This window comes from Apium graveolens, chromosome 2, assembly GCF_009905375.1.
Source record: "Apium graveolens cultivar Ventura chromosome 2, ASM990537v1, whole genome shotgun sequence".
NCBI lineage: Eukaryota > Viridiplantae > Streptophyta > Magnoliopsida > Apiales > Apiaceae > Apium > Apium graveolens.
Window position 1 is genome coordinate 252,568,674 of NC_133648.1, and position 64,330 is coordinate 252,633,003.

At 35.8% G+C, this 64,330-nt stretch overlaps 2 protein-coding genes, 1 long non-coding RNA gene and 3 pseudogenes across 6 annotated transcripts; 2 read left to right on the forward strand and 4 right to left on the reverse strand.

Moving 5' to 3' along the window:
• Nucleotides 1-33,153: 33,153 nt before the first annotated feature.
• Nucleotides 33,154-33,828, reverse strand: LOC141699913 (uncharacterized). Its single transcript, XM_074503718.1, has one exon. The coding sequence runs from the start codon at nt 33,826-33,828 to the stop codon at nt 33,154-33,156; it is 675 nt and encodes a 224-aa protein (XP_074359819.1).
• Nucleotides 33,829-36,570: 2,742 nt separating this feature from the next.
• LOC141708358 (inositol-pentakisphosphate 2-kinase-like) lies at nt 36,571-41,585 on the forward strand. Of its 4 annotated transcripts, none has more exons than XM_074511958.1 (9): nt 36,573-36,745; nt 36,875-36,993; nt 37,800-37,994; nt 38,509-38,656; nt 39,335-39,375; nt 39,509-39,619; nt 39,848-40,453; nt 40,800-40,914; nt 41,289-41,585. In XM_074511958.1, the coding sequence occupies exons 2-9, from the start codon at nt 36,892-36,894 to the stop codon at nt 41,300-41,302; spliced, it is 1,332 nt and encodes a 443-aa protein (XP_074368059.1). In that variant the 5' UTR covers nt 36,573-36,745; nt 36,875-36,891; the 3' UTR covers nt 41,303-41,585. The 4 variants fall into 4 exon arrangements, with proteins under 4 accessions (XP_074368061.1, XP_074368059.1, XP_074368060.1 ...); XM_074511959.1 differs by having other exon boundaries at nt 36,883-36,993; XM_074511961.1 differs by lacking the exon at nt 36,573-36,745 and adding an exon at nt 37,560-37,689.
• Nucleotides 41,586-42,016: 431 nt separating this feature from the next.
• Nucleotides 42,017-43,018, reverse strand: LOC141708359 (uncharacterized). The gene is made up of 3 exons (XR_012569449.1): nt 42,974-43,018; nt 42,362-42,417; nt 42,017-42,227 (listed from the first exon to the last, which is right to left on the reverse strand). It is a non-coding gene; the product is annotated as an uncharacterized LOC141708359 (long non-coding RNA).
• Nucleotides 43,019-44,024: 1,006 nt separating this feature from the next.
• LOC141699924 (bifunctional nuclease 1-like) lies at nt 44,025-46,517 on the reverse strand (annotated as a pseudogene).
• Nucleotides 46,518-47,587: 1,070 nt separating this feature from the next.
• LOC141708360 (bifunctional nuclease 1-like) lies at nt 47,588-52,304 on the forward strand (annotated as a pseudogene).
• Nucleotides 52,305-52,710: 406 nt separating this feature from the next.
• Nucleotides 52,711-57,704, reverse strand: LOC141708361 (inositol-pentakisphosphate 2-kinase-like; annotated as a pseudogene).
• Nucleotides 57,705-64,330: the final 6,626 nt, after the last annotated feature.

A 64,330-nucleotide genomic window follows, 5' to 3' on the forward strand; every position in this document is an offset into this window, starting at 1 on the left:
AAAATCGAATCTGGAATCTCATTTTATACATCATCGTTACTAGAATTCTATGCTTGCACCGCAACCTTCCTCGTATAGTAATACGACTCTCTATTGATAAGAAGGAATAAGTATTCAATAGGTAGATAATCTACTTAATTAGTTTATCAATGATAACTTATACATCACCACAACCCGATTAGTGGTACTTAATCTCAACATCCATTCCAATACAACTCTCACGGTTGTAATCGACTCTTTACTCGCAGAATCATTGCTGCATTACTATGGTCCACCGCTGACCTACTGTCGTCATTCGTTTTCCATGAAATCTTAATAGCTAACCATACGGAGTCCATACATGTCGTATAGAATTCTTCTAAGGAGGTAACATAATCACCATTCATGATTCATGAAGAACATTCCAGATCCTGACGTACATACATGACATTAAGCAGATAAAATTGCAGAAGAATTTCAATCAAAGCAACGATAGCAGGTTAATACTATTCTTAATCATATGCCTTCAATAGAAGACTTAACTCAAAGGTTTGTTTAGTCCTTTTTGAAACATGGTCCTGGCTTATTCTCAATATAGGACCTTCTAGGATAGATAGCCCGCTCATGGCGATTACACGAATTAAACCTTTACCAAACTACTATTACGGTTGGGTATTGCACAGTCATCAGAAGGAATGTCAATCTTCCAAACCATAATACAACCTTCACAGCTTTAACCATCATCACTGCATTCTTTTGGCACAAGCGCCTATAATTATCTTCTTACACTTAAAGTGTCGGCCACCTCTTTGGCCCTTCCTGATAGTATTATTTCCTTACAATCAATGTCATTTTAACCACCTTCACTAAATTTTCTACCTCATTTCCAATCACTGCTTGAGTGAAGATGTTTTCCTTAAAATCAGATGAGTAAAAAAAAAATATCACCATTTTTCCATAAGTTATTGCCTCAGTCTTTAGAGGTTAATCATTATCACGACTGACTCTCAATCATACTTAGAACATCTTTTATCTTAGGCCCTAATTGCCCTGAACAATTTTGACCTTTACTAGTTCGATGCATACTTTCTCGTGGTTTAACACGTGCCCCACTTGGCATCATTATAATTACGTCATATTTCCTTTATCAACATTTTTACTCTTGAGAATTTTGAATATTACCTTTCTCCTTGTAAAACCTCTAAGGTTATCCTTGAATCGTTCCTCCTGTATTCCCTAGATACAGGGCATATCGAAATACCCTTTACTAATACTAGAACCATTGTCTATATGTTTCTGAAAAATTTCCCCACTGATACTTAAAGGTTGTTATTACCTTAATCCTTTCCAATTCATACTGTCAAAACTCATACTATCCCTATTAAGGGTGAAATGCCAACCTTTATGCATTCCCCTAGGATTCATTTTAAGTTACCGATGTTCTATCTTTAATGCCACCTTTAAAAAGGTACATGCATCCTTCCATGGATAAATCAAGTCATATATCCCTGATAAGGGTGTCTTATTCAATCATTCCCACCTCGATAGTATATGCCTAATTTCACAATAACATCTGTATTCAAAATAAGGTCAATCAATATGGCCTCCAAAAGATAACTACGGTTATCTACTTTTCTTGCTTGATTTGGTAACGATAACAAGGATGTTCTGGAAGATATTGGTCGTGTTCAACGTGAACTTCTTCTTAATAATTCCGTATTTACTTTTGTTGTTTATCTCAACAGTCATCTCAATGTTGGGATATCTCTCATATCTGGCGTCTCCCTTCCTGGGAATCAAGCCACCGGTCTTACACTTCACATTCTTGAAGGTCACTTCCTTCATCCAATTTTCCTAATTTCTTACTTCATTGTCTCCTCAGTCTATCCGCGTCTCAATATTTATCCTTCGAACTATCTCAAGGTTTCCTCAAATCCTCCCAACTTACAGGGGATAAAATATATGTATCTCTTATGCCTTCAACCATCAATTTAACTCATGGTGAATCACCCTCATCCTGACGATTACATACTTTTCTATTTCTATTGCTACGAGTCTTTAGGGTTTCCTCATACCCAACTTCCTTATCATTCCTCAAACTCTATTTCCTTTATATTCCTTTCCACTTCAGTTTCTTTTTATTTTCCTTTCTCTTATCATTATTTCATGAACTAACACAACATAAGCATTGATTTCAAACATCTCGTCATTCTGGATTCGTGTCCTCAGAACGAATCTTGACAACTTTTACAACTTAGATTCATAATTCATCATACTCGTCCGCCTTTGTTCTGGCTTCAAAGCTTTTACACTATCTCCATAACCTTGGGAAGTACTTTCCTGAAAACAATTGACTAAACTTTAATCAGTTTATTGTAACCTCTGGCTCTGTGCCTTCCTTGGACTTTCACCAGCGGGTGGCCTCTCTGTTAGGAGGGTAAGTGACAAAAACAGTCTTTTGTGATTTGTCAATCATTTACAATCTCAAATGATTCTTATATTTCCTTTAGCCAGGCTCTTGCCTCGACTGGGTCAGCTTGTTCCTTGGAACTCTGAGAGCTTAGCGACTTAAAGGTCCTGAAAGAATTTCTCACCGCATTATTTCCTCAGGGTCGTGGTTGGGGATAATAGTCTAAGTTCTGTCTAGAAAGGTCCATAAATTTTTGTATAGGAGTACCATCTCGGGTCTCCTTTCCTTACTCGACTTCTGTTTCCTTAGTCTGAACATTCCCTCCTCCTCCCCATAATCGGGGTCATCCTACATATTTTAAATCCTCATTTTCCACTTCATCATGTTATGGGTTCCTTCTATCTTGATGGCGACCTCCCTGACTATCACGTTCAGGGTTTGCTCTAAATCTTATTCCTCAAACTAGCTATCTAAAATCTCATCTTTAAGCTCTTGAACATTTGGAACCCAAATTCTGTAGGAATACCTCATTATTCCCTTATCATCTTTCTCGGTATTAATCTCTTATCTATTTGTTGGCTATCTGCCTTCATTCATCACTTTTTCTGGCACAATCTGTTCTTTTCCAATAATTCGGGTTGTATTGCAATCTCAAACAGCTTTTCGGTACCGGCTCCGGTTACCTTCACTTCTATTTCCATTTTCTCAAAACCTCTTATAAACTCTCTCAAAGACATTATCATCTTGAGTCTCTCCTTTTTACTAAAGGCATCAGCCACCACATTGGCTTTCCCTGAATGATAAAGAATCTCATAATCGTAATCCTTGATTAGCTCTAACCACCTCATTTGGCGCATGTTGAGCTCTTTCTGCGTGAAAATGTACTAGAGCACTTATGGCTTAGGTAAATCTCGCACTTCTCTCCATACAAGTAGTGCCTCCAATCTTTAGGGCAAAACTATTGCCACGATCCCAAGCTCATGGGTTGGGATATCGAATTTTATATTCCTTTAATTTTCTTGACGCGTACGCAAGTAGCTTGTTGTGCTGTATAAGAGCACCCTAATTCCTGATGCAAAGCGTTAATACAAATCACAAAATCTCCTTTTTCCATCCGACAATGCCAACATAGGGGCCGTCACCAACCTTTGCTTCAGTTGTTAAAAGCTTTTCTCGTATTTCTCTGTCTATTCAAACTTCTCAGTCTTACGAGTAAGCCACGTTAAAGGGGCTACTATCTTTATAAACTTGAACGAACCTCCGGTAGTGACCGGCCAATCCTACCTATGGTAGTTTCCCTAACCATGGTCATCAATTCCTCAATGGTCCTTTATTCATTCTTGTTAGGATCTTCCACGAGATCCTCCTCAGCAACAATGCCATCTAGGACAACATCCTCAACCACTACATCCTCAATATGAACATCATCCGGTCCTGTGTTAGGACGCTCTATTGGATCCACAATCTGATCTCCAATAACTAATAAAACATCATCGCGTTGTTGCCCCTCAACCTCAGGGTTCGGAGTCCCGCTACCATCTACGATAACGAACTACGCTTCTATCACGATATTTATAAGGGTTCCCATAAGGGTTTTAACTGTCAGTACTATGTTAGGTAGCCCGACTATGAACTTGGCAAGAGTTCTTATTATCTTAGTGAACTTCTTATTTTAACGTCATATCATCTCTGAGGTTTATAACGCTTGGCTCTGATACCATTTCTGTAACACCCCCAAATCCGGGGTCGGGGATCCGGATTGTCACGAGTTCCATTTCCCTTAATAACACTCAATCTTAATAAACAATCAACTACTCTGTACTGTGACCCCATAATAAACACACACACCACAAGTTATAGTCTCAGAGATGAATATCCAAAAATAACACGAGTCATTTTATTCCAAAATTATATGCCATTACACCTTAAAAAGGTTTCTGAATAAATTTACATTTCTTTGCCATTATTACAATTGATAAAGATACATAAGTCTGGTACATCAAAAGTTGAAAGCCTAGCCTATTGGTAGTTCCTACCTCAGCTACAACGACATCAACGCCTATAGGAAACTGCGGAACGTTTCCTATCCGCTCGCGAATTGGGAGCTTGGTCCTATTCATCTTGTCTATCTAATGTTGTGTGATGAAAGAAGAAAGCAAGGGTGAACAACAAGCCCACCGAAATAATATGTATAATAATTAACAATAAATGAGCATTCTCATAGTACTTATGAAAGTCTTGGTCAAGAAGAAATGAACCAAGCTGATATCTGAACGCGACCAAGTCGCAAAATATTCAGTATATATATACATATACTTTTCACAATCTTTGAAATCCTCTGACATGTATAATATACATAGAGTTCCAGTTTATAACTGTATAAAAAATATCGTTGCAAGGTGATCTCATATATTTAACCTTGTCTCAACATTTTTCTGAAAATCTTTGACATGCACAAGATAATCATTTACTAGATATAAGTTTAAAAGATGAAGTTACAAGATACTTCAATATACTTATATCTTTTCCGAATACTACTTGAACTACCACCGTTCAATGTATAAATAGTTCATCCCATAGATTAAGCTACGAGACAAAACTTGTATAGAATCAATCTTTAAAATATCATCAAAATAAAATGAAGTTACGAGATACTTCATTTGATGCAAACATCATTTTGAAAACTTGACCCTGCCAACACTCAACAATCGCCCAACCGTAGCCTTTCTATCGAAGTGCTCTGGGTAGTGTTGCAGAAATATCCAATTGGATGATGAACTCATTACGGGAGTTTACCGCGCCAGGAAGACCACTTACGATGATCAGTCGTAGTAGTGCAACCCCACCATTTTTTACATGTAGAGGAGAACCTGTCGGATTTACTTGTCAACCGAACACTGGACTCCTAAGGAATGTACCGTCTTGCGGAACTTCCAGGCCATTTGGGCCAATATAATAAGGCTGGGTCGGCGCCACTCGACCACTTACGCCACTCCTAGTTCAGATAAAATCCATGACTCTGAAACGTAAAGCTCGTCCCCCCTTTCCCCAAGTAGAAACTTGTTGATACGGCTCCACCAAGAAGTCGTATCTAGTTGGAAAGGAAAACTCACCGATATTTCCCAGGCGATGCCTGTTAATGGATTAACTTGTTCCAAGAATTTTACTTCCGAGTATTGGGTAAGTAATCAAAAACTCTTTTATCAAAATAGCAACCTCGTTGCGAATATAAAACACACCACATAGCCGGATCCCTCAGGTTTTGAGCGAATATTTAAATCCCCTTTGAAAGGAAGATCTTAAATATAAAATGAGTTTTGGGATCCGCTCTAACTTTTAAAATCATTTTGAAGACTCGCAAAACATTTTTAGGAATGTTTGGAGTGATGCTGATTTACTAAAATAAATCAGTCCCGATATATTAGGAAATATCTGAATATTATTATTTAAATAATATCCTCATAAAGAATAATCTTTATAAAAATAATTGAAGTAGAAGTTTTAAAACTTATACTCGCAATGAATATTAAATAACCAAAGATATACTTATACGAAAGTACTATCTTTATTTGAATAATCAAAAGTGAGTTTGATTATCGACACATTATTCCTTAATAAAATAAAGAATAGTAATTAGTAAATAATCGTAAGTCCTCGAATGAATATTCAAATAATAATATTCATTAATAAAATAAACGGAGTCATAAGCCCTCGAATGAATATTCAAAATAATATTCAATAATAAAAATAAACGGGGTCATAAGCCCTCGAATGAATATTCAAAATAATATTCAATAATAAAATAAACGGGGTCATAAGCCCTCGAATAAATATTCAAAATAATATTCAATAATAAAATAAACGGGGTCATAAGCCCTCGAATGAATATTCCAAATAATATTCATTAATAAAATAAGGTTATCGAATAAACCTTATTTGATTCATAGTTTTAAAAACTATTTATATATATATATAAATATATATATATTATACTCGGGAGCATCGACTCTCGGTTTTAGAAAAAAGTTCACCTTTGGGTCCCCTATACTAAGGGTATATGCAAATTACCGCTTATCTCTAGCATAGGTATTATCAAATGAATCAACAGATATATGTATCAAGAATACGAAACAGGCATGCATATATACCATATCACATGCTACAATATATCGCAAGAATTTGCTAATTAACCATCATGCATCTATCACAAGATAATGCATATACATATGTATACATCACAACAACAGTATAACGGATAGAAAACTTGCCTGAGTGCTCCCGGATAGACTTAAGCTTAGAGTGGGTCCGATAACCTATGAACAACAACATAAGTCGGAATTAAATCCCGGTCACTTAAGAAACTAGACTTTAACCATTTAGAGTCCTAACATTCGCTTTCGCGCTTAACGATTCACTTAAGTCCCTCGAGTACCCTCGGCTCCACAATTTTTAATAAATTAACCATTAAGGCTTTTAAGGCAATTCTTTCGCGAGTACCTTACCAACTGCCTAATCCACTTTACATAAATGTTTCATACCCCAATTAGTCATTTAAGGTCCTTAACCAAGGTTTCAAAGTAAGGCGAAGGGTAATGGTTCGGTCGCGAAACGCCGTTACTTAGAATGGTCGTTTCTCCTAAACCGTACATCGGATTCAAGCGTACCACATATCAAAACGAAGCTCGTAACATGAACTATCTAAACATGGCAATGGTCAAAACCTAACAGTGAGTTCAAGGGTTCTGATGTTAAGAACAAAAACAGTCTACGGTAAATCGGGCATTACGACGGCTATATTTATGCGATTTCCCAAAATTTTACCAAAACAATTCAACACCAAACCATCACCAATCAATCCTAATACAACCATATGACAATATCACTCATCAACCATTTTAAACCATTTAAACCAAGCCCAAATCATACCATGAATCTTCAAGAACAACTAGTGCTACTCTTAACTCCCAAAATAAACAAAAACACTTAACAACTAAGATCTCAACATGACAAAACAACTACTACACTTAATCTATCATTCCATCATCATAATCATTTTATACCAAACAACTTAATGCTAAGATAATTTAGATTTATACCTTCCTTGAAGCTTTTAATCATTGAAAGATCCTTGGAATGCCCATGGAAGCCTTGATCTATGCTTAAGCTACCTTGAACTTTTATAAAAATCAAGAAAACCAAAGTTATTTCTTGAAGGTTACTATTCACCATCTTCTTCCTTGATTTATTGGAAGAGATTGTGAAGGAATTAGAAGCTTAAACTTATAGGATATCCATATCTATGTACAAGGAACCTTAGATAATTACCTCACTAATTAACAAGGCTTGGATCTTGAATTTTGGAATTTTCTTCTTTGAAAAAGAAGAAAAGCCGAGAGCTCTTCTTGAAAATGGAAGTGTTTTGTGTTTTTTTGATTTGTTTGCTTGGTTGCTAGCTTTTGTTTTTGATTAATTACCTTTTTACCCATGAAAAATTGTGTGGTTATTAATCAACCACACCTCCTTCCCTTATGTCATGCTTAGGTCATCATGTGATGTCACCTTGTTACACTTGTCTTCCTCTTGTTGGTGTGATGACATCATCATCCACTAACCCCTTGATTAACTCCTAATTACTTGGCTAATGACCGCTGATCTGTTATGCGGTTCGCTTAACTTTCGTTTTCATTTATCGTTTGAGGGATCATACCCGGGATCTTATTACTTAGGTTTCCTTCACCTTTCTCAATACATTATATTCCTTTCATGATCCTCTCTTATAATCCTTGAATTTAAATCCTTTTTATTCTGTTACCTTATACTCAATTCTTTCTGTATCTGGTAGATTTTCGGGAAAAATCAAAGTGTTCGGATTTGGATTCTGACGATCTTTACATACACTTATATACCACATAGAGTACAAATAATATCCCAGAAGATCAATAAAAGAACCCCTACATAGTGTGGCATGAAAAGTTTTCTTATTCAGCATAATCAGCAAAACACTATTCATAAGGGTTTCCAAAAATTTCAAAAAAAATTGGGGTTATTACAATGAAGTCTGACGGGTCCGTAGATCCATCAAAAGACTCAATAGGAGGCACTTTTAGATCTCTGTTAATTTTTGTGTTCTCGATTTTAATTGAGAGAGGGCTTTTAGATGGAACTTCAATTCCTCCACTTTGCGTTCAGATATAATTCTTGATGAGGGATAAGTCATCTGCCAGCTTCGTAAGCTTCGAAGTTTGTCGACGCTTCGAACTCCCAATGTAACTTTCTTCTTCCTCCAATGTTTCGGCGTCATCTACCCTTTATTTTTTCCTTTTTGAGTAAAGAGACCATGTCGGTTCTTCGTACTCTGAGAACGTAGATTATTTTGATGAAAGCCATGTAGAGTCATGTTCCTCATCTCCGTATTCCAGGGACCTGCAACTTTCAGACACTTCGGAGAATTCTCAGTGTAGGCGTATTAACTCCTTTTTGCGCCTTATCTTCTTTGTGATCAGCTTTCGCTCCTTCTCAAGCATTCTGAGCTCAACATCTTCTTCTTTTGGAACTTCTATAGCAGTACCCTCATCATCCTTGCTTTTATCTCACTGTTTTTTATCGAGATGCGAGCGCATATCGCTTGATAAGACTTTTTGTCCAGTAGAAGCCTCAACGAGGGTTTTTTCACGGCCTTTTGGTCATTTTTTCCGATCGATAGGATCTGATTACGTTGGCCTTTCTATTGAAATGGCATCTCCCTGTTCGAACAACAGTGTTTAAGGCTGTAGTAGTGATTCTGCCTTCGTTCTATGCTTCTTTTGGAAGATTTTTACTTATTTGGTTCCTGGAGCTTGAACCTCGGGCACCTGCTCGAGATTCGGACGATCTTCTTCCATGGAGATTATCATTTGAGGTAAGTCCCCTCCTTCTAGCGCCACTGTTGCTCCTATAACTAATTCCTACTCTAAAGTCTCAAGAGCCAACCCCCTCTTTGGTGTGAGTCCTTCTCTATTTATAAGGTCTTTGATGGGCCTATCCTCCCTTATTAGGCCTGGGCCTCCTTGTTGGGCCTGAGCCCCTACAATAGCCCCCCTTAAAAAATGTTAAATCTTTAGATTTTGGGTTGGGCTTTTCTTTCATTCTTCTGATTTTTATTGGTCTTTTTTCCTGCTACCTTTTTGCATTCTTCTCTTTTGTTCTTCATTTAAAGATTTTTTGAATTTGCAATCATATCACCAGTTTGTTTTCTTGGGAATCAAAAGTCTTGTAAAACCTTTCAACTTCTTTTTCCTTCTCTTCTTTTAAATAACTGCTTTTCTTTTATTTTGACTTGTTTCCTGTTGCTTTTGAATACAACGAAACTTTTAGGATCGTCTTGCAGAGAGGGCTTAACTGTAGAGATTCTTGTGTATAGGTACTCCCCTGCTCACTTGTCATCATTTTTATCTTATTCTCCGTTGGTTTGTGTCATTATGAGTCATGGTTCTAGGTTTGTCGTTAGTGGTAGTGGTAGTTCTTTCGAAGGATCGGAAGATACTTTTGATGGGTTAACTCCCCTTAAACCAACTCCGCCTCTCTTGTCGAGTTCTTGAAATTTCTCACCTTTTGGGTTAAGTTTTAATGAAGATGAATTGGGGGGAGGTGAAGCGGTTGATAGTAGTATGAAGGCAGAGGGTACCGTCGAAACTGTTACTCTTTTTAATTCTGATGTGGGATTGATTGTGTCTGAGAATCGAGAGAAGTTTTTTAGGTCTCAGAAACCCTACAACGCTCGTAGTGTTTATCATAAGACTGCTTTGAATCTTAGTGTGTTGTCTGGATATTTCTCTTTTCCTGATGGATATCTTGTGTATCCTCCTAAGGCTGATGATTGAATGTGGGACCCGTCTCGATCCGGTTTACAGGTTATCCCGGATTTATGGTTTGCTTATGGCTTTCGATTACTAATGCATCCGTTTTTCTTGCATTTGTTGAGGACACTGAACTGTGAGGTAGGACAGATATCACCTAATCTGGTGTTACAGATAAACAGAGTTATTTCCCGATGTAGTGAACTTGGTGTAGAGCCAAGTCTTGATTTATTTTTCTCCCTTTATCGTTTAAAGTCCACAGGGGCGCAGATTTATTTCGATGCAAAGCCTGGATGTGTTAAACTTTTTAGCACGCCCACTTCGAACTCAGGATGGCATTTGAGGTGGGCTTGGTACGCAGGTCACGAACTTTCCATTGTGGCTCCATGGCATCGACTTCCTTCCGAGCTTTTAAAGTCGTTAAGTGATACGGGGTCTTTGACTGCTGTCAATTTGGTGAAGGGCATGCCTCTCAATATAAAGCCTCTAGTTTCTCAGATGTTCGATTTTTGTGTAATCATAGTCGTAAGAATTTTTTTGTTAAGCTTTGCGACTTCTTAAAGAATCGCCTTTTGTTGAATTCTCAGTCAAGGATGTCGTCTGAAAGTATCAAGAGGTTGCTTGCAAAGAAACGAGGTGTTGGTGAGGCTTCCGTGCCTATAGAAACTGTGGGAATTGAGTCAGTTTGTGTTTCTATAGGTGGCAATGTTATCGAAGTTGTTCCAATTTCTAGTGATGTAGGTAAAGAGATTAAGGATGGGGTGTGTGTCAAAGACAAGAAGAGACACCAAGAGCATGATGCATCTCATTCTCATCATCACAAGAAGCACAGAGATTTTGGGAAATGTGTTATTATTGATGACAGCGACAATGCGTCAGAGGATTTGAGTATGAACAAGTCAACTGATATTGGTGGAAGCTTTGAGGTACCTGGAGGTGTGAGGGTTGCTAAAGTAGAGTTGTCCCCGGGGAAAGCTGTTAAAGAGGGAGCTCTCGTGATTTCCGAGGTTCCAAGGTTTGGAGGCCTTGATGTATGTAAGGCATATGTTGAGAAGGTATTTTTAATTTTTCTATTTTGTTATATATATATATATATATATATATCTTCTTGTGTTTAATTTATTCCTAGGGCAGACTGTATACTTTCATAACTGGAGAAGTAGAGTCATTTGTTCCTGCCCCTCTTTATTATTATCCCCTCTTTTTATGTATATATGCTTTCACGTCTTCTCATTTTCTTTATCTTTTCTTGCTCTTGGCTGGCAGCTTTTGGTTGAACTTAATAAGATGAAAGATTCTCCTCCTGTTGTGAAGGCGTTTGAAGTGGAGAGGCTTCGAAATGAAGTTAGTGCCCTGAAGACTGCGAATGAATCGCTAGATGTGAAGTTGTCGGAACTTACCCGCTCTCAGGAGACTGCATCGTAGAAGATTTCAAGTCTGGTGACTGAAAATGCTAGCCTTGGAGGAGAGTGCAGTGCCTTGTCCCTTACCGTAAAGAATCAGGTTTTGAGCATTGCCGAGCTGGAAGGTAAGATAGCTACCCCGAAGGTTGATCATGGAGAAGAAATGCAAAAGGTTGTGACTGCTTATGATGAAGTGAAGAAAGAATATGGAGATGCAAGGGGTCCCTGACGACGCTCGAGGAAGAGTCGCTGCAACTTTTCGAGGAGGGATATACGGAGTGTTGAAAGCATATAGAGGTTCGCGGTGTTGATGTTGCTAGAGACCGCTGGGAGGATTACCTTACGGAAGAGCAGGGACGAATCCGTGCTGCAGTGGAGGCCTCGACGAATGTTCTAGATACTGCTATCTCCAAAGAGTAATTTTAAGTTTTTGAACTCTGTTTCTATTTTTTTTTACCTGGGTATGCCCGGACGAAGTTTGTAATCTTAAGACTTTATAGTTTTTTGCTTTCCGTACTTGGCTTTTTACTTTTGGTAATATGTATCCGATGTTGTTTTATAACTCTGTGGGGATGCCTAACGCTTTCTGGCAATTTTAAGCTAAAATTTATAATTTATAATTTCACTGTCTTGCTTTACCTTATCTCCTGCTTGATTGTATTTTGGATTTTAAGTTTTTGTAGATAGGCGCGAATTTTGAAATAATTTTCATTATGGGATGATTTCTTGTCTTGGCGCCGAGGTGTCTGGGTTTTCGGGCCCTTGATAACCCGGAATGTTTTGTCTACGAGGTCTTTTGGGTCTTCGATATGGAATTTTTACTTGTTCATTGAAAATGTTATTATTTTGTTATGCAATTATGGTGCAATGTTGTGTTTGCCGCGGTTTCGTATGGACCGTTGTTTTGTTTTTTTTGTAGCTTTCTTTTTCTTTTCGCCCCATCTTTTCCTTTTCTGCTTTATCGATGTGATCATGTTTTTTTATTTTCTTTCAAGTGGACTTTTGTAAATCGGTAAATTTCTTTCGGGGCTAGCCGAAGTTTTTTTTTCTTTTTTTTGTCTTTCTTCTTTCTCCTTTTTATTTGAGATTGAGTTTGTATCTTTCTGGACATGGATTTGAAGCCATTTTTAGAGTAGAGGAGACACGTATTTTTTAGGAAGGAGAATGTCATAACTTTGATTTTCAGAATACGAATCCTCGGATGCCCACATGAAGACGAGCTCTCGAGGTAGGAGTAGATAATTTAAAAATAACTTAATTTTGGAGTGGAGATTTCTTGTTGAGACTTTTATGGGTAGTACTTCTTGAGGTGAGCTACGTTCCAGGTGTTAGGAATTGGAGTGCCGTCGAGGTGGGCAAGAAGATAAGTTCCTCATCTGACTATCTTCACGGCTTTGTAAGGGCCTTCCCAAGGCGGGGAGAGTTTGGAGACCTTTGCTGGCATGGAGACCACATCTTCTCGTAGTACGAGGTTGTTTAGTTCGAAGGCCTTAGGTTTGACTTTCGAGTTGAAGTACTTGGCTATTTTCTCCTGGTACATAGCGACCTTGAGGAGGGCGAGGTCTCAAAGCTCTTCCATGAGGTCCGCATTAAGCCGAAGTCCGATTGCTGAGCATTCTGGATTGAAGTTTTGTAGTCTTGGTGAATTTATGCTTACTTCAATTGGGAGTACTGCTTCTGACCCATACGCCATTTTGAAAGGAGTTTGGCATGTGGATGCCCATGGAGTTGTCTAGTAACTCCATAAGACGTTTGGAAGCTCATCGACCCAAACTCTGTCAGCTTCAACTAATATTTTCTTCAAGCCTTAGAGAATGATTTTGTTTGTTATTTCCACCTGACCATTGCACTGTGGGTACGCAACCGAGGATTTGACATGTTGTATTGTGAGCTGATTGAAGGTTTCCTCGATGTCTTTTCCAACAAATTGTGTGTCGTTGTCAGTTACAACAACACGAGGTACACCGAACCTGAAGACGATATTTTCCATGAAGAATTTTATCACATCAATCTCTCTGATACAAGCTAGAGCTTTAGCTTCAACCCACTTCATGTGGTAGTCAATAGCCACGATAATAAAAAAAATTCAGTCCCGTGCTACGAGGAAGTGGACCCACGAGGTCAATTCCCCACATAAAGAAGGGGCATGGCGAGGTTATCGAGGAGATTGCAGTTGGAGGCCTAGATGATCGAGTTGTATAACTGGCATGGTCTGTACTTTTTGGTAAAATCTTCACTATCCTTTCTCATAGTTGGCCAATAGAAGCCATACCTCATGATCTTCAAGGAGAGGTTTTTTCCTGCTAAGTGTTCTCCACAAATGCCTGTATCAATTTCTGTCATAGCTAGCTCTGCTTCTTCTCTTGTGACGCACTTGAGTAGTGGTTCCGTTAGCGATCTCCGGTATAGCTGATCATTCTCGAGGCAATAATTCCTTGCTTTGTGAGCTATCTTTCATCACTTTCGCTCAATTCTGGCAACTCGCCTCGGATGTGAAATTGGGTTTACGAGCTTTGATAAAGTGTCTGCCCATTGGTTTTATGATCTATTGATGTAGCTTAGGGTCCGCGAGGAGAAAGATTGTAGGAGGTTTTTGGTGATTTTTGTGTAGGCGATCATTCTTTCATTTATTGTTTTTTATTCTCCTAGAATCTGCTTGACAACCAGCTGGGAATCACTGAAGATTTGAATGTCTTGAACTCCGAGGTGTTGGGCCAACTGTAGGCCGGCTACAAGGCCTTCATATTCTACTTCGTTATTTGTGACGCTGAAGTGGAACTTGACTGCCTGTTGGATTTTAAACTTTTCTAGGATAATGAGAATGACACCTGCTCCCCCTGACTTAGACAATGATGAGCCATCTGTAAACATGCACCATTGGTTTTTGACATGCCCCAAGTGGACTTCACCTCGTTCTGATTTTGAAAAGTTGCATTCTATGACAAAATCTGACAAGGCTTGTGACCTTATCGTCGTCCTCGGGGTAAACTCGATGTTAAACTGACTTAGTTCAACTGTCTATGCTGCGAGGCGACCTGTCATATCTGGTATATGTAATATCTTACGAAGGGGCTGGTTAGTGACAACACTAATCAGCCGTCCTTGAAAATAATGTCGACATTTTCCACTCGAGATGACAAGAGCAAAGATTAGTTTTTCTATGTTGGAATAATGAGTTTCGTCATCTTTGAGCATGTGACTGATATAATACACTGGTCGTTGTTCCGAGGCCCTTTCTTTTATTAATATTGAGGCAACTATGGAGTCCGAGGCTGATAGGTAGATCTTAAGAGGCTCGCAGGGTAGTGCCTTTGTCAGGATTGAAGGCGAGGCTAAAAAGTCTTTAATTCCCTGGAGGCTTTTTTCGCACTCTTGGTCCCATGTGAACCTATAGGACTTCGAGGCCTTTTTGATAACTTCGAACATTGGTAAGCAGCGCTTAGAGGACCGTGGAATGAAGCGACGCAATGCAGCAATTGACCCTATGAGGCCTTGGAGATCTTTTAGTGATCGGGCTGATTGTATTTCCTGGATTGCCTTTATCTGGGCTGGGTCGGCCTCGATGCCTCTTACTGTCAGAAGATACCCTATAAATTTGCCTCCCTGAGCCCGAAGGAGAATCTGGATGGGTTTAGGCGCATCTTGTGATCTCTGACCCTTGTGAAGGTCTCAACGAGGTCGTTGATATGATCTGCAGTCTTGAAGGACTTCACAATCATATCATCGACGTATATCTGCATATTGCGACTAATTTGAGGTGCAAAAATTATGTCCATTGTTCTTTGGAATGTAGCCCCTGCGTTGAGGAGACCAAAGGGCATAACCTTATAACCGAAGACACCTCTATGGGTGATGAAGGCCGTGTTGTCTTGGTCTTCTGGAGCCAACTTGATTTGGTTATATCCTACAAATGCATCCATAAAGAAAAGCATCTCATGTTCTGCTATCGAGTCGATTAGCTGATCAATATTTGGTAAGGGATAGAAATCTTTTGGGCATGCTCTATTGACATCTGAATAATCTATGCACATTCGTCATTTCCCATTGCTCTTCTTGACAAGTACTGCATTGGATATCCACTTAGGGAATTGAGCCTCCTTGATGAAGTTTGCTGTGAGAAGCCTGTCAATTTCGGCATCAATTGCCTCTTGCTTTTCTAATGAGAAAACTCTTTTCTTTTATTTTACTGGACGAGCCTCTGGAGATATGTTGAGCCTATGTAGAGCCGTTTCTTCGGGGATCCCAGGCATGTCTTTAGGATCTCAAGCGAAGATGTCTGCGAAGCTTTTGAGTGTCACTATTAAATTTGCTTTGATATCTTGGAGAAGTCCTGCTCCAATTTGAACTATTTTTTCCTTTGAGTTCTCATAGAGTTCAACTGTTTCGAGTTCCTCGTTGGGCTCGCAGTTCGTGGGCCTAGAGGTCTCGATGAGATCTCGTGGGTTCACTTCAATCACCTAATTGACTTCAGCATTTTGGGTGTTGCATTTTTTAAGAATGGAGTTGCTGATATAGCATTGTCTGGAAGCTTTTTGATCACCGCAGACTTCTCCAACCCCAAACTCTGTTGGGAACTTCATTTTTAGATGTTCTATAGAGGCGATTGCTCTGAGAGGACCGATCGTGGTTTAGCCAATGATGGCATTGAAGCTTGAGAGGGCGTTAACAACGTGGAATTTTACCATGCGCTACACTTGGCATGGAGGAGACCCAAAGAGGACTGGAAGGTCTATCATGTTGGGTTTCGAGCACATAGACGCAACGAAAATAGTAATTAAAAACATGAAAATTTATAATTTTGGAAACCCGCCACAGGATCCATGCGAAAAATAGATATGTAATTCGTAGATCAGATATTTTACCTTAAGAAGCTTTACAAATTGGTTGACTAATGGAGATCCAAAGCTTGTTCAATCACCACGCATCCCGCTCTCGCGATCTACGCTCTGTTGGTATCCACACGAATGCTTGAACGCAAGGATTGAATGTATACTAGCACAAACTCATTTTTTCTTGCTCTCTCCATCTTCTCCCTTGGTGGCTAGGGTTTTAGTAAAAGTCTTGCATACAAAATCAGCCACACAAGAGATATTATATAGAGAGTATAATAAGATTTATAACTCTTAACTAATTAGGAGTTATTATTAATTCGAAATTTCTATTGTATAATAATTAAGTCACACTTAATTATTTAACAAATGAATTTTATAATTAATATTAGTAAATTCGAATATCAATATTTATCTAATTAATTAAGTCAAACTTAATTAATATTATAAATAATTCAAATTACTTTAATATAATTAAATCCAATTTAAATTAAATCCTTCAAGCATTCTTTGTGTGTGACCCTATAGGTTATTATTATGTTGGCAACGAATTTTAAATCTAATTTAGAATCGTAAACAATGAGCGGCATCTAGTAATACATCATTGTTATTCAAGTAATAATAATTGAATCGGTGATCGATTAAACCTTTCATGAATAATTTATAATGTAATATAATCCCTTTAACCACATATTATAGATTAAACTAGAGGCATGTAATATGTCATCCTCATCAATGTTTAATCCAGGTTTCCTTGATCAATGAGTAGACTATCATATCAAATCAATATTTGAACATGGCCACACATTTCGTAGTCTAGCTCACACAAGAGGCCAATAATATCACTCCTAAAATAGGAGGGTTAAATCTCATCTAGATCATTCATATTTCTCATACGATTCATAATATACCCAATGTCCACTTTTATCATTACCCGGTCAAGGATAACTTTTAATGGAATCAATGTATATTAATTATCGTATAGAAATATAATGACTTCAGGTCTAAATACCATTACATCATTATCACTGTGAGAATTACTTATGACACAACAGACATGTAGAATCTCACATTGGGTCTGTCCAACACCATGTACATATACATATGCATGTGTCTTTGACTTTAATATCACTATACCTATGATCAATGAGATGTGATCATCAGTCAACAAACACACCAGTCTTAATGCATTATTATTATCCCTTAATAATAATACGCGACCAGGGACCTTTAGGAATATTGATACTATTCTCATAATCTCATTTCTAAGTCACGTACTTAGAGATATAGAATTGCATATCATATTCCAAGAACATTTATTAATCTAACATTTATATCGCAGTAAATTAAGAATTAATAAATTATAAAGGGAATAATTGATAGAACATAAATATTAATAATCCAAATGTCTTTAACTAAAATATCATAGTGTTGTCTCTAGGGCACAAACACTAACAATCTCCCACTTGCACTAGAGCTAATCACCCATGTATCTAATACTCATGGAACTAGTATGACCATCATGCTTCTACTGCGATAAAGCCTTAGTCAGTGGGTCTGTAACATTATCATTACTATGCACTTTATATTTATATCTCTTTGATCATTAATCTCATTAATAAGGTGATATCGCCTAAGGGCATGCCTAAACAGTCTCCTTGGTTGTTTCAAAAAGTATCAATATATTCGGCTTCCATTATAGAATCATCAATTTTCTTACTGTGAACCATTCCATCTAACATAACTTATATTTAGACAAAACACAAACCAGACATAGACACATAATCATCCTTGTCTATCTAAAAATTAGGTTAAGAAACTAGTATCAGTGTAGCCCTTTACAACCAGCTCCCTATCTTCTCTATATACCAAAAATAAATCTTTAGTCCTCTTTAAGTACTTAAGAATATTCTTGAAAATAATCCAGTAACCCTCACCTGGATTAGACTGGTATATGCTCGTCATGCTCAAAGCATACAAAATATCAGGATAAATACATATCATTGTACACATTATAGATCCAATTTCTAAAGCATATGGAGCTTTCTCAAACGGCCCTTATCATCTAATAATTTAGGGGGCAGTTATCTTTTGAGATCACTATCCCATGAGACATCAAAATATATCATTTCTTTATCTCCTATATCCTAAAATGATGCAATATTTTATCAATGTATGTACTCCGACTAGGTCGATTAATCTTTTCAATCTATATCTATAGATCTTGATCCCTAATATATAGGTAGCATCGCCTAAGTCTTTCACCGAGAAACTATTTCTCAACCAAGTCTTAACAGCCTATAGAGAAGGTATGTCATTCCTTATTTGTTATATGTCATCTACATATAATACTAGGAATGTCACATGGCTCTCACTAACCTTCTTGCAAATACATGGTTCATCTTCATTTTAAATAAAGCCAAACACTTTGACCATTTTATCAAAATGAATATTCATTCTCCTTGAGGCTTGCTTCAATCTAGAAATAGATAGAAGCAGTTACAAACTATCTTAGCAAACTTTGGATCGACAAAACCCTCAGGTTGTATCATATATACATCCTCTTCAAGGCTCCCATATAAGAAAGCAGTTTTGACATCCATTTGCCAAATTCCATAGTCAAAGTAAGCAACTATTGCTAACAAAATCCTGATGGACTTGACCATAGTAACCGGTGAAAAAGTCTCATCATAGTCTATACCATGAATTTGTTTAAAACTTTTTGCCACTAGTCACGTCTTATAGGTCTGTACTTTATCATCCATGTCAGTTTTCTTCTTGAAACCCCACTTGCACCCTATAGGTTTTACCCCTTCGAGTGGATCAACTGAATTTAATACTTTATTTTGATATATGTATTCCATCTCGGATTTCATGGCCCCTAGCCATCTCTTGGAGTCTGAACTGTTCATAGCATCTTGGTAGGTGAGATGATTATCATTATCCGTAAGCATCACATCACCATCTTGAGTCAAAAGAAATTTATAATTTCTCCCGGGATCATGGTGAATCCTATTAGATCTACGAATAACCTGTGTTTCTTGGGCATGATTACTTTCAACATTTTGATGTACATCCTGATCTTATTCCAATTCTGGTTCAATGTTATCATGTGGTTCCCGATCTTCATCGAGATGTATTATCTTCCCACTGATTTTCTTAGAAAGTACTTCTCCCTCAAAAAATACAGCGGTCCGAGCAACAAACACTTTATTCTCAGAAGGATTATAAAAACTATACCCTAGTCTCACTTGGGTATCCCATGAAATATAATCTATCTAATTTTGGTCTAAGCTTGTCAGAGGCTAAACATTTTACAAACGCTTCACGTCCCCAAATTTTCATAAATGACATGCTATGACGTTTATCAGTCCATATCTCATATGGAGTCTTTTGAACCGCTTTATTCGAAATTTGGTTAAGTGTATATGCAGCCGTTTCTAGAGCATAACCCCAGAAACTGAATGGAAGATCCGCTTGACTCATCATCGATCGTACTATGTCCAAAAAGGTACGATTTCTCCTCTCAGAATCTCTATTCCATTGAGATGTTCCAGAAGGAGTAAGTTATGATACACTATCACACTCCTTCAAGAAACTCTTGAAATTGAGGTTTAAGTATTCTCCTCCACGATCTGATCGTAAAACTTTTATACTTTTCCCTTATTTTATTTTCTACTTCAGCCTTATATTCTTTGAACATTTTAAAAGAATCGTATTTGTTTTTCATAAGAACCACATATCCATATCTACTGAAATCATCAGTAAATGTTATGAAGTAGTATAAGCCCCCCTTGCCATCATACGCATTCGACCACATACATCATTATGTATAAGTCATAATCATTCGGTGGCCCTTTCAGCTGATTAGGTAAAAGAAGCTTTAGTCATTTTGCCAATGAGACAAAGTTCACATCTTCCGTATGATTCAAAATTAAACTTATCCAAGTATTCATCTATATGTAACTCAGAAATGCGTTTCTCATTAATATGGCTTAACGACAATGCTAGAGGTAATGTTTGATTTGAGTAAACTTAGAACATATAAATTGTTAACTAATTGTGCAACATTATAAGTCTTATCATTGAAATAGAATAAACAATTATTGTTTATTTAATTAAAATGAAAACCTTTCTTATCCTGACAAGGAATTGACTTAATGTATCCGCTAAATACAGGCACGTAATAACAATTTATCAAGTTCTCAATCTCGCCTTATGGGCAACATTAGGTATCGAGTTCCTTCAACTAGAGCAACAACTTTTGCTACAATTTTAACCCTATACCTGAAGCTTAACCATTGTTAGTCTTCTTCTTTAGATCTTCCAAATAAGCTCGAAAATTTAACTTCCATTCATCCAGTTATTTCCACAGAAATGACAATCATCTCCTTTAGCAACACCACTATTAGGCTTCAAAAGCCCTTTGGGATTGGACTTTGGTTTGGCACCGAATAAGATCAAATATTCACCTTGCCTATCCACTTTCCTTTCCCATTTGCATTCCATGTGTACATCATCAATATGGATGTAATTCATGCCTTTATCGTGTTATTTTCAGCAGTTTTAAACATGCTTAACAACTCAGTCAGTGTTGAGTCTATCTCATTCCTTTTGTTCTTAACAAACTGAGAATAGAAGTTGTTCAAAGATCGTTTGAACAAATCAAGCTAAGTCTCTAGACCATTCTTAAAACCCAAAATATCAAGGTACATATGCGTATCACCTTTAGAACATGTGGTCCAACCGGATATGATTCTCCCATTAATGCAAAAGTATGGTGCCTTATTATTGTCAAATCTTTCTGACGAGCCTATCCTTCAAACATCTTTTGAAGGTGCTCAATCATATCATAAGCATCATTATGCTCTTATTGCTTCTAAATCTCAGCACTCATAATTACATGCATGAGACATGAAACATCAGTTGCATAATTAATTTGCTTCTGGTAAGCATTTTGTTATGCACATGCTTCATTCTCAGCTAGAAGAAATAAGGGAGAGGTTTGAGTGACATCCTTGAACCCAAGGACAATCCTCAAGTTCCCATGTCAATCGCAAAAAATTATTTCATGTCATCTTGTCCTTCTCAAGGACTATTACATAGAGAAGTTATTTGTGTTATTTGTCATTTGATATATACAATATTAAAGTGCATAAAATGACTTAGTCTACAGATGATCATTAAATTATGTTCAAGTGATTATTCACATATATATATATATATATTCACAATATATATCTCCCACTATTTTTATCAAATCAATAGCCCTAACTATTAATTCAGAAAAAATATCTTTTATATCCTTTCTAGTGAGCCAAGATCCATATTTCACCACGCGTTAGGTCAACTTTGGTTTTTCTCCTAAAACATGATTATTTAGGTAGACAACATTTGTCAATTATATCAACTATATAACTCTTGGATAGCTTTGTGGAATAACATTTGTTCATATTTATCTAATAAATCTCGCCAAACTCTATGCCTCTAAGTTCACAATCCTATTGTGATAACTTAGTTAAGTCAAACCCAATAGTCAAAAAGTAACAATATACTTCAACACATCTCCCACGATAGATAAGAGTAATTCGCTTTGGCGAACCCACTCCTGGTCGATCTAGGGGTTAACACATTGGACTCATTGGAAGGCATCTGATCAACTTAATATTAACTTTAGGGTTTTGTTAATTTTAAAACGATCATGATCCCATCATAAAGAGATTCCCAACTTTTCCTTGAATAAAATACTTCAAATCAATATTCATCAATGGTTTGATTTCCAGGTAGTGAGGGAGTCACAACGGTCTCGCTTAAAACCCACAATCTTATAAGTTCAATGAACTCGCTTTTGACAAAATCGCCCCATGTCAGAAATAAAGAAAATTTGTATTTTATTCTGTATTTCATAAACACGAGAATCTCATAATCGTTTGTTCATTTTAAAATCTTGAGTCGTTACAGATTTTATCTTATTTAGCAAGCATGGCATGGGTGTCGTATCTAATACATACATCCTTATATAATTAATCATGCATCTTTATAAACTACTCTACACATACATTCATCATATGAGCATATATATGTAAAGTGCACAAAATTAAATATGGTTGGTTATGGCTTCATCCTATGTGATCTTTATCAAGCTAATGACAAAGATCTAGGTCAATCTAAGGTGGAAAATAAATACAAGCTAACTATTACATGTCTTCTTTCTTGAATTGCTTCCTTGTATTGCTTCCTTGGATGGCTTTCTTGGGAATATCCTTCCTTGATCTTTAAATCTTCATGTACATTACATTAATGAAAAATAAAAACTAATCTAATGTACTTACAATAAGAACTCGAGTTACATTCGAGATTTAATAATTACAAGATCAAACGACATGCAAGCCGTATTTAAAAAAATCAAAACCATTAACCTAAGGACATAATCCATAACCATCCACCATGCTCAATTAACACATAAGTACATGTTAAAACACATAATCTGATCTAAATATATCATACCCATCATGATCTAATCATAAAAACCAAGTACGACAAAAATCTGAAAATTCAAAATTAAATCTGATAATATTAAATCGCAGATTGCATGGCCTAAACGACGTCAAACGCCTTACAGATCAGTCGATGATAGCTTTTGCTATCAGTTACATTCAGACGCTCGATTTCATATTAAATAGCATATTCGTTCGCCAAAATCGGACACCGGACACATATTTCAGCAAATCCGCTGCATCCGATTCAGAATCGTATCAAATACGATTCTTATAATAAGAACAAACATAAAACATGTATATATCAGTATATATACAGATTATATAATCATCATATGATTATACAACTCTCATGAATATCATATATTCAAAACATATATATACATACGTATATATAAACATAACAACATGTAAAACATACAAAATCGCATACATAACAGTCATGGAATATTGTATACATGTTATCATCATAAAACCAGTAAACACATAAATGAATTAAACACTTTTCACAAGTAGCTCTGATGTCATTGTTGGGTTTCGAGCACATAAATGCAACGGAAACAGTAATTAAAAACGTGAAAAATCAGAATTTTCGAAACCCGCCGCAGGATCTATGCGAAAAATAGATATTTAATTCGTAGATCAGATTGTTTACCTTAAGAAACTTTACAAATTGGTTGACTAATGGAGATCCAAAGCTTGTTCAATCATCACGCATCCCGCTCTCGCGATCTACGCTCTATTGGTATCCACACGAATACTTGAACGCAAGGATTGAATGTGTACTAGCACAAACTCGTTTCTTCTTGCTCTTTCCATCTTCTCCCTTGGTGGCTAGGCTTTTAGTAAAAGTCTTGCATACAAAATCAGCCACACAAGAGATATTATATAGAGAGTATAATAAGAATTATAACTCTTAACTAATTAGGAGTTATTATTAATTCGAAATTCCTATTTGTATAATAGTTAAGTCACACTTAATTATTTAACAAATGAATTTTATAATTAATATTAGTAAAATCGAATATCAATATTTATCTAATTAATTAAGTCAAACTTAATTAATATTATAAATAATTCAAATTACTTTAATATAATTAAATCCAATTTAAATTAAATCCTTCAAGCATTCTTTGTGTGTGACCCTATAGGTTATTATTACGTTGGCAACGAATTTTAAATCTAATTTAGAATCGTAAACAATGAGCGGCATCTAGTAATACATCATTGCTATCCAAGTAATAATAATTGAATCGGTGATCGATTAAACCTTTCGTGAATAATGTACAATGTAATATAATCCCTTTAACCACATATTATAGATTAAACTAGAGGCATGTAATATGTCATCCCCATCAATGTTTAATCCAAGTTTCATTGATCAATGAGTAGACTATCATATCAAATCAACATTTGAGCGTGGCCACGCATTTCGTAGTCTAGCTCACACAAGAGCCCAATAATATCACTCCTAAAATAGGTGGGTTAAATCCCATCTAGATCATTCATATTTCTCATACGATTCATAATATACCCAATGTCCACTTTTATCATTACCCGGTTAAGGATAACTTTTAATGGAATCAATGTATATTAATTGTCGTATAAAAATATAATGACTTCAGGTTTAAGGACCATTACATCATTATCACTGTGAGAATTACTTATGACACAACAGACATGTAGAATCTCACATTGGGTCTGTCCAACACCATGTACATATACATATGCATGTGTCTTTGACTTTAATATCACTATACCTATGATCAATGAGATGTGATCATCAGTCAACAAACACACCAGTCTTAATGCATTATTATTGTCCCTTAATAATAATACGCGACCAGGGACCTTTAGGAATATTGATACTATTCTCATAATCTCATTTCTAAGTCACGTACTTAGAGATATATAATTGCATATCATATTCCAAGAACATTTATTAATCTAACATTTATATCACAGTAAATTAAGAATTAATTTAGAACCCAAAATATAGGTTTACATTACAATACAACAAAAAAATTTGGAACCCAAAAAATCTACGGTTATTTACATACGCACGTGCCAAAACATGCCCTCACTTAAAAATTTTGCACTCACATTACACGGCACCCTTTTTGGAGCTAGAAAAATCTTATTTATACGGTTTTTTATTTAAATTAAAAAATACACACATAAATTAGATTTACATTACAACCCAACAAAAAAAAATTAACTACAAATATTTTCCATTTATTTAATATAGGAGTACAAAATAGTCATTCACCTAATTTTATTTCCTTCAAAAACACATTAACACAAGTTTGTTCCGGGGAAAAAAGAATTTTTTTTTTAATAAAATGACTCAGAAAGCCACTTGTTCTGGAGGTCAATGAGAAATTCCCTTCTGTATTATAAATGGAATTTTTTGAATAAATATACCAAATAAATGATTTTTCCATTCAAACATACAAAAAAAGGGACGGAGCCCAAAAGCAGTGGATACAATTGGTTGATGAACATGATATCAAAGTGTTGTTTTCAATGACAGCTGAATACAGATTTTATATGTTGACAGAATGATAGAATGCATAGATGGCTTATTTACAAGAGGCATGGCCTGAATATAAAAAACAATCATATCTCCTAGAGACAGTATTTAAGTTACTCTTTTATTGCAGTGAGCCAGAAATCACAATTCAGGCACATGTTTCTGCATCTTGTTTCAAATGATAAATGTTGAGCTCACTGCTCTAAGTAAATACAACATTGACCAGAAAAGTTTGAACAAGATAAGATAAGGGCATCTCCAATAAAAATTATTAATAAAATTACCTAATCATAACAAATTATTAAATATATATTATTTTTTAATTTTCTCTCACATTCATGTCACTCTTGACAATATTTATTAAAATTTTGCTCCAATAGTTAAGAAATTTTAAAGGTTGCTCATATGATCCCTCTATATTAATTTTATATTTAGTTTAATATAAAAGTGGGTTGAGTAATATATACTTTAGATGTTATTTTTGACTTTTTGCTAATTTAGGAAGTTGCCAAGGTTTGACATTTTATGACCTTTTACTAATTTAGGAAGTTGCCAAAGTTTGACAACCTTTTGGCAACCTCCCAACTCCAATAGGTAGGCAACCAAAGGTGCCATGACCCATAAGTTTGGCAACCTCCTTGACAACCCCATTTGAAGATGCTACCATGCCAATATTTAAAAAGTGTGCAGCACAGGGTCTCAAGAAACCAATTACTAAATATGAATATAACTGCAAAATTCTTTATAACATTCAATGACACCTATCAAGTTAAAAGAAAAACACTTGTGAAACTCTGACTATCACACTTTATGCTTATAATTAAAACAAACTATATCTTTATTAAGCTCTACAAAAACAAGAATGCAGAGAAGAAATGCTCATATACCAAATTCCTGCAGAAACTGCAGTATAAATCTGCACAAAATTCAAAAAAGAACTGCAATACAATCCGCAGAAGCAAATCACTAAAATCTGACCTTATCAATACAACAACAAACCAAAACGTAGCAAAGTTTCATTCTTCAGAAAATGAGTAGAATATTATAAACCAAACATCTGCAGAATTTTCATAATTTCTCCAGAAAAATGATGAATCTATATATTTAAAAACTAATTGCAAGGCTCATCTCATTAAACCAAATTCTGCAGGTTATAATCGCATTCCAGCCATTCATAAATTTTCAGTTTACTATCTTTGAACCTGCCAGAAAAATTACAAAAAAATTAGAAAGTATGTCTTTGTACTCCAACAACAACGACTACCATAAAATCCAACAATATTTAGATAATAATACTTTGAAGATAAAATCAAAAATATCCTCCAACTAATGCTTCGGTTCAGCTCTCTTCCTTTATTAAAGTCATCCATGCACTTGATCATCTCACTCTAAAGTTAAAAAAAACATATAAAAAATTAGTACATAGTAATATGACAAGCGTTTAATTTACAATTATATAATATCACGAATAAGAGAAAATTAATAAACATTACAACTTAAATGAAGGAGACTATGGACATATCAATAAAAAAATTCTACGAAACATTTGATGAAGTTCCACCAAAATAAGTTTCTTTGCCTTTTCCAGATGCTTGATAATCCATCTCACTTTTGTACCTTATTGACTTTCTATGTCTAGCTTTTTTTGGAATGTTCTCTTAATCATGCAATACCAATGAAAAACATATCATGAAGGCCAATCACTCTGATTCAAAATTTGTTGAAAGTTCCCCGCATAAACTTTTCTTGCATTCTTTAACTTGTAACAATCATCTATGAAGCTTGTGTATCACAATCCTACACTAGAATATAATATGTTTGTCACTTGTTACATCTATAAATGTGATGCACAATTTGTTTGTTCACACCCTTTCGACCACGTTTCATTGTAGTCACCTCAAATACTAAAGCATTCTTATCAAACAATCTCACTTGATGTCCACTTGCACGCTTTATCCATTTAGTAAGAATCTGATTTGCATGTTTGGTGAAACTATTGTTTCTCAATCTACACCCTCTGTTGGTCAAAGTAAGCTAACCATCTCTAAAAATAAGGAAGTAACCAATGTAGTGATCAGGAGTTTTCTCGAAGCTTTGATGGCATTATTCCAGCTCTCAACCATGTTCTTGGTCATGATACCATATCTCTTGCCTCCATCATATGCCAAAGTAGACTACATCGGGTTTATTCACTAAACCACTCCTCAGCTCTAGGCTCTACTGCCAACCATGCATTCCATTACAAATTTGACTTGACCACGGTCAATTGGCTACACATTTCAACTACTCTTTCCTTCACACCACCCTTCTTGAACTTTTTGCCAAAGTTAGCAGATAGGTGTCTCACACAAAATCGATGATGTCTAGCTGGCTCACATCAACCAACTGTCAGATTCTTTATTGCAAAAATAATTATGGCGTGTCTATCAGAAATAACACACACCCATGTTCGTTCCGGGGCTACTACCCTCCTCACTTTCTCCATAAACCAAGTCCAACTTCCTACTTTCCCCCCTCAACAATAGCCAAAGCCACTGGAAGAAGGTGGTAGAAACCATCAACCGCTGTAATTGTAAGAAAGACACCGCTATACTTTCCATATAGATGTGTACCGTCAATCTGAAGCTTCGGTATGCAGTGTGCAAATGCATCTATGCACGGATGGAATGTCCAAAAAATGCGATTGAATTTCACCACCAATAACATATTTCATACAATGAAACTCCATAAGTTAAACAAAGGGCCCCATGTATCTTTAAAACACAATGAAAAGACCTTATGTAGCACACTTTAACATTTTTTAAAAAAATTTAAAAAGTTAAAGGGTTCGCCGTTGCTTTATGGATTTTAGAAATATTTATAAAGACTAATAATTAGTACCATGAGTTAGGGTTTATGATTTAGGCCTTAAACCCTAGAATCTAAACCCTAATTTAATCTCTAAAATCTAGGAACCACAATTAATTTTTTTTTAATATTTTAATAAGTTAAACGTTCACCTTTCCTTGTTGGATTTTAGAAATATTAATAAAGACTAATAATTGGTATGACGAGTTAGGATTTATGATTTAGGGTTTAGGACTTCTAAACCCTAATTTAATATAAGATTTTTACTATTTTTTAAAAATTTATTTTTTAAAAATTTTAATAAGTTAAAGGGTTTATCGTTCCTTTTTAAATTTTAGAAATATTGATGAAGACTAATAATTGATATGACGAGTTAGAGTTTATGATTTAGGGGTTAGGGCCTTTAAGCCCTAAATTCTAATTTAACCCCTAAGAACCCCAGTCTAATTTAATTGTGGACCCTATGTTCAATCAATGATAACTAATGATAAGAAAATATACAATTATTGTAAATATGTGAATGATACCTCAAATATATGTTGTCTCAATTATTCTCTTTGAAGTACCAGTTAATTTGTGTGTCGGGATTGAAAATCTGTAGTGCATTTAAAAATAAAGGTGGCTTCTGGTATGACTGCTCCCAAGACCCATAAATTGTACTAGTAGCAATCCTTCTTGCATCACTAACCTTCTTTAATGGTGTATAACCAAATTCCTTCATAATTGTAGACACCAACACCTTATCTGAAATTGAAGGATCCACAGCTATAAGGCCAATAATGAATTGTGCAATATTTGAAGCATTCAAATCGTGATGATCTTGTGAGATAGACTGATTGAGACAAGTCTGTGGACCTTTAGTGGACATGGTTTTAAAAAAAGCTATGTGTTGCCTTTAATATAGCTCTCAAGGACAGCTAATTGTTGCCAGTTTACATTCCAATTCCCAAGTCAATGGATCAGATCTTACCACTTTGAACTCTTGATTATTGGCTATATGAACATGTTTTAGAACCTTCATTAACTCTTCTTTTGTCTTAAATATCATTCCCTTGTTACAATATAAACAATTTTATGAATGAAAACTAAGAGAAACAGAGATATGCTGGAACTCACTATTTTATTTCAAAGAGAACATAACATGTAAATAGAAAGAGCGTACAAAAGATAAGCTGGAAAATAGGAACTAATTCAACAGCTTTCCTAATAACATTATGCCACTACGGATTATTCCACTACTTCTCCTACAAACATGCTAATGCTGAATGACCAAGTCCCATGTATCAAACAGTGCTGCAAACCACCAACACCAGCAACAAAATAATACACCTTGGCAAATATAGTTTAGATTAATAATGCCAACAAACTCCCCCTTAATCTAAACTTGCACAGACAGATCCTTCAAGCCAAGTAAGTCTCGCATTTTCTCGAACTTGAATGCTGCAAGAGATTTCGTCAACACGTTTGCTCTTTGCTTCTCTGAGCTAATATGCTTCACCAGAATATCTCCCTTCTCGACACATTCTCGAATGAAATGATAGCGTATATCTATATGCTTGCTCCTTCCGTGAAATACCGGATTCTTAGCTAGATCAATAGCCGACTTATTATCTATATACAACACCACAGGGCCAAGACTCTCACCTGTGATTTTGGACAGCAAATTCTTCAACCATATTTCCTGGCATGCTGCAGCTGTAGCAGCCATAAATTCAGCTTCACACGAACTAAGAGCAACACATTTCTGTTTTTGTGAAACCCAAGTTATCAGACTCTCATTCAGGTAAAACACCATGCCTCCAGTGCTCTTACGATCTACCAAGTTCCCAGCCAAATCACTGTATGTATATCCTGTCAGAATGTTGTTACCACTGTTCTTTGTATATACAAGCCCGTAGTTCAAAGTTCCTCGCACATATCGAAGCACACGCTTTGCAGCATTTAGATGCATTGTAGTAGGCTTCTCCATGAACCTACTAATTATTCCAACGGAATAAGCAATGTCTGGCCTGGTGTGAACCAGGTAACGCAGACCACCAATCAAGCTTTTATAAAAAGTCACATCTACCTCCTTTCCCCCTTCATCCTTAGTGATAACTTCTTTGGGATCCATGGGGTACCTTATTGGGTTACACTCTGCTAATCCCGCCTTCTCCAGAATTCTCTTGGCATATGCCGTCTGCCTTAACTCTATATGTCCCATGCTTTGCTTTACCTCAATACCTAAATAGTGAGACAATAAACCCAGGTTGCTCATGTCGAATTTTTGATTCATCTGCATTTTAAAATCTTCAATGACTGACTTGTTGGTTCCGGTTATCAAGAGATCGTCGACATACACAGCTACTATCAATGTCTCCTTCTCAATTCTTTTGGTATAAACGGCGTGCTCGTGTGGACATTTAGTGAAACCAAGCTCCTCTAGGCATTTATTTAATTTCGAGTACCAGGCCCTGGGCGCCTGTCGTAGCCCGTACAGAGCCTTATGAAGCTTATACACCAAATGTTCTTCCCCCTTCTTAACGAACCCTTCTGGTTGAGACACGTACACCTCCTCTTCAATCTCACCATTTAAAAATGCCGTCTTTACGTCGAGGTGATGAACTTCCTAACTATGTTTAGCAGCAAGAGCGAGTAGTAGTCGCACTGTTTCCAATCGAGTCACTGGAGCAAAAATCTCTTCGAAATCAATTTTTTTCCTCTGTACATAACCTTTTGCAACAATTCGTGCCTTGTGTTTTACTATATTACCAGCTGTATCTTTCTTTAACTTGAACACCCACTTCAAATTTATTGCCTTTTGTCCAGGTGGCAACGTTGTCAAGCTCCAGGTTTTATTCTGTTCGACTGACTCCAGTTCATTCTTCATAGCTTATTTCCACAGTCTATCCTTGGATGCCTGTGCATAATTTATTGGCTCATCTGCTGCTATGAAAAATAACTCATCATCCTCCAATTCTACGTGTTCAGCATCAGCATATATATCTGAGAGAGACCTGTATTTATGGGGTGCACTACTCGAGTCCGTTTCTGTATTTGACACTTGAGAATTTGTTGAAGATAAGGATTCTACTGATGCATCAGAACTCGAATCATACCCTGACTCTTTTGAGTTACCCACTTCATCACTCAACGTGTTGTCTTCACCTCCTGTTTCATTATCTCGAGATTCACCAGACCCCAGCCCAAACACTACGAAATTTCCTTCATCAGATTTTTCACTCTCAGAATCACATGCCCAAGCCCACGACCTTGTTTCCTCAAAAATCAAGTCCCTGCTTACGTGCACCCTTTTGTTAACTGGATCATAAACTCTATACGCCTTGGTTCCGGGTTCTTTCCCTAAGTGTACTACCACCTTGCTTCTGTCATCCAACTTCTGCAAATTAACATTAGGAATACGCATATGAGCTATACATCCAAACACACGTACATGTCCTATATACGGTTTTTCACCAGACCACACCTCAAATGGAGTAATTCCTGACACTGCTCTAGTAGGCAAACGATTTAACAAATAAATGGCATGTCGGATAGCCTCACCCCAAAAATAACTTGGCATCTTCATTCCCTTAAGCAAGCTTCTTGCCATCTCGATCAGAGTTCTGTTACGTCGCTCAACCACTCCATTTTGTTGGGGTGAATATGGTGCCGTGAAGTGCCTGTTTATTCCATTATCTTCACAATAATTCAAGAATTCCTTGGAGCAAAATTCACCTCCTCGGTCCGTTCTAAAAGTCTTGATTTTTCTCTCCTTACCATCTTCAACTAAGGCCTTAAAGCGTTTGAATGCTTCAAATGCCTCATTCTTTGCCTTTAACAAATAAGCCCACATCACACGACTATAATCATCAACCAATAAAAATACGTACCTATTTCCAGCTGTTGTTGAAGGCGTGATTGGCCCACACAAGTCACCATGCACCAATTCTAACTCCTTGCTTGCACTGTAATTGCTTTGTTGAGGAAATGATTTTCTGATTTGTTTCGACATTAAACACCCAGTACATACCCCCTTCAAATGTTGTAACTTTGGCAGCCCGTGCACCATCTGTCTCGTTCCCATCTCTTGCATTGCATTAGCATTTACATGACCGAGTCTTGAGTGCCATAGCCATTCTTGGCCTTGAATTCCTTCCGAGAGTAAACAACCTGCATCTCCAGTATTAATTATAATCTTATATAATCGATTCAAGGACCTTTTTACCTTCATGAACAGAATGTCTTGCGTGTCTCTAACCCACAGAAAATCTCCATTCATTGATATCTTATATCCTTCCTCAGCCATTTGTCCTAAGCTGATGATGTTACTACAAAGTGCCGGTATGTAGTATACATCGTGAAGAATCCTCTCGTCCCCAGTCTTGCACTGTATTGCTATCGACCCCTTTCCTTTTATCTGAACCAACGAGCCATCACCAAATTTCACCTGCCCTTTTATCTCTTCATTCAATTCCTTAAATTTTGATTTTTGTCCGGTCATGTGATTGCTAGCTCCGTTATCTAAATACCAAAGGTTTGACACTGCCTCACCAGCTCCTTTGTTAATTTTCGGACTCACCTTCTCCTCATTTATCAGCATCACATTCTTTTCTCCTTCGTCACATTCTGTCAGAAGAAGGGCTGGTTCATCGTCTGGCACTTGCACCATGTTAGCTTCTTCTCTTTGCTCCTTGTCGCGTTTTGGCTTTTTACAATCTGCAGCAAAATGGCCATACCCAAGGCAATTCCAACATCTAACCTTACTTTTATCACGATTTCCTCGGAATGTCTCCTTTCCCCTGAATCTCTGTGAGCTACCTTCACCTCTATTGGACCGTTTAATCCAGCAATTTACTCTCCTCCTTGTCCTTCTTCCTCCATTCTTCCTCCGTGAGTAGCAACTGATTAGTGCCCCCACTCGCATCAGGTTGTCCACGGAGCCTTTCCTCATGCGCCTTCAACGAACCTATTACTTCCTCAATGCTCATCTTCTCCAGATCGCCAAATTGCTCGATGGCGGAAGTAATTTGCAAGAATTTATGTGGCATTGCTCTCAATACCTTTTTAACAACATACGCCTCAGCCATTTCATCACCCAGGGTTCGTATGTTTGTTACTAGTCCATTTAATTTTAGGCAAAAATCGTCGAGAGATTCACCTTCCTTCATAATCATTGCTTCAAACTCTGATCTTAGAGTTTGAATTCTAGCCGCTTTCACCCGTTCTGCTCCCTGACAAAGCACCTTCACTGCTTCCCAGGCCTCCTTCGCGGTTTCTTTCTCCGCTATCGACAAAAGAATATCCTCAGGGATTCCCTGATAGATAACAGCCAACGCCATCTTGTCTTTCTTTTCTTCAACAACAGCTTTCGGGTCCTTTGGTGACACTGCCACCCATATTCCATGTGCATCCATACACGCCTTCATCTTCAAGGCCCACACCGTGTAGTTCCCCCTTGTCAACATGGGATAATTTAATCCCACCGTGCTCTCCTTATTTTTCTCGGTCTCCATTGTTCTTGGTCTAGGCATACACTTGGGCATCCACCAGATGTGTGTAGCTCTGATACCAAGATGTTGCAATATAAACAATTTTATGAATGAAAACTAAGAGAAACAGAGATATGCTGGAACTCACTATTTTATTTCAAAGAGAACATAACATGTAAATAGAAAGAGCGTACAAAAGATAAGCTGGAAAATAGGAACTAATGCAACAGCTTTCCTAATAACAATATGCCACTACGGATTATTCCACTACTTCTCCTACAAACATGTTAATGCTGAATGACCAAGTCCCATGTATCAAACAGTGCTGCAAACCAGCAACACCAGCAACAAAATAATACACCTTGGCAAATATAGTTTAGATTAATAATGCCAACATCCCTTTCCCAACTCAGTTGGATTATGCAAATCACGAATAATTTGCATAATTGGCTCTTGATATGAAATCATCATTGACGAACCATCAAATGACCTATAATAAGGTGTATCATCATCTCTAAAACCATAATTTCCTATTGATTTTCCTTCAGTATCTACACGGATGTGTATAGTGATCTGCTTGAACTACTATTTTCACCCAAATACAGACTTTTTGATGATGATGTGGAGTATATATATGTTCTAATTTTTGGATGGTTCCGGTAGTAAGGTCCATGTGGAGCTTTATATGGAAAAAACATGGACCTTACTACCGGAATCATCCAAAGATTCGAACATATGTATACTCCACATCATCATTAACAATTGGAGTAAGACCAAAATTGTTTGTCGTAGAATTCAAAACTCTACGTAACACTTTCAACTTGTACAAATTCTGATCAATAAATAGTTTTGCATATAAAAGATCCAATAATCCTATAAATTTTAATTTGAAGAGCAATTTCACAAATCAAATATGATATTTATCATAAGTGGAACCAATAACGCTATTATAAATAATTTTACCATCGTAATAAGAACAACACATCACATAATTTGAACTAGAACCAGAAGCCATAATTACGATAATCAACTTTTAATCAAGAAACCATGATTTATACACACAATTCGGGAAAATAGTTATATAAATTTTGACTACCATTAAGAACTCACATGATATGTTCAGTTGAATCTAAGCACGCGAACAAATTGTATATACGGTATACTTGCGACATAGATATAAATTTTGTGTTGATGTAATGGGCCGTCAAAGAAAGAATAGACAAGTTTGGATTTTTTATATCCACAATTCACATTTGTGATTTGTGTGACGCCCTCAATCACGGGGTTAGAAAATGAGAACCCACACATCATTAAACTAACAATAAATAAGCATAAACCCCGTTTAACTATTAACAGGATCTAAACAGGATTAAGTTTGAGACAAGACATAACTATCAACCAGTAAATATTATTACAACCCAAAATAATATATAATTTACACAATATATTATTTTGGGTTGTAATAATATTTACTGGTTGTAATAATATTTACTGGTTGTTTATATCCTATTAATAATTAATCGGGGTTTATGCTTATTTATTGTTAGTTTGATGATATATAGATACTCATTTTCTAATCCCGAAATTGAGGGCGCCACAATTTACGTGTATCAAAAGCGCATCTAGAGTATGCGTAGGCGGGGACGTATACTTATACGTGTACCAAAAGCGCATCTAGAGTATGCGTAGGCGGGGACGTATACTTATATGTCATATGCGTCCACGGCCTCACATCTCCTGGTTACATATATGACTTTTTTAACCTTTTCTTATCAGCATGCGTACAGGTGCCCCGCATATTTTGTATGTGTAGTCCTTTACGACTAATTTTTGCTTTTTTTTGTATTTTGAAAATTTTAAAAATAAAAGCTAATTCTCCGCAGTATCAATATACGTGGGCTCTATTTCGCATAACATTGGTGCGCGTAAGTTTTCTTGATGTATTTTTTTTAATTTTAGAAATTACAAATAAAGGTTGCGCACTATTGTTATGCGTATACATGCCGTCACATATTTAGTTTAAAAAAGTCGAATCACTAATTCAGAAATAAACACAAGTTAGTCATATTTAGTACGCGTCTCTTGTATTGGTTTTAAAGGAATAGTAGTATATAGCACATGAATTATACATATCGAGGGTTCGAATACCCAATCCTCTTGACAGTGATCATTTCGGGCAATTCCACCCCAAATTTCGTTATTTTGGGCTTTAACCCGTAAACAAATATCTATTTCAAAAATAAGTGATTCTGTTATTGTTTGAGTTTCTAACAAAACGGGTAAAAATTGCCAAAACCCTTTTATAGAGTGGCAAAAAGTATAACTTTTACTTCCTTCGTACCACCGAGATGTTTACATTATAATTCAATACGTATTTCGAAATTTTTATAAATTATAGTTTCATAATATTTTTTGAAATTTTTTTTTTGAATAAAAGTTTAAACATAAAACTTTTATTCAAAAAAAATTAAAAAAAAATATTGTAAAACTATACTTTAAACGAACATTAAAAAGTGTGTCGAAAAATAACGTAAACAATCCAATTCAGTGGGACGGAGGGAGTAATTGATAAACAAATTTAATATTTATATCAAATTAAATCTTAAATTTCAAACTTTAATTTAATATAAATATTAAAAAACAAATATATGTATAAATATAATTTTTTATACCGCAATTTACGTTAGAAAAAAAATCAACAGCATTCATTTGGCGCCCGATTAATAAAAAAAATAAATACATACAGTACACAGAGCCCACAAAAACAATAAAATACCCAACGCCCACCCCTGCGTGTCTCTGAGTCTTATCTTTTTCTTTCCCTCCGTCATCAATGTTGTATACATACGTACACAAATACAAGTGACAATTCAGAGTACCCAGTTGTAGTTGTGAAGAGCCCTCAGTTTGGATTTTAATCTCCCCTGTCTTAAGATTTAAGGTATGCCCATGTCTTTTTATTATTGGATAAGTTAAGGGGTAATCTCATTTCTAACTAAACTCTTATACATCTGTAATATAACATGTAATGTATTATTGCATTCATTTGTATGGTTTATGTGTTATATAGTTCTGCAGGGGAGGGGAATGGAGATGATTTTAGAGGCTAGAGATGCTGGGGAGTGGGCTTATAGAGGAGAAGGCGCTGCTAATCTTGTTCTTTCTTACACTGGATCATACCCTCCTTTTGTAATCCCTCTCTCTCTCTCTCTCCCTCTCTCTTTCCTCTCTCTCTCTCTCTCTCTCTCCCCCATTTGACCTCTGTCCCCTGTTTTCAATGTTATTTTGTGTGTATTCAATCTAGAGTCTCTTGGGTATTATTTTTATCTTGCAAGTCAATACTAGGTGGAAAATTTATAAAATTTAATAAATTTGACGGAATTCAATTGGGATTTCAGTCTTTAAAAAATTTCTTGGTAGTCAATCGGGATGGTATTACAAAAGATTTTAAATGTGTTACTATTCCATACGCAACAAGGAATTATTACAAAAAAACGATTAGTGTCCAGTTAGGATATTAAAGTACCGTCAACTTTGGTGGTATCAAAAAAGTATTTAGCTTTCATGAGATGGTGGATTTTGTAGGGTTTAAAAGTTTTATCTTTTCAAAAAGAGATATGGCATCTGCCCAAGTGGTATTGACTCTTTATAGAATCAGAATATTTTATGCAGTCATTAGATCCATAGATTATTATATTCATCAGTTATTATTATTATTATTATTTCAATTTATGAATTAACTAACTCCACCCCAGGTATGGGAATAAATGTACGGGGCGATGCCACTAGAGCAAGAGGTCTTTTGTATATCGTATATCCTTGGCAATTCTGAATCATTACTTCGGCTAGTCACTAGCATATTCTGTTAGAAGATCTCATGTTAAGGCATGTTAAGTAAACAGCTCATCTTAAGATGTTAGGGGAAGGCCCCAACTGGATCTTGTGTTATATTTTATATTCTAACATATTCAAATCCTTTGCAATTCATTGTATAGGTTGGGAAAGTATTGCGTGTGCGGAAGATAACTGAAAATGGGGCAGAATATGATAATGGACTCTCTGGCCTAAGCAAGCATGAGTGCTTACTTTGGGATGAACTTATATCGGCCCCATCCAGGGAAATGGCTGAGCACCTGTATGTAAAGAATGTTATGAGACCTCTGCTAGGTTCCGATTATGTTGAGTCTGGGGTATGTGTTGTTATAGCATCATATCTCTTGTGCATTTCTAATATCTATTTATCCTGCTTAATATCCTGATCATATGTTGTTTCATTCAAAAAAAGCATCACATAGATATTGCTGCCTCTTGCCTGCGACCAATTATTTAAATATATGCATTAAATTTATTGTTACAGTCTCTACCATCTATTAATTATGATAGGACATAATAAAGATCTCTGCACAGCATTAGCTATAGGTTACTCTTATATAGTTCACTTGTTTGAGTGATTTTTATTGCCCTTCTTAAGCCCCATTCATGTTAATGGTACTTATATAATTTCTTTTTATGAGCTATATGAGCTATACTTGTGGCCTATTCACGTTAATAGTCCGGAAAAGCTATAATAATTTCTTTTAATGCAATATCACCCATTGTTTCTCCTCCAGAATGCATCGTTTGATTCTGCACAAATGGTTTTTTTTCAAAGTTCTGTAGTCTTGTATCAAGAGTCCTCATGTTGTTCCTTTTTATACTGGGTAGGTCCGAGTACTTGTGGGCAAGGGATTTTTGGAGTCTGTTGAAAGTAATATTCTTTCTAAGCGTCCTTCATGGCGAGTCAATGATGCAAAGACCAACACAGAATGTGTTTCTGCTCTTCTTCTACCTGATCTCTCACATTTTCCTGGCAGTAAGTACCATCTCTGAAATATATTTGATGCAAATAACTATGCTTGTCTATTTAAGGAAACAAGACACCTTAATACCCTATCACTTGCCGCCTTAATGGTGATTTTTCTCTAACCTAATTAAACCCAAGGTATCATGATCTTGGAATCGAATTTCACCTGGATTTGAAAATTGTTCTTAATGGCTACTTTATAATTACCTTGTGGTGTATGTGTTGTACCTCAGTTAACATACATCTGATGCATGCTTCTTTAGGTGGCTTTCAAGAGTCATCCACTAGTTTGCAGTCTAAAGAAAAGAAGTAGTGGGTTACTTGCTCATGAAACACAGTTTTATGGGCATATATTTATTGTAGTATTACATGGAAAAATTATTGAAGAAAACATGAAGCTGATTCTCCTTTAATACAGTTAACAATTTTTTTAAATCTTATCTTCACAAGCGAGGCAACATATTTTGACTTTCATACCAACAGTCCAATTCAAGCTTTTACATTTCCCTTAATGATAACCTATGGATGTTGATTAGATTGTTGTCCTATAATCTATAAGTACGTGTCTGAGTTCTGAGGGTTGTAAGTTGTTTGAATGTTATATTGAAACAACTAAATGATTTACGGTCTTCATGCTTTTATATAATGATTGTTCGTAACAGAAATTTATCTTTACCTTTTTCTCAGGTGTTCTTAATAAAGAATTCTGCATAACTGTTGAGATAAAGGTTCTACCCCCTTCTGTTAATGTTCTTTTCTAATAATTTCTTTTGAATGTTTTGAGTAAGAGGCAGTTAAAAGGATACACAAAGATTAAGTATATCTTACTTTTCTCATTATATTCTTGCTCACTCAAAGCAGCCCAAATGCGGATTTCTGCCAGTTTCAGATTTGATAGCTGAGGAAAATTCTGTTAAAAAGAGCATAAGCCGATTTAAAATGCATCAGGCACTGAAATTCCATCAGGGGAAGGTATTTGTCTATCCTACTACTAAATTTTTAAGACCAGTCCACTATTTGTTGGATGCTTGTATAAAAATTATTATCAATCAGCATTTAGTACATTTCTTGGTTAAATAGTATATTCTTCAACACTGATGTCATTTAAATCTGTTTTTTATGTGTTGTTGCTCTCGTGTGGAAGATTGTTTAGCACTTGATTTAATTATACCTTCTTCAACATTCAAAAATTTGTTTCAGATATCGGAAGTAAGCGAATACGATCCGTTGGATCTGTTCTCTAAATCTATAAAGAGAGTAAATAAAGCTGTGAAGGACCTTTTTCTTACACCTCAGAACAATTTTCGGGTATTTTTAAATGGTTCTCTCATATATGGGGGCTTAGGTGGTAGCCCAAGCAGCAAGAGCTATCTGACTAGGGAAACGTTTGAAGATGTACTGAAATGTGTGATTCAATCAGACAATGGCAATCGTACAACAAAGTTCCTGGATCTTGTTGCTGAGACAGTTTTCAGATCAAGACTATTAGATAGGCTCCTAAAAGCCCAGATGCTTGATACGCTTGACATTGAAGGGGCAATTCATGCATATTATAATGTTGTTTCCCAGTCTTGTAAAGTATGCAGCAAATTCCGGGAAGTAGAAGAGAAACTGTCAGAAAGATATTCCCATATTCATTCAGATCCATACAGTAAAAGCTTAAAGATTGTGAAGGACTATCTGACTGCTGCAACTGCAAAGGACTTGAGTACGATGATAAGTTTTAGACCCACTGAAAACAGAGACATGGAATCTTTGGATGATACTGTTGTACTAAAATCGACTAGACAAAGCTTTCAATACAAGGTATGTGTCACAACTGATCTCAGATTCTCACCGTTCTGCCTTCTCCTAAGTTAATGCACAAATCCTCTCATCCTTTATCATTTGTTTTTTGAAGCAAAAGCATGTAAACATTAGTCGCAGATACTATGGAATAATGCAAGACAATGCAAAGTGCTTTTAATTTATTAAATGGTCTAGTGATCCATCATGACCTTTACACTATCAGGAGCTCAAATCTTGATTCCCCTGCTGATGTTATTATCTACTACTGCACTCGTTAGTATTTCCTATTTTAAGACAATGGAATATTGCTAATATGGCATTGTCTTATTTTGTTGATATAGTTACTAAATTTGTTAATTCACAGGCATCTTTTCTTGACCTGGATAGAAAACCTCTAACGAAGATGGAATACTATTATGAGTTAGACCAGAAAATAGTTCGCGCTTATTCTCAGATATCTAAAGTCAAGGATAATCCAGGTAAAAGCTGCGAAAATTGAATAGACCTGGTCCTTGTCATGGACAATATAGTAGGTTGCATTTCAAGGCTTCTCCGCTATGTTTTTCAAACACGTTTATATTATGCATGTGCATATTTCTCATTTTCATCAAAGAACTTAAATGTACCGTGAGGTTCTTAGCCAAGTTTCTTATCGAAGTATCACTCTGAAGGTCTGTATTTTAGACTTACACAACCTAAAATTATCATTTTTTTCACTTATACACATTATGTCGTAGTTTGCTGCTCTATATTTGTTCTAATAAACCTTTTTCTTCTATTTTATTAGTGTGCCAACAGAAATAATCTGATAGTGTAACTTCCCAACTGATCCTCATTCCGTCTTTTGCTGTAGTTGTGGTAGCTTGATCCACAAGGAGATAGGGATGAGTCAGATGGTGAGTAGGGATGAATCAGATGATTCTTTCAGAGCAAGCAGGAGCTACAATGTCAAACATTTAAAGTGCAACTGAGATGTCTCTTCATACTAGCTGCTCTGACATTTAATTTATGTTGTCTATAGAACTTGGTTTTGCTTAGAGGCAAATGCCATAATGTACACCTAAACTTTAATAAGTCGCTGTTCACTGTATAACATTTATTCCAAATTATCCAAGTTTTAGAATAATAATATCCACCATAATATTTCATATGTTTAGCTCTGTTATAAGATTTATAGTTTTCAGTGTATTGTCATTATTATGTAAAAAAGCGTAACGATTGTTTATTTTACAATTTACTGATAGTATTTCCTCGGTCATCAAAACGCAGCCTCCAGGATTAAGAATTTGTATGCATGATTTGTAAGGGAGCCTTCATATATAGATTTGGCTGTGTTTACGGTCACGTAATAAAACTAGAACACAGATACGTTGTAATACGAGTTTATGTATCATCATCTGCCTTGTCATTATATTAGTTGATTCTTGAGATTTAAATTGAGCTGCTGTGCCTAGACAACAAATCTGGGCAGCTATCTATGTATATTCACTCTTTAGGCGTAGGTTCAAGATGTTTATATTTCAAAAGATCAAAATTCCACAAACAAGAGTAGATTAATATGATTATTAAAAGCAGAAGCCATAGCAATCAACGGGATGTGACATGAAATTAACAGTAGCACTAATATATGTCCATCATAAAGGGATTATTTACAGTTTACACTTTACAGAATATTCACAACTGTTTTACATATACATACAACGGGTGCACACATATATATTCATTATATAGTTAATTGCCAGAGGAAGCAGGTTACTTTGAACAATGGGTTCTATGTACATAGTCTTCAACCCTGCATACATGGGTACAAGCAAGATAGCTATATATATTAGTCTTCTTTAAACCAAAAAGCACAAGTCTGTAGAAATGAGAATAGGTCCCCTTGTGTAGCATTCAACTATGGTACCTATAAAGACAAAAATATACCTGCTAAGCCCAGTTCTTCTTTGATCTGAATTGGCTGAGTTTATCCCGCCACTGAGCTGTAAAAGATCATTAAAACTCTTGTGAAAATTTCAAAGACAAGATAAGGAGTTTATCTTGAACCTGGCCCGATGTATTCGCTCGGCAAAGAAAGAAGCACAAAAAAAAACAGTGCCATATCAAACTAAATGTGGAATCAGCACATTTAATTTTAAAGCTTTAATTGGTCACTAATATGTTCGAAATGCAATAAAATATGAACCAAAAGTGTCCTAAAGAGCATGTTTCGATTTATTTATCATGTTCACATTTGATGTTTACAGAATTTAATAACCCTGTGAATCCCCGTAATTAACAGAGATGAGGGAACCAGATAAGAATCTGAACCAAAGGTGTTCGAAATGCAATAAATATAAACCACAAGTGTCCTAAATAGCATGCTTTTATTTATTAAAAAACACCAAAACTCGTATCTACTTCGTAGAACATGAGATATTGCGCTCACATTTGATGTTTAATGAATTTAATAACCCTGATAATTCCCATGATTCAAAAGAGATGAATGAACCAGATAGTTGAAGCATGTAGAAGTTCCGGAAGAATGCAAAAACTTACCAGCATCACTATAGCGTTCCTCAATGTCAGCTTTCAGCATGTTGCCACACAAGATCAATTCCTTAGTTTCAACACAAGGCTGGCCATTGGGCCTGAAAACATAGTATACATGATAAAAAAGAAATTATCAGCTAGAGTTCCTTTCCTTCCCGAAAACTGGAAGGTTATTTCAACTGCATGTCTTATAATTTTATTGACAATCAATTTTAAGGAATCAGTGTCTTGATAAATCACAACATTCCTATTAAAAATTTTGGGTGGAAGTTTTTCAAATCGTAGCATACAGCCACTTACGGGCCTTTTCCAAAGAATTTTCGTCGGCTAAACAATGTGAGCCATACCTGTCCAGTTCTGTGAATATTAGCCATCTGAAGAACCAGGTATTGAAATTTTTGCAGGCTCAATTATTTTCATTCCATCACTATAAGCCAAAACTTGTTTACTTGTATTGGCACCTGAAAAAAAATCAAAATAGAACAAAGGTTGGATGGATAGTCTTGGTCTAGGATTTAGGAATTGAACATATGAACATCATCTCCTAATTAATGGTGTGACTAAAATGATCTACCCGCCTACCACCAATGCCCCATGCAAAAAAAAGCATATGCATGCATATCCAAAGGTACCACTAAGGGCTCTTAGCCTAGAGGCATCGGCCTCATCATTTACGGGAATTCAAGGTTCACATGCTGTCAAAGTCAAGGTCGGTCGATGTGTGTGGTCAACTATTAAAAAAATGGAAAAGGTACCTTGCATCTCACTGCAATGTTGATTGCATCCGAAGGTCTAAGGTCAAAGCTAATATTTTCTGTTTCGTCTCTACCTGGGGTAAGGAAACATCTGTCAGATAATCAGCTTTCCAAAACAAATCATGAATGGACATTCGTAACAGTGTTTTGTTTCAGGAGTTTGCCTTTGTTAAGTACAACCTGAAAAATATGCCTCATGTATTCTCTTTGTGACTCGAACAAGTTTCCCTGTATAATAACAAAACGATTCATCTACGAAGGGAAATGTTCTCTATTTTGTTAGAATTAGACGATTTATAATTTTATCTATAGCTCAAGAGCTTGAGCTTGACACAAATTAATAAAACTTCTGAGTATCCCATTTTGTCAATCATTTCTTTAACTACTTGATACATGGTAGGCCTCGCCTGAAATAGAAAATTTTACAAATTCCAAATTTAAGTTTAAAAATTAACAATTATCCAGAACATCAACTGACACCAGACAAGCTTTAGTGATAGAAATAGAAGTGATGCATACAATTTGGACGCTGCGCATGGCTGCCATGAGCAATGCACTTGGCATCTCCACTGCAATAGAAAGCAAGTGATTGGAAGCCGAAAGAAAAAGTCAATAGTTGACCTTAAATTATTAATCATAAAATAGAATAGGAACACATCCCTATATTCTGAAAGAGAAAATTGCAAAGGAAACATACACACGATAATTGGATAGTATACCAGTTCCATCTTCCATTTTTAGCACATTGCGGGATGAGGGGCATAATCAGGAAGATGGCCTCCATGAGGGTTGTTATGGGCACATCTTAAATGCCTGCCATCTCTCATCTTGATCATGAAACCATCGGCACTGCTCTTCACCTCAACTGTCTCGAAAATGTCATTCATATCAATTATTTGTCATTGTGTTTACTGCTTCACATATTAAGTACATAATGACTTCTCTCTAACATGTTAATATACTGGTTAACAGAACCTAAAAGCACTACATAATTATTCAACCAAGTTGCAAAACCTTGATTAATTCTGTACGTTAATGTCTTCTGCATAACCACTTGATTTGGAACTTTCTTCGTTGTAATCTTGTGAATGCTACACAACCAACTTTCACTAAGAGCTAGTTCAAAAGAGCAAGTCGCTATCACAAATTCAGCATTTTCCCTCAGAAGTTAAACACAGACAAGACTCTATGTTGCAGTAATTCAATGACGTAATAGGTACAGAGCAATCGCTATCACAAGATTCAGCATTTTCCCTCAGAAGTTAAACACAAACACAGACAAGACTCTATGTTGCCAGTAACTTGATGACAGTAATAGGTACCGAATAAAGAGCAACTTCCGGTACAGACAGTTAATTTATAAAGTACGTTTCAAGTCTAATTTTATGTGTAAAAGCAATGGTGGAATATTATTAAATTAATTTCCTGAATGGGTCCAGCTAAGAGCTCACCAGCTTCGACAACACTTGAGTTCACATAATCTGCATCGTTCTCATTAAATTTTCAGCATACTACCATTACCTTGGATGATGAGCTGAAACTACACTTCACTACCTTCCCCTTCTGGAATCGCTGTTGATTACCCACATTAATCCTACTGCCACTGAACCCTTTGAACCCCCAGAACCCACTTCTAAGAACTCTATTTTTCATTAGAGGTCCATTTACCGGTAGCATATAAGCTCCAGTTTGTTTTAAATGGACTGCTGCCGGGCAGATAACAGGTCCTTTTACAGAACTCATATTATTTCCTGTAAATTTCATAAAAAAAGGGCATGATAAAATTTTGTCAAGCAATAATATACTGATTCAAGAGAAAATTTGGAAATTTTAACAGAAATAACACACTGCATTAATTTTTTTTCTGGTTACATCTGCAATTAGGTACTGAAGCATCTTTTGAATCATTTAACAATATTTTCACCGCAAGTGATTCGATGTATCCGATAGATATTTAATCTATATATACATATGCAAGCTACACTATCAACCATATTAAATTTTATATAATTACATAAAAAAGTATAAAATTCACATAAAAAAGTCTTATAGTAACATCAAATTAGCATATGATACATAGTAATCTAATTATATGAACCATGGATATGAAATGATCTGTTTATATATCATGATCACATAGCTCAATATAACTACATAATCTCCTTCGATATCTTTAAAAAGACTGCACAAATTAAAACCATTGTAAACAATTAAATATATCAAATGACAGACCTGAAGATCACACTGTCTTGTACAAGCAGTTTCAGATTTTATAACCTTGAGATCGAGTAAACTATAGCTACTAAAAAGACAATATATCGAAACGAGCACTCTATTCAATTTTTAACTAGGTCAAATGTGTTGAAAGATTACTTGTAAACATAAATGAAGACTTGATTCCGTGTGCGTAGTTACGTAATTACATATCGAGCAAATACCGTCAACAACTTGTTCATTAGGCAATTCGGAGTGTTTTTCAATGAATCATTTGTAAGTTACATTCTTATTAATCGTATCGTATCGAATAAGGCTACATACAACAGTATTGAAATGGTCACAATCAAACTTGTAATATAAACACTCCGAATCTAACACACGAAACACGTACATGATCTAACAAAAAGAGGTCAAGAACAAATAAAAACAGTATGATCGTTAATATATCATGATCATCACAACTTTACACACTCAATTTGAAAACATCATTTAAAATGAGTAAAATGAAAATAGATCATAATAAAATAAGTCCATTAAAAAATTAAAAACAAAAAGAAGACCTGAGATGAAAGGCTGTTGTATGAAGCAAGTCCTAGATCATATAAAAAATGATGATTAAGAGATGAATAGAGAATCGGATATAAGTTAAGTGTGTATATAGAGGGTTAATTTTAAATGTGTGTGTGTGTGTGTGTGTTTTTTTGTTGGATAAGAGGGGAGGAGAGGATTGTTGTGGTGGGAGCGGCAGGATACGAGATTTTTTTAGGCTGCCTTTCTCAATTATATACCCAAAGTCCAAAAGAGAGGAGTATAGAGAGAGCATTTTAATCACACGAGAGAGAGAATATATACTTAATATTTTATTGTTATAAATCGGATATTTTATTCATCAATAATTCTACAAGAATATTTTATCCCTTTCTTTTTTTCTTCTTGTTCTGTATTCTCTTTCCCTGACAGTTTATGTTTATGTCCAACTAATTTTTTTTTTAAGGTAATTTTTGAAAACATTGATTTCATTTTCAAATTCAGAATTTCAATTTCAAATCTTTTGCATAGAAATTCGAAAATTGAATTTCAAACTTTGTTTTTTTGGATTTTTTCTAAAATTTGAAATATATTATTTTTATTAAAAAATTAAATATTACAATTTTCAGATAAAAAAAATAAATAACAATTTACCTGAAATATATATTAAATTATATTTCAATTTCCGATAAAATAAAAAAATATATTTCAATTTAGAAAAATCCAAAAAACAAGTTTTGAAATTCAATTTTTCGAATTTCTATGCAAAAGATTTGAAATTGAAATTCTGAATTTGAAATGAAATCAATGTTTTCAAAAATTACCTTAAAAAAAATTAGTTTACATAACATAAACTGTCAGGGAAAGAGAATACAGAACAAGAAGAAAAAAAGAAAGGATAAAATATTCTTGTAGAATTATTGATGTGAATAAAATATCCGATTTATAACAATAAAATATTAAGTATATTATTCTCTCTCTCTCGTGTTGATTAAAATGCTCTCTCTCTACTCTCTCTCTTTGGACTTTGGTATATAATTGAGAAAGGCAGCCTAAAAAAATCTCTTATCCTGCCTTGCTCCTCCCACCACAACAATCCTCTCCTCCCCCTCTTATCCAAACAAAAACACACACACACACACACACATTTAAATATTAACCCTATGTATATACACACTTAACTTATTATCCTATTTCTATATTCATCCTCTTAATCATCATTTTTCTTATCTGATCTAGGACTTGCTCATACAACAGCCTTTCATCTCAGGTCTTCTTTTTGTTTTTAATTTTTTTAATTTGACTTATTTTATTATGATCTATTTCATTTTACTCATTTTTAATGATTGTTTTCAAATTGAGTGTGTAAGTTGTGTATGATCATGATATATTAACCGATCATACTGTTTTTATTTGTTCTTGACCTCTTTTTGTTAGATCATGTACGTGTTTCGTGTTGTTAGATTTCGGATGTTTATATTACAAGTTTGATTTGATGACCATTTCAATACTGTTGTATGTAGCCTTATTCGATACGATACGATTAATAAGAATGTAACTTACAAATGTATTCATTGAAAAACACTCCGAATTGCCTAACTGAACAAGTTGTTGACTGTATTTGCTTCGATAGTAATTACGTAACTACGCACACGGAATCAAGTCTTCATTTATATGTTTACAAGTAATCTTTCAACACATTTGACCTAGTTAAAAATTGAATAGAGTGCTCGTTTCGATATATTGTCTTTTTAGTAGCTATAGTTTACTCGATCTCAAGGTTATAAATCTGAAACTGCTTGTACAAGACAGTGTGATCTTCAGGTCTGTCATTTGATATATTTAATTGTTTACAATGGTTTTAATTTGTGCAGTCTTTTTAAAGATATCGAAGGAGATTATGTAGTTATTTGAGCTATGTGATCATGATATATAAACAGATCATATTCATATCCATGGTTCATATAATAGATTACTTATGTATCATATGCTAATTTGATGTTATATAGACTTTTTATGTGAATTTTAATACTTTTTTATGTAATTATATAAAATTTAATATGGTTGATAGTGTAGCTTGCCATATGTATATTAATATTAAAGTATCTATCGGATACATCGGAATCACTTGCGTGAAAATATTGTTAATGATTCGAAAGATGCTTCAGTACCTAATTGCAGATGTAACCAGAAAAAACAATTAATGCAGTGTGTTATTTCTGTTAAAATTTCCAAATTTTCTCTTGAATCAGTATATATTGCGTGACAAAATTTTACTCATGCCCTTTTTTATGAATTTACAGGAAATAATATGAGTTCTGTACAAGGACCTGTTATCTGCCCGGCAGCAGTCCATTTAAAACAAACTGGAGCTTATATGCTACCGGTAAATGGACCTCTAATGAAAATAGAGTTCTTAGAAGTGGGTTCTGGGGTTCAAAGGGTTCAGTGGCAGTAGGATTAATGTGGGTAATCAACAGCGATTCCAGAAGGGGAAGGTAGTGAAGTGTATTTCAGCTCATCATCCAATGGTAATGGTAGTACTGCTGAAATTTTAATGAGAACGATGCAGATTATGTGAACTCAAGTGTTGTCGAAGCTGGTGAGCTCTTAGCTGGACCCATTCATGGAATTAATTTAATAATATTCCACCATTGCTTTACACATAAATTAGACTTGAAATCGTACTTTATAAATTAACTGTCGTACCGGAAGTTGCTCTTTATTCGGTTACCTATTACTGTCATCAAGTTACTGCAACATAGAGTCTTGTCTGTGTTTGTGTTTAACTCTGAGGGAAAATGCTGAAATCTTGTGATAGCGACTTGCTCTGTACCTATTACTGTCTTGGAATTACTGCAACATAGAGTCTTGTCTGTGTTTAACTTCTGAGGGAAAATGCTGAATCTTGTGATAGCGACTTGCTCTTTTGAACTAGCTCTTAGTGAAGTTGGTTGTGTACATTCACAAAGATTACAACGAAGAAGTTCCAAATCAAGTGGTTATGCAGAAAGACATTAAGCGTACAGAATTAATCAAGGGTTTTGCAACTTGTTGAATAATTATGTAGTTGCTTTTAGGTTCGTTAACCAGTTATTCTAACATGTAAGAGAGAAGTCATTATGTACTTAATATGTGAAGCAGTAAAACACAATGACAAATAATTGATATGAATGTTTGACATTTTTCGAGACAGTTGAGGTGAAGAGCAGTGCCGATGGTTTCATGATCAAGAGGAGAGATTGGCAGGCATTTAAGATGTGCCCATAACAACCCTCATGGAGTGCCATCTTCCTGATTATGCCCCTCATTCCCGCAATTGTGCTAAAAATGGAAGATGGAACTGGTCTACTACTCCCAATTATCGTGTGTATGTGTTCCTTTGCAATTTTTCTCTTTCAGAATATAGGGATGTGTTCCTATTCTATTTTTATGATTAATAATTTAAGGTCAACTATTGACTTTTTCTTTCGGCTTCCAATCACTTGCTTTCTATTGCAGTGGAGATGCCAAGTGCATTGCTCATGGCAGCCATGCGCAGCGTCCAAATTGTATGCATCACTTCTATTTCTATCACTAAGCTTGTCTGGTGTCAGTTGATGTTCTGGATAATTGTTAATTTTAAACTTAAATTTGGAATTTGTAAAATTTTCTATTTCAGGCGAGGCCTACCATGTATCAAGTAGTTAAAGAAATGATTGACAAAATGGGATACTCAGTAAGTTTTATTTAATTTGTGTCAAGCTCAAGCTCTTGAGCTATAGATAAAATTATAAATCGTCTAATTCTAACAAAATAGAGAACATTTCCCTTCGTTAGATGAATCGTTTTTGTTATTATACAGGTGAACTTGTTCGAGTCACAAAGAGAATACATGAGGCATATTTTTCACGGTTGTACTTAACAAAGGCAAACTCCTGAAACACAACACTATTTGTTACGAATGTCCATTCATGATTTTGTTTTGGAAAGCTGATTATCTGACAGATGTTTTCCTTACCCCAGGTAGATGACGAAACAGAAAATATTAGCTTTGACCTTAGACCTTCGGATGCAATCAACATTGCAGTGAGATGCAAGGTACCTTTTCCATTTTTTAATAGTTGACCACACACATCGACCTTGACTTTGACAGCATGTGAACCTTGAATTCCCGTAAATAGGATGAGGCCGATGCCTCTAGGCTAAGAGCCCTTTAGTGGTACCTTTGGATATGCATGCATATGCACTTTTTTTTTGCATGTGTGCATTGGTGGTAGGCGGGTAGATCATTTTAGTCACACCATTAATTAGGAGATGATGTTCATATATGTTCAATTCCTAAATCCTAGACCAAGACTATCCATCCAACCTTTGTTCTTATATTTTGATTTTTTTTCAGGTGCCAATACAAGTAAACAAGTTTTTGGCTTATAGTGATGGAATGAAATAATTGAGCCTGCAAAATTTCAATACCTGGTTCTTCAGATGGCTTAATATTCACAGAACTGGACAGGTATGGCTCACATTGTTTAGCCGACGAAAAATTCTTTGGAAAAGGCCCGTAAGTGGCTGTATGCTACGATTTGAAAAACTTCCACCCAAAATTTTTAATAGGAATGTTGTGATTTATCAAGACACTGATTCCTTAAAATTGATTGTCAATAAATTATAAGACATGCAGTTGAAATAACCCTTCCAGTTTTCGGGAAGGAAAGGAACTCTAGCTGATAATTTCTTTTCTTATCATGTATACTATGTTTTCAGGCCCAATGGCCAGCCTTGTGTTGAAACTAAGGAATTTGATCTTGTGTGCAACATGCTGAAAGCTGCCATTGAGGAACGCTATAGTGATGCTGGTAAGTTTTTGCATTCTTCCGGAACTTCTACATGCTTCAACTATCTGGTTCATTCATCTCTTTTGAATCATGGGAATTATCAGGGTTATTAATTCATTAAACATCAAATGTGAGCGCAATATCTCATGTTCTACGAAGTAGATACGAGTTTTGGTGTTTTTAATAAATAGAAAGCATGCTATTTAGGACACTTGTGGTTTATATTTATTGCATTTCGAACACCTTTGGTTCAGATTCTTATCTGGTTCCCTCATCTCTGTTAATTACGGGGATTCACAGGGTTATTAAATTCTGTAAACATCAAATGTGAACATGATAAATAAATCGAAACATGCTCTTTAGGACACTTTTGGTTCATATTTTATTGCATTTCGAACATATTAGTGACCAATTAAAGCTTTAAAATTAAATGTGCTGATTCCACATTTAGTTTGATATGGCACTGTTTTTTTGTGCTTCTTTCTTTGCCGAGCGAATACATCGGCCAGGTTCAAGATAAACTCCTTATCTTGTCTTTGAAAATTTCACAAGAGTTTTAATGATCTTTTACAGCTCAGTGGCGGGATAAACTCAGCCAATTCAGATCAAAGAAGAACTGGGCTTAGCAGGTATATTTTTGTCTTTATAGGTACCATAGTTGAATGCTACACAAGGGGACCTATTCTCATTTCTACAGACTTGTGCTTTTTGGTTTAAAGAAGACTAATATATATAGCTATCTTGCTTGTACCATGTATGCAGGGTTGAAGACTATGTACATAGAACCCATTGTTCAAAGTAACCTGCTTCCTCTGGCAAATTAACTATATAATGAATATATATGTGTGCACCCGTTGTATGTATATGTAAAACAGTTGTGAATATTCTGTAAAGTGTAAACTGTAAATAATCCTTTATGATGGACATATATTAGTGCTACTGTTAATTTCATGTCACATCCCGTTGATTGCTATGGCTTCTGCTTTTAATAATCATATTAATCTACTCTTGTTTGTGGAATTTTGATCTTTTGAAATATAAACATCTTGAACCTACGCCTAAAGAGTTGAATATACATAGATAGCTGCCCAGATTTGTTGTCTAGGCACAGCAGCTCAATTTAAATCTCAAGAATCAACTAATATAATGACAAGGCAGATGATGATACATAAACTCGTATTACAACGTATCTGTGTTCTAGTTTTATTACGTGACCGTAAACACAGCCAAATCTATATATGAAGGCTCCCTTACAAATCATGCATACAAATTCTTAATCCTGGAGGCTGCGTTTTGATGACCGAGGAAATACTATCAGTAAATTGTAAAATAAACAATCGTTACGCTTTTTTACATAATAATGACAATACACTGAAAACTATAAATCTTATAACAGAGCTAAACATATGAAATATTATGGGTGATATTATTATTCTAAAACTTGGATAATTTGGAATAAATGTTATACAGTGAACAGCGACTTATTAAAGTTTAGGTGTACATTATGGCATTTGCCTCTAAGCAAAACCAAGTTCTATAGACAACATAAATTAAATGTCAGAGCAGCTAGTATGAAGAGACATCTCAGTTGCACTTTAAATGTTTGACATTGTAGCTCCTGCTTGCTCTGAAAGAATCATCTGATTCATCCCTACTCACCATCTGACTCATCCCTATCTCCTTGTGGATCAAGCTACCACAACTACAGCAAAAGACGGAATGAGGATCAGTTGGGAAGTTACACTATCAGATTATTTCTGTTGGCACACTAATAAAATAGAAGAAAAAGGTTTATTAGAACAAATATAGAGCAGCAAACTACGACATAATGTGTATAAGTGAAAAAAATGATAATTTTAGGTTGTGTAAGTCTAAAATACAGACCTTCAGAGTGATACTTCGATAAGAAACTTGGCTAAGAACCTCACGGTACATTTAAGTTCTTTGATGAAAAATGAGAAATATGCACATGCATAATATAAACGTGTTTGAAAAACATAGCGGAGAAGCCTTGAAATGCAACCTACTATATTGTCCATGGACAAGGACCAGGTCTATTCAATTTCGCAGCTTTTACCTGGATTATCCTTGACTTTAGATATCTGAGAATAAGCGCGAACTATTTTCTGGTCTAACTCATAATAGTATTCCATCTTCGTTAGAGGTTTTCTATCCAGGTCAAGAAAAGATGCCTGTGAATTAACAAATTTAGTAACTATATCAACAAAATAAGACAATGCCATATTAGCAATATTCCATTGTCTTAAAATAGGAAATACTAACGAGTGCAGTAGTAGATAATAACATCAGCAGGGGGAATCAAGATTTGAGCTCCTGATAGTGTAAAGGTCATGATGGATCACTAGACCATTAATAAATTAAAAAGCACTTTGCATTGTCTTGCATTATTCCATAGTATCTGCGACTAATGTTTACATGCTTTTGCTTCAAAAAACAAATGATAAAGGATGAGAGGATTTGTGCATTAACTTAGGAGAAGGCAGAACGGTGAGAATCTGAGATCAGTTGTGACACATACCTTGTATTGAAAGCTTTGTCTAGTCGATTTTAGTACAACAGTATCATCCAAAGATTCCATGTCTCTGTTTTCAGTGGGTCTAAAACTTATCATCGTACTCAAGTCCTTTGCAGTTGCAGCAGTCAGATAGTCCTTCACAATCTTTAAGCTTTTACTGTATGGATCTGAATGAATATGGGAATATCTTTCTGACAGTTTCTCTTCTACTTCCCGAATTTGCTGCATACTTTACAAGACTGGGAAACAACATTATAATATGCATGAATTGCCCCTTCAATGTCAAGCGTATCAAGCATCTGGGCTTTTAGGAGCCTATCTAATAGTCTTGATCTGAAACTGTCTCAGCAACAAGATCCAGGAACTTTGTTGTACGATTGCCATTGTCTGATTGAATCACACATTTCAGTACATCTTCAAACGTTTCCCTAGTCAGATAGCTCTTGCTGCTTGGGCTACCACCTAAGCCCCCATATAGGAGAGAACCATTTAAAATACCCGAAAATTGTTCTGAGGTGTAAGAAAAAGGTCCTTCACAGCTTTATTTACTCTCTTTATAGATTTAGAGAACAGATCCAACGGATCGTATTCGCTTACTTCCGATATCTGAAACAAATTTTTGAATGTTGAAGAAGGTATAATTAAATCAAGTGCTAAACAATCTTCCACACGAGAGCAACAACACATAAAAAACAGATTTAAATGACATCAGTGGTGAAGAATATACTATTTAACCAAGAAATGTACTAAATGCTGATTGATAATAATTTTTATACAAGCATCCAACAAATAGTGGACTGGTCTTAAAAATTTAGTAGTAGGATAGACAAATACCTTCCCCTGATGGAATTTCAGTGCCTGATGCATTTTAAATCGGCTTATGCTCTTTTTAACAGAATTTTCCTCAGCTATCAAATCTGAAACTGGCAGAAATCCGCATTTGGGCTGCTTTGAGTGAGCAAGAATATAATGAGAAAAGTAAGATATACTTAATCTTTGTGTATCCTTTTAACTGCCTCTTACTCAAAACATTCAAAAGAAATTATTAGAAAAGAACATTAACAGAAGGGGGTAGAACCTTTATCTCAACAGTTATGCAGAATTCTTTATTAAGAACACCTGAGAAAAAGGTAAAGATAAATTTCTGTTACGAACAATCATTATATAAAAGCATGAAGACCGTAAATCATTTAGTTGTTTCAATATAACATTCAAACAACTTACAACCCTCAGAACTCAGACACGTACTTATAGATTATAGGACAACAATCTAATCAACATCCATAGGTTATCATTAAGGGAAATGTAAAAGCTTGAATTGGACTGTTGGTATGAAAGTCAAAATATGTTGCCTCGCTTGTGAAGATAAGATTTAAAAAAATTGTTAACTGTATTAAAGGAGAATCAGCTTCATGTTTTCTTCAATAATTTTTCCATGTAATACTACAATAAATATATGCCCATAAAACTGTGTTTCATGAGCAAGTAACCCACTACTTCTTTCTTTAGACTGCAAACTAGTGGATGACTCTTGAAAGCCACCTAAAGAAGCATGCATCAGATGTATGTTAACTGAGGTACAACACATACACCACAAGGTAATTATAAAGTAGCCATTAAGAACAATTTTCAAATCCAGGTGAAATTCGATTCCAAGATCATGATACCTTGGGTTTAATTAGGTTAGAGAAAAAATCACCATTAAGGCGGCAAGTGATAGGGTATTAAGGTGTCTTGTTTCCTTAAATAGACAAGCATAGTTATTTGCATCAAATATATTTCAGAGATGGTACTTACTGCCAGGAAAATGTGAGAGATCAGGTAGAAGAAGAGCAGAAACACATTCTGTGTTGGTCTTGCATCATTGACTCGCCATGAAGGACGCTTAGAAAGAATATTACTTTCAACAGACTCCAAAAATCCCTTGCCCACAAGTACTCGGACCTACCCAGTATAAAAAGGAACAACATGAGGACTCTTGATACAAGACTACAGAACTTTGAAAAAAACCATTTGTGCAGAATCAAACGATGCATTCTGGAGGAGAAACAATGGGTGATATTGCATTAAAAGAAATTATTATAGCTTTTCCGGACTATTAACGTGAATAGGCCACAAGTATAGCTCATATAGCTCATAAAAGAAATTATATAAGTACCATTAACATGAATGGGGCTTAAGAAGGGCAATAAAAATCACTCAAACAAGTGAACTATATAAGAGTAACCTATAGCTAATGCTGTGCAGAGATCTTTATTATGTCCTATCATAATTAATAGATGGTAGAGACTGTAACAATAAATTTAATGCATATATTTAAATAATTGGTCGCAGGCAAGAGGCAGCAATATCTATGTGATGCTTTTTTTGAATGAAACAACATATGATCAGGATATTAAGCAGGATAAATAGATATTAGAAATGCACAAGAGATATGATGCTATAACAACACATACCCCAGACTCAACATAATCGGAACCTAGCAGAGGTCTCATAACATTCTTTACATACAGGTGCTCAGCCATTTCCCTGGATGGGGCCGATATAAGTTCATCCCAAAGTAAGCACTCATGCTTGCTTAGGCCAGAGAGTCCATTATCATATTCTGCCCCATTTTCAGTTATCTTCCGCACACGCAATACTTTCCCAACCTATACAATGAATTGCAAAGGATTTGAATATGTTAGAATATAAAATATAACACAAGATCCAGTTGGGGCCTTCCCCTAACATCTTAAGATGAGCTGTTTACCTTAACATGCCTTAACATGAGATCTTCTAACAGAATATGCTAGTGACTAGCCGAAGTAATGATTCAGAATTGCCAAGGATATACGATATACAAAAGACCTCTTGCTCTAGTGGCATCGCCCCGTACATTTATTCCCATACCTGGGGTGGAGTTAGTTAATTCATAAATTGAAATATAATAATAATAATAATAACTGATGAATATAATAATCTATGGATCTAATGACTGCATAAAATATTCTGATTCTATAAAGAGTCAATACCACTTGGGCAGATGCCATATCTCTTTTTGAAAAGATAAAACTTTTAAACCCTACAAAATCCACCATCTCATGAAAGCTAAATACTTTTTGATACCACCAAAGTTGACGGTACTTTAATATCCTAACTGGACACTAATCGTTTTTTTGTAATAATTCCTTGTTGCGTATGGAATAGTAAACACATTTAAAATCTTTTGTAATACCATCCCGATTGACTACCAAGAAATTTTTTAAAGACTGAAATCCCAATTGAATTCCGTCAAATTTATTAAATTTTATAAATTTTCCACCTAGTATTGACTTGCAAGATAAAAATAATACCCAAGAGACTCTAGATTGAATACACACAAAATAACATTGAAAACAGGGGACAGAGGTCAAATGGGGGAGAGAGAGAGAGAGAGAGAGAGGAAAGAGAGAGGGAGAGAGAGAGAGAGAGGGATTACAAAAGGAGGGTATGATCCAGTGTAAGAAAGAACAAGATTAGCAGCGCCTTCTCCTCTATAAGCCCACTCCCCAGCATCTCTAGCCTCTAAAATCATCTCCATTCCCCTCCCCTGCAGAACTATATAACACATAAACCATACAAATGAATGCAATAATACATTACATGTTATATTACAGATGTATAAGAGTTTAGTTAGAAATGAGATTACCCCTTAACTTATCCAATAATAAAAAGACATGGGCATACCTTAAATCTTAAGACAGGGGAGATTAAAATCCAAACTGAGGGCTCTTCACAACTACAACTGGGTACTCTGAATTGTCACTTGTATTTGTGTACGTATGTATACAACATTGATGACGGAGGGAAAGAAAAAGATAAGACTCAGAGACACGCAGGGGTGGGCGTTGGGTATTTTATTGTTTTTGTGGGCTCTGTGTACTGTATGTATTTATTTTTTTATTAATCGGGCGCCAAATGAATGCTGTTGATTTTTTTCTAACGTAAATTGCGGTATAAAAAATTATATTTATACATATATTTGTTTTTTAATATTTATATTAAATTAAAGTTTGAAATTTAAGATTTAATTGATATAAATATTAAATTTGTTTATCAATTACTCCCTCCGTCCCACTGAATTGGATTGTTTACGTTATTTTTCGACACACTTTTTAATGTTCGTTTAAAGTATAGTTTTACAATATTTTTTTTTAATTTTTTTTGAATAAAAGTTTTATGTTTAAACTTTTATTCAAAAAAAAAATTTCAAAAAATATTATGAAACTATAATTTATAAAAATTTCGAAATACGTATTGAATTATAATGTAAACATCTCGGTGGTACGAAGGAAGTAAAAGTTATACTTTTTGCCACTCTATAAAAGGGTTTTGGCAATTTTTACCCGTTTTGTTAGAAACTCAAACAATAACAGAATCACTTATTTTTGAAATAGATATTTGTTTACGGGTTAAAGCCCAAAATAACGAAATTTGGGGTGGAATTGCCCGAAATGATCACTGTCAAGAGGATTGGGTATTCGAACCCTCGATATGTATAATTCATGTGCTATATACTACTATTCCTTTAAAACCAATACAAGAGACGCGTACTAAATATGACTAACTTGTGTTTATTTCTGAATTAGTGATTCGACTTTTTTAAACTAAATATGTGACGGCATGTATACGCATAACAATAGTGCGCAACCTTTATTTGTAATTTCTAAAATTAAAAAAAAATACATCAAGAAAACTTACGCGCACCAATGTTATGCGAAATAGAGCCCACGTATATTGATACTGCGGAGAATTAGCTTTTATTTTTAAAATTTTCAAAATACAAAAAAAAGCAAAAATTAGTCGTAAAGGACTACACATACAAAATATGCGGGGCACCTGTACGCATGCTGATAAGAAAAGGTTAAAAAAGTCATATATGTAACCAGGAGATGTGAGGCCGTGGACGCATATGACATATAAGTATACGTCCCCGCCTACGCATACTCTAGATGCGCTTTTGGTACACGTATAAGTATACGTCCCCGCCTACGCATACTCTAGATGCGCTTTGATACACGTAAATTGTGGCGCCCTCAATTTCGGGATTAGAAAATGAGTATCTATATATCATCAAACTAACAATAAATAAGCATAAACCCCGATTAATTATTAATAGGATATAAACAACCAGTAAATATTATTACAACCAGTAAATATTATTACAACCCAAAATAATATATTGTGTAAATTATATATTATTTTGGGTTGTAATAATATTTACTGGTTGATAGTTATGTCTTGTCTCAAACTTAATCCTGTTTAGATCCTGTTAATAGTTAAACGGGGTTTATGCTTATTTATTGTTAGTTTAATGATGTGTGGGTTCTCATTTTCTAACCCCGTGATTGAGGGCGTCACACAAATCACAAATGTGAATTGTGGATATAAAAAATCCAAACTTGTCTATTCTTTCTTTGACGGCCCATTACATCAACACAAAATTTATATCTATGTCGCAAGTATACCGTATATACAATTTGTTCGCGTGCTTAGATTCAACTGAACATATCATGTGAGTTCTTAATGGTAGTCAAAATTTATATAACTATTTTCCCGAATTGTGTGTATAAATCATGGTTTCTTGATTAAAAGTTGATTATCGTAATTATGGCTTCTGGTTCTAGTTCAAATTATGTGATGTGTTGTTCTTATTACGATGGTAAAATTATTTATAATAGCGTTATTGGTTCCACTTATGATAAATATCATATTTGATTTGTGAAATTGCTCTTCAAATTAAAATTTATAGGATTATTGGATCTTTTATATGCAAAACTATTTATTGATCAGAATTTGTACAAGTTGAAAGTGTTACGTAGAGTTTTGAATTCTACGACAAACAATTTTGGTCTTACTCCAATTGTTAATGATGATGTGGAGTATACATATGTTCGAATCTTTGGATGATTCCGGTAGTAAGGTCCATGTTTTTTCCATATAAAGCTCCACATGGACCTTACTACCGGAACCATCCAAAAATTAGAACATATATATACTCCACATCATCATCAAAAAGTCTGTATTTGGGTGAAAATAGTAGTTCAAGCAGATCACTATACACATCCGTGTAGATACTGAAGGAAATCAATAGGAAATTATGGTTTTAGAGATGATGATACACCTTATTATAGGTCATTTGATGGTTCGTCAATGATGATTTCATATCAAGAGCCAATTATGCAAATTATTCGTGATTTGCATAATCCAACTGAGTTGGGAAAGGGATGTTGGCATTATTAATCTAAACTATATTTGCCAAGGTGTATTATTTTGTTGCTGGTGTTGCTGGTTTGCAGCACTGTTTGATACATGGGACTTGGTCATTCAGCATTAACATGTTTGTAGGAGAAGTAGTGGAATAATCCGTAGTGGCATATTGTTATTAGGAAAGCTGTTGCATTAGTTCCTATTTCCAGCTTATCTTTTGTACGCTCTTTCTATTTACATGTTATGTTCTCTTTGAAATAAAATAGTGAGTTCCAGCATATCTCTGTTTCTCTTAGTTTTCATTCATAAAATTGTTTATATTGCAACATCTTGGTATCAGAGCTACACACATCTGGTGGATGCCCAAGTGTATGCCTAGACCAAGAACAATGGAGACCGAGAAAAATAAGGAGAGCACGGTGGGATTAAATTATCCCATGTTGACAAGGGGGAACTACACGGTGTGGGCCTTGAAGATGAAGGCGTGTATGGATGCACATGGAATATGGGTGGCAGTGTCACCAAAGGACCCGAAAGCTGTTGTTGAAGAAAAGAAAGACAAGATGGCGTTGGCTGTTATCTATCAGGGAATCCCTGAGGATATTCTTTTGTCGATAGCGGAGAAAGAAACCGCGAAGGAGGCCTGGGAAGCAGTGAAGGTGCTTTGTCAGGGAGCAGAACGGGTGAAAGCGGCTAGAATTCAAACTCTAAGATCAGAGTTTGAAGCAATGATTATGAAGGAAGGTGAATCTCTCGACGATTTTTTGCCTAAAATTAAATGGACTAGTAACAAACATACGAACCCTGGGTGATGAAATGGCTGAGGCGTATGTTGTTAAAAGGTATTGAGAGCAATGCCACATAAATTCTTGCAAATTACTTCCGCCATCGAGCAATTTGGCGATCTGGAGAAGATGAGCATTGAGGAAGTAATAGGTTCGTTGAAGGCGCATGAGGAAAGGCTCCGTGGACAACCTGATGCGAGTGGGGGCACTAATCAGTTGCTACTCACGGAGGAAGAATGGAGGAAGAAGGACAAGGAGGAGAGTAAATTGCTGGATTAAACGGTCCAATAGAGGGGAAGGTAGCTCACAGAGATTCAGGGGAAAGGAGACATTCCGAGGAAATCGTGATAAAAGTAAGGTTAGATGTTGGAATTGCCTTGGGTATGGCCATTTTGCTGCAGATTGTAAAAAGCCAAAACGCGACAAGGAGCAAAGAGAAGAAGCTAACATGGTGCAAGTGCCAGACGATGAACCAGCCCTTCTTCTGACAGAATGTGACGAAGGAGAAAAGAATGTGATGCTGATAAATGAGGAGAAGGTGAGTCCGAAAATTAACAAAGGAGCTGGTGAGGCAGTGTCAAACCTTTGGTATTTAGATAACGGAGCTAGCAATCACATGACCGGACAAAAATCAAAATTTAAGGAATTGAATGAAGAGATAAAAGGGCAGGTGAAATTTGGTGATGGCTCGTTGGTTCAGATAAAAGGAAAGGGGTCGATAGCAATACAGTGCAAGACTGGGGACGAGAGGATTCTTCACGATGTATACTACATACCGGCACTTTGTAGTAACATCATCAGCTTAGGACAAATGGCTGAGGAAGGATATAAGATATCAATGAATGGAGATTTTCTGTGGGTTAGAGACACGCAAGACATTCTGTTCATGAAGGTAAAAAGGTCCTTGAATCGATTATATAAGATTATAATTAATACTGGAGATGCAGGTTGTTTACTCTCGGAAGGAATTCAAGGCCAAGAATGGCTATGGCACTCAAGACTCGGTCATGTAAATGCTAATGCAATGCAAGAGATGGGAACGAGACAGATGGTGCACGGGCTGCCAAAGTTACAACATTTGAAGGGGGTATGTACTGGGTGTTTAATGTCGAAACAAATCAGAAAATCATTTCCTCAACAAAGCAATTACAGTGCAAGCAAGGAGTTAGAATTGGTGCATGGTGACTTGTGTGGGCCAATCACGCCTTCAACAACAGCTGGAAATAGGTACGTATTTTTATTGGTTGATGATTATAGTCGTGTGATGTGGGCTTATTTGTTAAAGGCAAAGAATGAGGCATTTGAAGCATTCAAACGCTTTAAGGCCTTAGTTGAAGATGGTAAGGAGAGAAAAATCAAGACTTTTAGAACGGACCGAGGAGGTGAATTTTGCTCCAAGGAATTCTTGAATTATTGTGAAGATAATGGAATAAACAGGCACTTCACGGCACCATATTCACCCCAACAAATGGAGTGGTTGAGCGACGTAACAGAACTCTGATCGAGATGGCAAGAAGCTTGCTTAAGGGAATGAGATGCCAAGTTATTTTTGGGGTGAGGCTATCCGACATGCCATTTATTTGTTAAATCGTTTGCCTACTAGAGCAGTGTCAGGAATTACTCCATTTGAGGTGTGGTCTGGTGAAAAACCGTATATAGGACATGTACGTGTGTTTGGATGTATAGCTCATATGCGTATTCCTAATGTTAATTTGCAGAAGTTGGATGACAGAAGCAAGGTGGTAGTACACTTAGGGAAAGAACCCGGAACCAAGGCGTATAGAGTTTTATGATCCAGTTAACAAAAGGGTGCACGTAAGCAGGGACTTGATTTTTGAGGAACAAGGTCGTGGGCTTGGGCATGTGATTCTGAGAGTGAAAAATCTGATGAAGGAAATTTCGTAGTGTTTGGGCTGGGGTCTGGTGAATCTCGAGATAATGAAACAGGAGGTGAAGACAACACGTTGAGTGATGAAGTGGGTAACTCAAAAGAGTCAGGGTATGATTCGAGTTCTGATGCATCAGTAGAATCCTTATCTTCAACAAATTCTCAAGTGTCAAATACAGAAACGGACTCGAGTAGTGCACCCCATAAATACAGGTCTCTCTCAGATATATATGCTGATGCTGAACACGTAGAATTGGAGGATGATGAGTTATTTTTCATAGCAGCAGATGAGCCAATAATTATGCACAGGCATCCAAGGATAGACTGTGGAAATAAGCTATGAAGAATGAACTGGAGTCAGTCGAACAGAATAAAACCTGGAGCTTGACAACGTTGCCACCTGGACAAAAGGCAATAAATTTGAAGTGGGTGTTCAAGTTAAAGAAAGATACAGCTGGTAATATAGTAAAACACAAGGCACGAATTGTTGCAAAGGTTATGTACAGAGGAAAAAAAATTGATTTCGAAGAGATTTTTGCTCCAGTGACTCGATTGGAAACAGTGCGACTACTACTCGCTCTTGCTGCTAAACATAGTTAGGAAGTTCATCACCTCGACGTAAAGACGGCATTTTTAAATGGTGAGATTGAAGAGGAGGTGTACGTGTCTCAAACCTAGAAGGGTTCGTTAAGAAGGGGGAAGAACATTTGGTGTATAAGCTTCATAAGGCTCTGTACGGGCTACGACAGGCGCCCAGGGCCTGGTACTCGAAATTAAATAAATGCCTAGAGGAGCTTGGTTTCACTAAATGTCCACACGAGCACGCCGTTTATACCAAAAGAATTGAGAAGGAGACATTGATAGTAGCTGTGTATGTCGACGATCTCTTGATAACCGGAACCAACAAGTCAGTCATTGAAGATTTTAAAATGCAGATGAATCAAAAATTCGACATGAGCAACCTGGGTTTATTGTCTCACTATTTAGGTATTGAGGTAAAGCAAAGCATGGGACATATAGAGTTAAGGCAGACGGCATATGCCAAGAGAATTCTGGAGAAGGCGGGATTAGCAGAGTGTAACCCAATAAGGTACCCCATGGATCCCAAAGAAGTTATCACTAAGGATGAAGGGGGAAAGGAGGTAGATGTGACTTTTTATAAAAGCTTGATTGGTGGTCTGCGTTACCTGGTTCACACCAGGCCAGACATTGCTTATTCCGTTGGAATAATTAGTAGGTTCATGGAGAAGCCTACTACAATGCATCTAAATGCTGCAAAGCGTGTGCTTCGATATGTGCGAGGAACTTTGAACTACGGGCTTGTATATACAAAGAACAGTGGTAACAACATTCTGACAGGATATACATACAGTGATTTGGCTGGGAACTTGGTAGATCGTAAGAGCACTGGAGGCATGGTGTTTTACCTGAATGAGAGTCTGATAACTTGGGTTTCACAAAAACAGAAATGTGTTGCTCTTAGTTCGTGTGAAGCTGAATTTATGGCTGCTACAGCTGCAGCATGCCAGGAAATATGGTTGAAGAATTTGCTGTCCAAAATCACAGGTGAGAGTCTTGGCCCTGTGGTGTTGTATATAGATAATAG

Coding starts and splice junctions, on each gene's coding strand:
- LOC141708358 (XM_074511958.1), top strand. CDS start 36,892: ATGGAGATGATTTTAGAGGCTAGAGATGCTGGGGAGTGGGCTTATAGA. Junction 37,995..38,508: donor CCGATTATGTTGAGTCTGGG/GTATGTGTTGTT, acceptor TATACTGGGTAG/GTCCGAGTACTTGTGGGCAA. Junction 39,620..39,847: donor TGAAATTCCATCAGGGGAAG/GTATTTGTCTAT, acceptor AATTTGTTTCAG/ATATCGGAAGTAAGCGAATA.
- LOC141699913 (XM_074503718.1), bottom strand. CDS start 33,828: ATGGAGACCGAGAAAAATAAGGAGAGCACGGTGGGATTAAATTATCCC.